We start from the raw sequence: 66830 nt of genomic DNA, 5'->3' as shown, positions 1-66830 counted from the left end.
CGGAATGGTTTACACACACACACACACACACACGGGCGCGCGTTACCGGAGCACCACCCCGCCGCGTGGTCACTGCGGCAGAATCACGCGATGATTGATAACAAAGCGGGAACAACACGGGGGGGGGGGGGCGATCAGGTTCACGCCGTCACGACGAGCACCTCATCAACTTCGCGATTTCTGCCGTTATGAACGAGGGACCAACTTTCAGATCGGATGTGGATCCGCGATGATGCGCTCGGGAAGACCCGTCACGTGAGACGCGCGGACGGTGGCTGAAGAACACGCACGCACGAACGAACGTACGCACGCACGCACGTACGCGCAAACACACACACACACACACACACACACACACACACACACACACACACACACACACACACACACACACACACCCCTCTTCTTATATCATTGCACAGGCTATGTAACATAAGTCTAAATCAAATTTTTCGGACAAGCAGGTCTGTTGTTCCCCGATGACGTCATTAACGGGTAATAACGGGACAGTATGAGGTCACACGCAGTGGTGTAGTGGTCCCTGGAGAAGTGGGTATACTCTAAATTTTTGCCCTTTTTTTAACGCAGCCCAGAAAAACGCCCTGTTTTAGAAAAAGTGACATGTGAGACTACTCTATTTAGTTTACCCAAAAATCCGTCAGTAGACTACTGACGGATTTTTTTGTGACAAAAAAAAAATAATTATGTGACAATGAGCAAATACTACTGACAGTAGTATTTGCTCATTGTCACATAATTTCTGCTGCTTGATCTCAGGGAGGAAGGATTATGAAATTACTAAACCAATACTGGCCCACAGACTAGTGAGAGACAACATTTTTTGCATTTTGAGTGAACTATTCCTTATTCCTGGAATGACACCTATTCTCTCACTTGGCAAGTCAGTGATTCTTTTGTAAACTGTGTCTTTGAACAGCTGATTTGCAACACATAGCGTGGGCCAGAGTGTGCCACTATTATAAAAGTCTTCATCCGAAGTTGTACCGGCATCTTTGGCTGTGGGCGGAGGCAGCATCTCCTTCACTGACAGCATCCTCTCCGACGGGGGTGGGGGGCAGAGCGGGCGTCGACGTTAACTGTACCGGTGTAGCATCGCCAACATTAGCTGAGCTGCTGGCTGATATTGATTCGCGAGGACGTTTGAAATTGTCAAATGAAATTTTTTGTTTGGATAGCTCGCTTCATCTTACCGATTCATTATGAATCCTAAAGGCAAATCATTTAAAGTAAACTTGTAAAAGTAAATTTGTCTTTAGCAATATTTACCTCGGCATGACCCGCCCTTCTCTCCCTCCGATTGGCTCATTCGTCGTCATGCCTACAGTTAACCAATCTAACCAGTAAAGGCAGCGAGTATTAGCCAATAAGAGGCAGCGTGTGTCATGGCTTCACCATCCTAGGGAAAAAGTGGGCAATTTGGCTTGCAGATACTACTGAATGGTGCGCATCTGGGGGGATTTAGAAGTGGGTATACGCAATGCTGACTGAAAAATAAGTGGGTATACGGCGTATACCCGCGTATACCCTGGACTACACCACTGGTCACACGGCAGTAGGCCTCCCCGCGTACGGACGCGCCACAGGTTCAAGTGAAAGAACAGCGCCCTCTTCTGGTCGGTTATAGTTTACTATTGGCTGTAGTTTTACTAACAGTTATAGTTAACTGTCTATCTGTTATAGTTTTACTATCGGTTATAGTTTTACTATCAGTTATAGTTAACTGTCTATCTGTTATAGTTTTACTATCGGTTATAGTTGTAGGCCTACTATCTGTTACAGTTCACCGTCGGTTATAGTTTAACTATCGGTTATAGTTTTGCTATCGGTTATAGTTTACTGTTTTACTATCGGTTAGGCCTACAGTTAACCGTCGGTTATAGTTTTACTATCGGTTATAGCTTTACTATCTGTTACAGTTTACCGTCGGTTATAGTTTTACTATCGGTTATAGCTTTACTATCTGTTACAGTTTACCGTCGGTTATAGTTTAACTATCGGTTATAGTTTTACTATCTGTTACAGTTTACCGTCGGTTATAGTTTAACTATCGGTTATAGTTTTACTATCTGTTACAGTTTACCGTCGGTTATAGTTTCTACAACCACACCTGGGCCCACCCATGAGGCTCTGGATGTGAACATGTCCTCCCTGAACGAAGCTCTCCTATTGGGCGTTGGAGAGTAGGGCCTCTGTAAACCTGCGTTCAGGGCTGCTGCTGGAGAAGCGACGGCATGCTCCCGTTCTATAACCCAGTAGTCTCCACCACATTGCCCATCTCCCATCTTGTTTTAAGAGTTGAAGCGCGATATAGCCTACTTTCCAGGAGACAATGACAATACACTACTGTTGGTCAGTATACGGAAATACCACCAAAGGCAGAGCTAAACGACTCACTAATTTTAAGTACCCCGCACTTCAACTTAACGTCAACTATTGAAGTATACCTTTGAAGTATATCTTTAACATACTTTGAATTGAGTAGAAAAAATATTACGGAAAATAGAAAATAGAATACACATGCTGGTGTTGAGCAGAGTGCCCTTTCACTTTGGTTCTGCAGGGAGGCTACTGGGAACACTGGGAAGGGAAAGTCAGCTGCTGATGTTTTACAGTGGGGTTATTGAGAAAAAACTATTACACAAAACCTACATTTAAGACATGCTGGAAAACATGACTAAATCTGAAAAAAGCGACCCTTTTATTATTTTTTTACTTTAAAATTTATTTGGGATCAAAGCCAAAGCGTTTGTGTTAAGGATTGCAGAAAAGGACCCAGGTGCCGACCGGATATAATTGGAAAAAATGAAAAAATGTATTCCTTTTCTTTAGGATTAAAAAACAAAGGAGAGACTGGTCAAAAGTCAAACTAAGGAGTCAAAAATGTAACGCACAAAAGATCAAGGCAAAAGTTCCAACACAAAAAATCCAAAACAGAAAATAACAAGGCAGAGAATCCAAAGTCCTCTGGCAGAGCAGAAACAGGCAGAGCAAAAACAGGCAGAGCAAAAACAGGCAGAGTATCTCACCAAACTTGTGGTACGATCTGACAAAGAACAACTTGTGGGCTGAACTTAAATAACAGAGGGAAAGCAAATCATTGGCAGGGAGAAAACAAGGGACAGGGAAAACTCAATCAGGATAACGAGCAGCTAATGAGCAGGTGAGGGCGGGGTTCAGGACAAAAACAAAAAGAACATGGCAAATGCAAACAAATTCATTCAAATCCACAGAAGACAAAGCAGGGCGGGAAGAGTCCAACTAACAGTTTGGGTCGAGAGCAGAACTATTCCTTCAGGATCTCTTCTCCTGACTCTGCTGCTCGGACCCACCTAAAGAGAATAGATTAAAGACATATATAATAATATAATCATATAATAATAATAATAATGTTCTTAATAATTCACTGCAGTTATATTAACATAGAGAGGCTGCCACGGAGAAGGTTAATATCCCAGCCATTGTTATCTAAATGAAGGAAAATTCCAACCCCAAACGAAATAAGAGCATGTAACAAAAGTTGTATTTCATAACTGTGCACATGCACAGCAATGGCTATCTTTTGAACGCCCTTTCAGCTCCACAAATTATACATTATATGAAAGCTGAGACTCCACTGATTCCAACAGTCCCAACCATATTACTCTGTGACTGAGGTAAAAACAATCAAGAACAAACTTATTTTTTTATATTTACTTACAACCAAAAATGATGCTGTTATTGAAAGCATGAAACCATGGTAAATGATAATCCAGTGTCGGGGCGCCATTATTCAACTGTACATGGCGTTTAGAAACAAACAATATATAGTAGCTATTAGGGTTTCAGAGGAACTAGGTAAATTGCCTTAATCAGAACACGTGTTCTTTGTCGCCATCTGGGGGCAATATGGTGCAATTGCGATGTTTGATATCATTCGATTATATTTGCCCTGACTAAACCTACCTCTACTACAACCTCTCTATCTTTACTCTACTTCACTTTATTGACATCTAATATTGACACAGGTACTCATCGACGTGGTGCTATGGCCCTATAGTACTATAGGGAGGTGGAAGTCACTCTAAAACATGAAAGGTATTTCAGGAAGAGGCCTTGTGGTGACAAGGTTTAAGAAACCAGTTTACCACTAGAACCAGGTTACAACCAGGTTGCTAGTGTGAATGTAAAAACAGGGATGTATCGGACTCACCTCTTAGGACTTGGGTGCAGCTTTGGGCTTTCGGGCTTTAATCTTGGCTGGAGCTTTGGGCTTTGCTCCTTTACTCTTGGGTGTAGCTTTGGTCTTTGCTCCTTTACTCTTGGCTGCAGTCTTTATTTTCTTGCTCTTGGTTGGAGCTGCAGTGTTTGGTATTTTTCTCTTGGATGTAGCTCTGGTCTGGTTCGATCTCTGGGTGGAGTGTGGACCCTGAGAAAGATAGGAGTTTGCTGAAAAGGTGACAGCTGATGCTTGGTACAGACCTAGTGTGGGTGCTGGTATAGGGTGGTTGCTGGACGCACCGTTGGCGGGCAAGGATGTGGCGCGACAAAGTTTGCCTGACAAAACTGCACAGCGACAGATTATTATTTGTCGTGCGACAAAACTTCGGCGACAGCGTGACCAGGTGAAAAATGTGTCTTTTGGTGTGTGAACGCACAGTTAAAACACTAATGTCCTACCTGATAGGGGACCTCCGGTGAATGAGGAAGCTCTCTATCTCAATGAGTCTCCACCCAGTCAACACTCAACCCGCCAATCAAGCAGCTCAACGAAGTACACCCGTCAGTCAAGAGGTAGGCAGGAAGCCTAGTTGATGAGCCAGGAAATAACTTTTAATCTCCTAAAATGTAGGCTACTTAATCTCGCAGTGATTACATATTATCTCTTATCTTGCAGGTAATGATTCTCCTCCCCTGTGAGTTAGTGACTTTGTCTTAACTCCTCTTCCTCTCTTCTACTCTTAATCTCCCTCCTCTGTCTCTTCCTCTTCCGCGGTCTATCTTCCTCTCTCTTCCTCTCCCTCTCTCTTTAAGTCACCTTGCTACTGAGGTCTGCAGCCCATCGAGGGACGTGTTCATTCTATGCATAGATGTACACGTTACGGAGGTCAACGTGTTTACATTTGTTTCCTCAAATATTATTCCGTTCTTGAGCTTTCATTTAGGTAGCCCATAATTCAAATAATGTGGATTAGAAGTATACTTTATTTTTTTTTCTTCAGATGGCCCAAGATTGATCCATGTCAGTTTAGGAGCGAACGTCAGACTTGCTCTCTCCCCCATTCCACTGTACCGTCGTCTCTCTCTCTCTCTCTCTCTCTCTCTCTCTCTCTCGAACAGCGCGGCTATTCTATATTTGATCTCAAATGTATTCAAACTTGATCACATTAGCTATTTGTTTAACTCTTCACTTTATTTGTCTCCAACCATTTTTTATTTTTTAAATGGTCTGCATGTTTACATTTTTTACTCCATGTAGACTCTGTTCAAATCCCTTCACTTGATTTAAGCCATTTAACATATCTTTACGTCTTAAACTATGTGGTTTTACTAAAACATATTTTCAACCTCACTTTGCACTACAGCACTCACCGCATTTTCTGCAGGAAATGGATTTTCTAGTTTCTATTTGCAATTGCTCCCATGGGGGTCCCAATCGTGTGTGGCTGCTTACTTTTAGCAATCCGCTGAGCCACCCAATAAGAAGCCTTCAGTGCTTTCTCTGAAGGTGTGGCCAGGTTCACCATTTGTGTTTTCTGGCGGGTGTATTCCTCGCTCTTTCGACTGAAAAATGATTTGGTTTTGTCCTTATATCTCGGGTGCATTGTAACAAGATGTGGCTTTAGCTCGGCTGGCTTCATGGCTTCGTTTGCTAGCACCTTGAGACACATCACGCATTCTGGTCTCCCGTCGCCGTTATCAATAAAACCAAACTCTGTATAACTGTCGTCATATTTCCTAAATGTAGCTGATTTAGGCTCAGCATCAGTGGTCCGACTCAAATATTTATCCATGGTTGCAAGCGTGCCCTGACTGAAGAGTGACTTCATGTTTCACAATCATATCAGAGTTTCTATTCGCCCAAAGTTAATGTGGGTGGGAGTAATGGCCACTAGGCTTATTTCTTATTGGCACAAATTATTTATTAAATTGTATCAAACAAATGCCTTACACATGAAAAGACATCAAATACAATTGAGGATAAAACACAATAAGGTCCAGAAAAAAACAAAACTGGCTTACAGAATGCATCAATATGTTCTGCAGAACAGAGACCTAACATTTCAGGCCCGACAGTCCCTCCGTCCGACGGCCTGACGGCCCTCCACGTCAAGTCTGATCTCCACACATGATCACAAATGCATTACAAACATGTGGGCCAATTTAGAGTTTCACCCTCTTTGGCTCAGCCTCCATCTCTTGCCTCATTTCTTCTTGACTCTTTCTACGTTGTAGCCCTCTCTTGGATGGGCGCACACAATTTATTTTATCTACTTCATCCGAGTCCATCAAGTTCCCTTTCAAATTTGGCCTGTTTTTCACCTTCAAAACCTGTCTGTTCTTCCCCTCACTTGAGGAAATAGAATGTTGTGGGTCATTCGCATTCTGATTGCATTCAGTAATTAGATTTGGTTCATTTAAACACTCATTCTTTTCTAATTTCCATTTGTCTAAACGGCCATGATATGAGTTCAATAGCTTGCACATATATTCCAAGAGTGGATTCAATAATTTGATTTGGGATGGAACATGGATCAAATCATAATCTTGATTTGTGATTTTGTCTGGAAAAAGGTTGTTGAGATCTCCCAAAAACTGCTTGATTTGCGATATCACATTTGAACCAGTTTGAGACATAATAACTGGTGTGATTATCAGACTAATCTCTACCAGGTCAAGAATAATTTGAACAAATGGATTGTTCTTCATAGTGTCCAATACATGTGGTAATACTATAAGCAGAATATGTGTTTGCCCAGGAGACGGGTGGAGGTTAATATCCCATGATGACATCGTATCGCTTATCTCTGGGCAGGAGTAAGGGAAATCATGGATACTAGCATTGAATTTGTCAACGTCAATTTGTGCTGACAAAACAAGCTGTTCTAGCGCACACTTGATTACTAACGGGGCAATGAAAGATATCCTGAAGTGATGACCGTTCAAAAGTAAAAGCAGGGGATTCCATTGGTTGGAACTTTATTTTGATTCCATGTCTTTTTTTAAGACTGGATTTGTTTGTCTAATGTATATTTTCCAGAAATATCCCAACTAAAAGACTTAGATTTCATATCTTTATATACAAAAGTCCTTTTGTCAGACACAAATCTCTCCTCTTCAAGTGATTTTTCATATATTGTAAAGCAGTAAAGCTTCTTTGACGGATAGGGACTTGGACAAATTTCAGTACAGAGGATAAGCTCTAGGGTGAAAGATTGTTCCACCCAATTGTTTACAGATATGCAATAAAATACTTCTTCGTTAAGATCTGGCCCATTTGGCATATCTGGCCCCTAGTGAAAAAAAATGATGTCCATAAATTCAAATTGTCTAGTGAAATTCTGAATCCATTGTCACTTTGACACTATTGATTAAAATGTAAATTGAGCAATATAGAGAGCATAAACATTTCTGCTAGACGTGCTGTGCGGAACTGTGCATGCATTTACCTCTGGGGTGGTGAAATCATTCTCCATGACCGAAGAGCCAGGAGCCCCATGGCCTCCAATCCCCGGTCTGACTCTCATCTCCGGTCTGACTCTCAACAAGGTCCAGTCCAGCTCTTCAAGCCTGGGGAAGGTCTCCTTCACCTTTTGGTTTTTCAGCACCTGACAGACAAACTTCTGACATGCTTTCTCTCCTTTGTTGAGCAGCAGCATGAATAGGGCCCTAGTCCAATCAGGAGCCTAAAGCAAATCAATAAAGTAAAAGGCAAATGATCAACATGGGGATCAACAGGGAGAGCTGCAATCACACCATTCATGGGGGCACAGAATGACTTGGGAGTTAGCTAGAGACGGCTGGTCTTTTTAAAATGAATCAGGGCATTAAAGTCTACTAAACCCAAATCAATGTATCTAGCGAGTAGGTGACCGATAGGGCTCCAAGATGTAAGCTGGCTACGTCTAGGGGGAGTAGGGGAAACATAACACAAAAGTATGTTGAACTGAGAGAGAGAGATCTATCCATCCATATATATAGAGAGAGAATAAAAAATAATTGGCCACAACACTGACCCCTGGGGGACACCACAAGCAATGTCCAAACAAGATGACATGTATTCAGCCATCATCACAAACTGATGCCTATTATGTAGATAGCTCCTCAGCCAGTTCAAATCAAGGAAAGCATCAATAAAGTTAGCTTATGTTGTGTGTGCTAGTACTACTAGCACACACAACATAAGCTAATACATACAGAGGGCGGCCCCCGCTTCTAACCTGATGTTATAACATAGGTAAGACCACCTGATGTTAATGTAAACCCAAGGGTATCTTACATATTCACCTAAACCCCTATGGTGCACAAAGGATAACTAGCTACGACAATAAAACAGACAGAAAACAGAGTCGACTTCACAATGGGGAAACAGAGACAGCTCCCAGATTGGACAGAGGGTTGGCTGATGGTGGAGGAAAGGAACAGCCAATGAACTGAACCATCACCCACACAGAGAACAAGAGGGGAGACACAGAGGAAAACACAAGGACAACAACCACACACATAACAGTGACAAAGCATCATCAAATGCTCCAACGGGATCTTGGCCATTAGACCTGTTAACCAGGGGGCTCTGTGGGACCCTTGTGACGTCATTGCTTGACCATAAACAAAAGTATAAAATATCGCAAAGATGTAATTTTACCATTTCAATATATAGATAAACATATTTTAATATCAGTTAATCTATAATATTAACATTTAAATATATTTACATAAGAAAAGTAATCAATTTGCATAATGGATACAACATTCCAGACCTAAATCTTGTGCCAAAATATCAGTCAGTGAGAGGAGAAGAAGTCTTACCAGGCCATTGTACTCGTCCAAAGTTATTATGTTTTTCTCTAAACAGAGGCTCCGAATTAATTCATCTTTGTTGATTATAGAAGTCAATGTCGTCAGATGACTCTGGACAAAATTTAAATGTTTTCCTCGATCCTCCTTTATTTTCGATGTCATCCTTTATGTTAAAGCGACAGCAGGCGTTTCTGAAACACACACACACACACACACACACACACACACACACACACACACACACACAATGATCACATGACGCTGTCCAGTCTAGTATAGCAGAAGACGTCTTTCAGGTGACAATATGCACCCCAGAACTAAACCATCAACGAAACCATTGACTCTGCATCCATATGCAGAGACCTGTTCTAAAGGCGCGTTCATGGTCCTGGTGATAACGAGACGGCTCGCCAGTGATGACGCTCACCCTTGTGCGCTGTGAAAACTCAGACTCAACGAAGTGTTCAAAGCACTTTCCTCCGAGCTTAAGGTCCGAACCTCCCGGAAACTCCGAGCGTTTTGAAGGCGGCATTAGGCTCAGCTCACCAATAAGAGCGGGCTCTTTCGGTTCCCCAAGCGGCTTGTTTATGACTTTGCGCGCATTAATGTTTCTCTACAAAATGCGTTCATATGGGATATCCTAAAAGGCTTAATGTGAACAGCTTAACGAGGCCCTGTCACGGGCGAGCGCGTTCACGTGGATTTGCAGCGCGCCACTTTCGCTGGAGTTGAAATATTTGAATTTTGCCGCGACATTCGCGTGATGACAGCCAATCAGCGTTCAACCGGCCGGGCCAACCGTTACTTGGCCTGCACGCAGTGAACCGCAGCTTGGAGGAGAAAGTGATTGTTGCTGTTTGCGACTCCCGGAGCTTTATATATAATATATAAATATCTATATATTATAATATATAATATCACGGCCAAAAGCTGTGTGCGCCTCCGGATTATATTATTAACCCATAAACGACGGGCATTCCGACGTCTCTCCCTCTTCCACAACAGGTAAAGACACGCAATGACGGCTATCTCGGCCATGGTTGATGAGAACGAATTGGCATGAAGCACCGTTGGCGGGCAAGGATGTGGCGCGACAAAGTTTGCCTGACATAACTGAACAGCGACAGATTATTATTTGTCGCGCGACAAAACTTCGGCGACAGCGCGACCAGGCGAAAAATGTGTCTTTTGGTGTGTGAACGCACAGTTAAAACACTAATGTCCTACCTGATAGGGGACCTCCGGTGAATGAGGAAGCTCTCTATCTCAATGAGTCTCCACCCAGTCAACACTCAACCCGCCAATCAAGCAGCTCAACGAAGTACACCCGTCAGTCAAGAGGTAGGCAGGAAGCCTAGTTGATGAGCCAGGAAATAATTTTTAATCTCCGAAAATGTAGGCTACTTAATCTCGCAGTAATTACATATCTCTTATCTTGCGGGTAATGATTCTCCTCCCCTGTGAGTTAGTGACTTTGTCTTAACTCCTCTTCCTCTCTTCTACTCTTAATCTCCCTCCTCTGTCTCTTCCTCTTCCGCGGTCTATCTTCCTCTCTCTTCCTCTCCCTCTCTCTTTAAGTCACCTTGCTACTGAGGTCTGCAGCCCATCGAGGGACGTGTTCATTCTATGCATAGATGTACACGTTACGGAGGTCAACGTGTTTACATTTGTTTCCTCAAATATTATTCCGTTCTTGAGCTTTCATTTAGGTAGCCCATAATTCAAATAATGTGGATTAGAAGTATACTTTATTTTTTTTTCTTCAGATGGCCCACGTCGTGTAGCGTTATCTTGAGCGTGTGTGAAATTCCCCACACACCCTGGGGGCTCTCTCTCTCTCTCTCTCTCTCTCTCTCTCTCTCTCTCTCTCTCTCTCTCTCTCTCTCTCTCTCTCTCTCTCTCTCTCTCTCTCTCTCTCTCTCTCTCTCTCTCTCTCTCTCTCTCTCTCTCTCTCTCTCTCTCTCTCTCTCTCTCTCTCGCGAACAGCGCGGCTATTCTATATTTGATCTCAAATGTATTCAAACTTGATCACATTAGCTATTTGTTTAACTCTTCACTTTATTTGTCTCCAACCATTTTTTATTTTTTAAATGGTCTGCATGTTTACATTGTTTACTCCATGTAGACTCTGTTCAAATCCCTTCACTTGATTTAAGCCATTTAACATATCTTTACGTCTTAAACGATGTGGTTTTACTAAAACATATTTTCAACCTCACTTTGCACTACAGCACTCACCGCATTTTCTGCAGGAAATGCATTTTCTAGTTTCTATTTGCAATTGCTCCCATGGGGGTCCCAATCGTGTGTGGCTGCTTACTTTTAGCAATCCGCTGAGCCACCCAATAAGAAGCCTTCAGTGCTTTCTCTGAAGGTGTGGCCACGTTCACCATTTGTGTTTTCTGGCGGGTGTATTCCTCGCTCTTTCGACTGAAAAATGATTTGGTTTTGTCCTTATATCTCGGGTGCATTGTAACAAGATGTGGCTTTAGCTCAGCTGGCTTCATGGCTTCGTTTGCTAGCACCTTGAGACACATCACGCATTCTGGTCTCCCGTCGCCGTTATCAATAAAACCAAACTCTGTATAACTGTCGTCATATTTCCTAAATGTAGCTGATTTAGGCTCAGCGTCAGTGGTCCGACTCAAATATTTATCCATGGTTGCAAGCGTGCCCTGACTGAAGTGTGACTTCATGTTTCACAATCATATCAGAGTTTCTATTGGTCCAAAGTTAATGTGGGTGGGAGTAATGGCCACTAGGCTTATCTTATTGGCACAAATTATTTATTCAATTGTATCAAACAAATGCCTTACACATGAAAAGACATCAAATACAATTGAGGATAAAACACAATAAGGTCCAGAAAAAAACAAAACTCCTGGCTTACAGAATGCATCAATATGTTCTGCAGAACAGAGACCTAACATTTCAGGCCCGACAGTCCCTCCGTCCGACGGCCTGACGGCCCTCCACGTCAAGTCTGATCTCCACACATGATCACAAATGCATTACAAACATGTGGGCCTATTTAGAGTTTCACCCTCTTTGGCTCAGCCTCCATCTCTTGCCTCATTTCTTCTTGACTCTTTCTACGTTGTAGCCCTCTCTTGGATGGGCGCACACAATTTATTTTATCTACTTCATCCGAGTCCATCAAGTTCCCTTTCAAATTTGGCCTGTTTTTCACCTTCAAAACCTGTCTGTTCTTCCCCTCACTTGAGGAAATAGAATGTTGTGGGTCATTCGCATTCTGATTGCATTCAGTAATTAGATTTGGTTCATTTAAACACTCATTCTTTTCTAATTTCCATTTTGATGCCCACTTGTCTAAACGGCTATGATATGATTTCAATAGCTTGCACATATATTCCAAGAGTGGATTCAATAATTTGATTTGGGATGGAACATGGATCAAATCATAATCTTGATTTGTGATTTTGTCTGGAAAACGGTTGTTGAGATCTCCCAAAAACTGCTTGATTTGCGATATCACATTTGAACCAGTTTGAGACATAATAACTGGTGTGATTATCAGACTAATCTCTACCAGGTCAAGAATAATTTGAACAAATGGATTGTTCTTCATAGTGTCCAATACATGTGGTAATACTATAAGCAGAATATGTGTTTGCCCAGGAGACGGGTGGAGGTTAATATCCCATGATGACATCGTATCGCTTATCTCTGGGCAGGAGTAAGGGAAATCATGGATACTAGCATTGAATTTGTCAACGTCAATTTGTGCTGACAAAACAAGCTGTTCTAGCGCACACTTGATTACTAACGGGGCAATGCCCTCAAGAAAGATATCCTGAAGTGATGACCGTTCAAAAGTAAAAGCAGGGGATTCCATTGGTTGGAACTTTATTTTGATTCCATGTCTTTTTTTAAGACTGTTTCTGAGAAACTTTGTTTTGGCCTTATCTATTTTATTGAACTTTTGGATTTGTTTGTCTAATGTATATTTTCCACAAATATCCCAACTAAAAGACTTCGATTTCATATCTTTATATACAAAAGTCCTTTTGTCAGACACAAATCTCTCCTCTTCAAGTGATTTTTCATATATTGTAAAGCAGTAAAGCTTCTTTGACGGATAGGGACTTGGACAAATTTCAGTACAGAGGATAAGCTCTAGGGTGAAAGATTGTTCCACCCAATTGTTTACAGATATGCAATAAAATACTTCTTCGTTAAGATCTGGCCCATTTGGCCCATCTGGCCCCTAGTGAAAAAAAATGATGTCCATAAATTCAAATTGTCTAGTGAAATTCTGAATCCATTGTCACTTTGACACTATTGATTAAAATGTAAATTGAGCAATATAGAGAGCATAAACATTTCTGCTAGACGTGCTGTGCGGAACTGTGCATGCATTTACCTCTGGGGTGGTGAAATCATTCTCCATGACCGAAGAGCCAGGAGCCCCATGGCCTCCAATCCCCGGTCTGTCTCTCCTCTCCGGTCTGACTCTCATCTCCGGTCTGACTCTCATCTCCGGTCTGACTCTCATCTCAGGTCTGCATCAAGTGGAGGAGGGTACAAGGTGCTCAGAGTGGGATGGGTTAAATGAGACAGAACATTGAACCCACTAATGCCGCTTTTCCACCGCCAGTACCAACTCGACTCGACTCGCCTCGACTCAACTCGGTTTGGTTGCGTTTCCATCTAAAAAAGTACCTCTTCAATGTGGGCGGGTCGTAGAAAAGAACCTCTCCACCATGGGCGGGTCGTCATTAGGTTTTAATCACGGGAGACGCGATTCCCGGGAAATCTGAATCTGATCAAGACTATTTCCTGATTCCCGGGAAAGGTTATGATGGGAAATAAAATAAAATAAAAAGCGCAATGACTGCGCGTCTATTTTTGTCATACGGTAACGTTGATAGAGGCGAAACTCGAGCCCTAGGAAAGGAACGACACTGAAACGAAACAGCGAAACGCCGGTCCGTGGACTCCAGCCACGCCGGACACACACAACCACGCCCGACACACATAACGACGCGCAGCCTAACTCTAGCCCCGGGAAAGGAGCGACACACACGGCGAAACGCTGATCAGTGTCCCCCTCGGGAGCGGGTTCGTGGACTCCAACCACGCCGGACACAACTTAACTTGAGTGAATATTCCCATTTACAGCCGCTGGCCAATCAGTTACCAGCAGCCTGTTTACGTCACACAAAAGTACCTACTCCGCTGGCATGGAACCTCGACGGAGGTGGTACTAAAAAAAAAGTACCCGGTACTAGGTACCAGGTACTTTTTTTGCCAATGGAAACGCAAATAAGGCGTGGCGAGTCGAGTCGAGTCGAGTCGAGTCGAGTAGGTACTGGCGGTGGAAAAGCGGCATAACACACTGTGAGCGTGTGTGGATACCTTGGGCCCTGGCCTGGCATGGGAGTTCCTTCTGGCTCTGGCTTGGGGTCCAACGAGGTCCAGTCCAGCTCTTCAAGCCTGGGGAAGGTCTCCTCCACCTTTGGGTTTTTCAGCACCTGACAGACAAACTTCTGACATGCTTTCTCTCCTTTGTTGAGCAGCAGCACCAATAGGGCCCTAGTCCAATCAGGAGCCTAAAGCAAATCAATAAAGTAAAAGGCAAATGATCAACATGGGGATCAACAGGGAGAGCTGCAATCACACCATTCATGGGGGCACAGAATGACTTGGGAGTTAGCTAGAGACGTCTGGTCTTTTTAAAATGAATCAGGGCATTAAAGTCTACTAAACCCAAATCAATGTATCTAGCGAGTAGGTGACCGTTAGGGCTCCAAGATGTAAGCTGGCTACGTCTAAGGGGAGTAGGGGAAACATAACACAAAAGTATGTTGAACTGAGAGAGAGAGATCTATCCATCCATCCATCCATATATATATAGAGAGAATACAAATAATTGGCCACAACACTGACCCCTGGGGGACACCACAAGCAATGTCCAAACAAGATGACATGTATTCAGCCATCATCACAAACTGATGCCTATTATGTAGATAGCTCCTCAGCCAGTTCAAATCAAGGAAAGCATCAATAAAGTGACAACTACTAGTGAGCACACACAACATAAGCTAATACATACAGAGGGCGGCCCCCGCTTCTAACCTGATGTTATAACATAGGTAAGACCACCTGATGTTAATGTAAACCCAAGGGTATCTTACATATTCACCTAAACCCCTATGGTGCACAAAGGATAACTAGCTACAACAATAAAACAGACAGAAAACAGAGTTGACTTCACAATGGGGAAACAGAGACAGCTCCCAGATTGGACAGAGGGTTGGCCGATGGTGGAGGAAAGGAACAGCCAATGAACTGAACCATCACCCACACAGAGAACAAGAGGGGAGACACAGAGGAAAACACAAGGACAACAACCACACACATAACAGTGACAAAGCATCATCAAATGCTCCAATGGGATCTTGGCCATTAGACCTGTTAACCAGGGGGCTCTGTGGGACCCTTGTGACGTCATTACTTGACCATAAACAAAAGTATAAAATATCACAAAGATGTAATTTTACCATTTCAATATATAGATAAACATATTTTAATATCAGTTAATCTATAATATTAACATTTAAATATATTTACATAAGAAAAGTAATCAATTTGCATAATGGATACAACATTCCAGACCTAAATCTTGTGCCAAAATATCAGTCAGTGAGAGGAGAAGAAGTCTTACCAGGCCATTGTACTCGTCCAAAGTTATTATGTCTTTCTCTAAACAGAGGCTCCGAATGAATTCATCTTTGTTGATTATAGAAGTCAATGTCGTCAGATGACTCTTGACAAAATTTAAATGTTTTCCTCGATCCTGATGAGCCATCATCCTTTATGTTAAAGCGACAGCAGGCGTTTCTGAAACACACACACACACACACACACACACACACACACACACACACACACACACACACACACACACACACACACACACACACACACACACACACACACACACACACACACACACACACACAATGATCACATGACGCTGTCCAGTCTAGTATAGCAGAAGACGTCTTTCAGGTGACAATATGCACCCCAGAACTAAACCATCAACGAAACCATCGACTCTGCATCCATATGCAGAGACCTGATCTAAAGGCGCGTTCATGGTCCTGGTGATAACGAGACGGCTCGCCAGTGATGACGCTCACGCTTGTGCGCTGCGAAAACTCCGACTCAACGAAGTGTTCAAAGCACTTTCCTCCGAGCTTAAGGTCCGAACCTCCCGGAAACTCCGAGCGTTTTGAAGGCGGCATTAGGCTCAGCTCACCAATAAGAGCGGGCTCTTTCGGTTCCCCAAGCGGCTAGTTTATGACTTTGCGCGCATTAATGTTTCTCTACAAAATGCGTTCATATGGGATATCCTAAAAGGCTTAATGTGAACAGCTTAACTGTGTGTTCACACCGCACTTCGCCCCGCGACACATTTCAATGTTAAGTGAACGTAGAGACGCGTATAGGGCGAAACTTTTTGTCGCCGGGACCCGCGACAAGATTTGATTGACGGGGCGACAGTTTTCCCCAAGACGGGCGGGCGCGTTCACGTGGATTTTGTCACGCGAATGAGCGACAGATTTCGCAGAAGTTGAAATATTTCAACTTTTTTGCGGCATTCGCGTTGAAACAGCCAATCAGCGTTCACTGCCTATGGGTAACGTGGGTGAAGTAACGTAAAACAGCCAATCAGCGTTCACTCCCTGGGTGACGTCAAGTAACAGCCAATCAGTTCACTCCCTGGGTGAAGTAACGTAAAACAGCCAATCACCGTTCAACCGTTCAGTGAACCGCAGCTTGGAGGAGAAAGTGATTGTTGCCGTTTGTGACTCCCGGAGCTCTATATCTATATATAATATATAAATATCTATATAATATAATATATACGATATATATAATATCATGGCACAAAGCGGTGTGCGCCTCCGGATTATATTATTAACCCATAAACTACGGGCATTCCGACGTCTCTCCCTCTTCCACAACAGGTACAGACACACATCTCGGCCATGGTTGATGAGAATGAATTGGCATGAATGACCGTTGGCAGGCAAAACGCTCCGCGACAAAATTCGCCCCGCGACACGTTAAGTGCACACAAATAAGCACACATTAAGCACAGCGACAGATTTCGCTGAGTCGCGCTACAACATTCGCTGAGTCGCGCGAATCGGCGAAATTTGTGTCTTTTGGTGTGAACGCACAGTTACGAGGCCCTGTCACGGGCGAGCGCGTTCACGTGGATTTGCAGCGCGACACTTTCGCTGGAGTTGAAATATTTGAATTTTGCCGCGACATTCGCGTGATGACAGCCAATCAGCGTTCAACCGGCCGGGCCAACCGTTACTTGGCCTGCACGCAGTGAACCGCAGCTTGGAGGAGAAAGTGATTGTTGCTGTTTGCGACTCCCGGAGCTTTATATACGGCATTTCAGAATGTTAGTAAACAATAGCCGTAACGACACGTCCGGGTGGCAGAATGCGAGCGGCTACCACTGACCTGAAGCCATCCAGCCGGCTGTAAACACAAATAATAATAAATAATAATAAATAAATAACAATAAAGACTATGTCACACAGTCAACAAAACATTGTTGTTGATCTGAAGTTGAAACGATGACAAAAACTATATTAATATAATATATTATATATATATATATATATATAAATGAGACGTCCCGTAGCACCCCGCAAGAAGAAAATCATTAATTCAAGCCATTTACTCTGTTTTCTCGATCGTGGAAGGGTTTGTTTACTAGTGGTGCCAACGGAGAACGCATCGGCTTTTGCCACCCGGAAGACCATAGTGTGACGTCATGGTGAATTGCCGTATATAATATAAAAATATCTATATATTATAATATATAATATCACGGCCAAAAGCTGTGTGCGCCTCCGGATTATATTATTAACCCATAAACGACGGGCATTCCGACGTCTCTCCCTCTTCCACAACAGGTAAAGACACGCAATGACGGCTATCTCGGCCATGGTTGATGAGAACGAATTGGCATGAAGCACCGTTGGCGGGCAAGGATGTGGCGCGACAAAGTTTGCCTGACATAACTGAACAGCGACAGATTATTATTTGTCGCGCGACAAAACTTCGGCGACAGCGCGACCAGGCGAAAAATGTGTCTTTTGGTGTGTGAACGCACAGTTAAAACACTAATGTCCTACCTGATAGGGGACCTCCGGTGAATGAGGAAGCTCTCTATCTCAATGAGTCTCCACCCAGTCAACACTCAACCCGCCAATCAAGCAGCTCAACGAAGTACACCCGTCAGTCAAGAGGTAGGCAGGAAGCCTAGTTGATGAGCCAGGAAATAACTTTTAATCTCCTAAAATGTAGGCTACTTAATCTCGCAGTGATTACATATTATCTCTTATCTTGCGGGTAATGATTCTCCTCCCCTGTGAGTTAGTGACTTTGTCTTAACTCCTCTTCCTCTCTTCTACTCTTAATCTCCCTCCTCTGTCTCTTCCTCTTCCGCGGTCTATCTTCCTCTCTCTTCCTCTTCCTCTCTCTTTAAGTCACCTTGCTACTGAGGTCTGCAGCCCATCGAGGGACGTGTTCATTCTATGCATAGATGTACACGTTACGGAGGTCAACGTGTTTACATTTGTTTCCTCAAATATTATTCCGTTCTTGAGCTTTCATTTAGGTAGCCCATAATTCAAATAATGTGGATTAGAAGTATACTTTATTTTTTTTTCTTCAGATGGCCCAAGATTGATCCATGTCAGTTTAGGAGCGAACGTCAGACTTGCTCTCTCCCCCATTCCACTGTACCGTCGTCTCTCTCTCTCTCTCTCTCTCTCTCTCTCTCTCTCTCTCCCTCTCTCTCCCCAATTCCACTGTACCGTCGTTGTGTAGCGTTATCGTGAGCGTGTGTGAAATTCCTCTCTCTCTCTCTCTCTCTCTCTCTCTCTCTCTCTCTCTCTCTCTCTCTCTCTCTGGAAATTGCAGCGCGAACAGCGCGGCTATTCTATATTTGATCTCAAATGTATTCAAACTTGATCACATTAGCTATTTGTATTTTTTATTTTTTAAATGGTGTGCATGTTTACATTTTTTACTCCATGTAGACTCTGTTCAAATCCCTTCACTTGATTTAAGCCATTTAACATATCTTTACGTCTTAAACTATGTGGTTTTACTAAAACATATTTTCAACCTCACTTTGCACTACAGCACTCACCGCATTTTGGGCAGGAAATGCATTTTCTAGTTTCTATTTGCAATTGCTCCCATGGGGGTCCCAATCGTGTGTGGCTGCTTACTTTTAGCAATCCGCTGAGCCACCAAATAAGAAGCCTTCAGTGCTTTCTCTGAAGGTGTGGCCAGGTTGTTTTCTGGCGGGTGTATTCCTCGCTCTTTCGACTGAAAAATGATTTGGTTTTGTCCTTATATCTCGGGTGCATTGTAACAAGATGTGGCTTTAGCTCGGCTGGCTTCATAGCTTCGTTTGCTAGCACCTTGAGACACATCACGCCCCCCCCCCCCCCCCCCAAGACTGGCCGGAAAACCATGAGGAGAATCCAGGCATCCAGTCGCAGTCACCGCAACATGCTAGAAAAGAGAGAATAGTGAATTAGAAGGGGAAAAGTACACGGTGGAAATGTATACTGCTACTCATTTAGTAACTGCATTTGCAGGAGCATGAACAAGCACACAGCAGTCTTCACATCGGTAGACCCGAGAATGGGATGGGGATGGAGGGAATGATGTTTGATTTTTTGGATTAATCACCTGCAGCTAAGCTTGGATGTACATTTACATTCAAATAAAGGGTATTGAAAACATGCCTCTGAAGTTTGACTTTTTGCACTATTACAATACTTATATATAACTAGTCATCATATCTTCCACTCCATGAAACACATGTTAATGCTCAGCACACATATATGGTTCTTTAATGTATTTGCATTATATTAAAACGCATTCATTTTCATTGGGCATGTATGAGGCTGAAACAGGTAGCCTAGTGCATCCCAAATGTTTCAACATTAACATTTTAATATAATAAGGCCTTTAGAAAGATGATGTCTGACAAAATTCCTTTTGTCAGACATAAATCTCTTCAAGTGATTTTTTCATATATAGTAAAGCAGTAAAGCTTCGTTGACGGATAGGGTCTGACTCACCTCTCCGGTGAGTCTCTCCTCTCCGGTGAGTCTCTCCTCTCCGGTCTGTCTCTCCTCTCCGGTGAGTCTCTCCTCTCCGGTGAGTCTCTCCTCTCCGGTCTGTCTCTCCTCTCCGGTCTGTCTCTCCTCTCCGGTGAGTCTCTCCTCTCCGGTCTGTCTCTCCTCTCCGGTGAGTCTCTCCTCTCCGGTGAGTCTCTCCTCTCCGGTCTGTCTCTCCTCTCCGGTCTGTCTCTCCTCTCCGGTCTGTCTCTCCTCTCCGGTGAGTCTCTCCTCTCCGGTCTGTCTCTCCTCTCTGGTGAGTCTCTCCTCTCCGGTGAGTCTCTCCTCTCCGGTGAGTCTCTCCTCTCCGGTCTGTCTCTCCTCTCCGGTCTGTCTCTCCTCTCCGGTCTGTCTCTCCTCTCCGGTGAGTCTCTCCTCTCCGGTCTGTCTCTCCTCTCCGGTCTGTCTCTCCTCTCCGGTGTGACTCTCCTCTCCGGTGAGTCTCTCCTCTCCGGTCTGTCTCTCCTCTCTGGTGAGTCTCTCCTCTCCGGTCTGACTCTCCTCTCCATTGAGTCTCTCCTCTCCGGTCTGTCTCTCCTCTCCGGTGAGTCTCTCCTCTCCGGTGTGACTCTCCTCTCCGGTGTGACTCTCCTCTCCGGTGTGACTCTCCTCTCCATTGAGTCTCTCTTCTCCGGTCTGCATCAAGTGGAGGGTACAAGGTGCTTAGAGTGGGATGGGTTAAATGGAACAGAACATTGAACCCACTAACACAACTGTGAGCGTGTGTACGTGCGTGGATAACTTGGGCCTTACCTTGAGTCCAACGAGGCCCAGTCCAGCTCTTTGAGCTTGGGGAAGGTTTCCTGAACCTCTGGGTTTTTCAGCACCAGGGAGATAAACTGCTGACAGGAATCCTCTCCTTTGTTCAGCAGCAGATCCAATATGGCCACCATATTGATGACCGTCCCATCACCTTTCTAACACACACACACACACACACACACACACACACACACACACACACACACACACACACACACACACACACACACACACACACACAAACCCTTAAATGACCAGCCTGGTACAAAGTGTATCAATATATATAAACTCATAGCACACATATCCACACTGAGGGAGGAAGCGAGAGACGGACAGACAGAAAACATGAGGGAGAGAAGGGGGGAGGGGGAGACAGAGTGAGGGGAGGGAGGAATTAAGAGTAGTACCAGATTGTTGTATTCTCTCCGGGTTATGAGGTCGTTCTTGTGACAGTGAGTCAAAACATATGCTGCATCATACAGAATTTCAGGCAAATCCACCTGATATCTTTTGATAAATTCATAATGGACATTTTGCGTATTCATCTTCTTCTTAGGAAACAGCAGGCGTTTCTGGAAGATGAGAAGCAGCACACACACACACACACACACACACACACACACACACACACACACACACACACACACACACACACACACACGCACACACACACACACACACACACACACACACACACACACACACACACACACACACACACAGAGTAGTGATCACATGACGCTGTCCAGTATAGCAGAAGACTTCTTTCAGGTGACAATACGACCGTTCAGATAATAACACTAAATGTACTCAATAATAAAACACAACCTGTACTCAGGGCCGGATTATCCATAAGGGCACTTGGGGCCGTGCCCAGGGGCCCCAACCATTGACAACCAGTGGGGGGGGGGGGGGCACCACATGAAACAAGCTTTAAAGAATAAAATAATCAGACTTTTTTATATTATTCACTTTATATTATTCACTTCACACATTAAGCCTAAAATGCTTAATGTGAACAGCTTAACGAGGCAAAGAAATATTTAAATTTGACAAAAAAAAATTAAGGAATTCCCACATCTACGGCCCCGTAGGACTTATGGTGCGTTCATGTCGTTGGAAATTATGGGGAAAACATTTTCACGACGTCGAAGAGTTCTCCTGAACGACACCTAATGACGCTCGGATGATGCGCGGAACACAAATCCCATTAGTGGTGGATTTCATGATTTGTTTGTTTGAATCAGTTTGCGTTGGTCAGTTCGCCAAGAAGAATCGTTCAAATCGTTTGTTTGTTCGTTCGTTCAGTCGCGTTTCCAGTAGCGGTGAATCACGGTTCTCAGCTGAGTCGGTCAGACTCGGCTCCTCCCTCGTTCTCATTCTCAAACGAATCACGATCGTGCAATGGTGCAGCGCTTCATGTTCGGAATCGGGATGTTGTTGCAGCGACTCAGCGACTAGTGGGTGGAGCTGGGAGTCGAGTCTCAGAGAACAAACGAGACGAACGAGACAAACTGAAACGGGGAATCAGGTCGGTTTGTTCTTGTTAAAGAGTCGTTTGTTCGAACTGATTCGTTCGCGAATGTTATGTTCTTTTAATCCAGAAAAGGCGGCCGAAACAAGATCGCTTTTAACTAATTTTATTTGGTAAGGTTTAGGTCTATTGTCTATGAAACAAAAGGAGAGGAATTGTATATAACACGCGCAGAGTGTCTCCATTCTGAATATCTAACACGATACGCTGCCCACGAGATTCTTCTGTGGAGATTCTCCTGTCTCAAAACTAAGATGGCGCTTAAATAGACAAATCAAACCTGCCCACTTCATCTATGTGTGATCCGTTGCTGCCCTCTTGTGACTATGTACAAGTGTTGTAGCTTTATTACATGTGCTCAGTCTGCTACCTGTGGCTATGTGAGGATATTACGGCTGAAATGTGTCACACGAACGACCCATCACTAAGCCTTCGAAGGCGAAGGATGGATGGAAAGATAGGATTCTCTCTCTCTCTCTCTCTCTCTCTCTCTCTCTCTCTCTCTCTCTCTCTCTCTCTCTCTCTCTCTCTCTCTCTCTCTCTCTCACACACACATCTCAAAAGGCAATGTTCCGTTCAAGACTATATAGGTGTGTCTAACCCTTTCTCCCCTCTTTTGTTTTCTCTCAATTTCCTGGAACCATCTGAAGTCTCTCAATCAGGTGACGATCAAGCATTTGAAAGTGACATCATTCTCTCTGAATGGCTCTGGTTCAGTGGGCAGTGTTGGGCAGTGCCCCAATGCTAATCAAATTAACACGTAGTGCCTCGAGTTCAATTTAATTTCCTGATTTGAAGCACCTCCATCGACAATGTTGTATACTCTCCCCGTGCCTAGACAGGCCGGGCTTTCCCTAACGATCTAATCGCCGAAGGGCTAGCCCGCCCCTTACATAACATGCACTTGCTGGCAGTAACAACAAACAAAGAAAACCTTGTGATCTGCCTTCTATGAGCACACTGAGAATTTAATTTTAAAAAAATATGTCCATTGGACAATAGACACCGTCTCTGGTTGGGCAGGGCCTTCACTAGCCTAGCTACATACCTCAGTAGCATAGCTACACGACTCAGTAGCTTGTTGATAGCATTGTGAATTAACCTGGGTGTTGCCCTTCAATGTAGAATAACCGGTAGCAAAGCTCAATATTAACATTAATGTAGATTAACAGGCGATACCAAAGGGTTTTAAGGCCTACCTGAAAGGAAAGAGCCTATTTTCCTGCTGATTTGAGACCTCTGGTGAACCCAGACGCACACGACAACACGGAAGTCCAAGTCAAGATGAAGTCAGTGGACCTGTACCTTTTCATTAGTCCGCCCATTCGACACTCATCCAATGACGAGTTGCCTCGTGCGTGTTCAGGCAGGGCCATCACTAAAGGCGTGTTCATGGTCCTGGTGATAGCGAGACGGCTCGCCAGTGATGACGGTAACGTGCGTTCCCGACAGCGATCGTTCATGTGCGCTGCGTTGGCAATCTAAAAGTTCTTCACAGCAGGGTTTTATTATCTGATAAAAAACAGTCAGAACTAAACAGAACTTAGTAGGATCAGTTTCAAGTTCGCATTCCTTTATTTCCTTGTAGCCTATCACCTACTATCGTTTTGCTTTTATTTATGAGAACCACATTGTATTGCCACTCATGGAAGGCTGCACATGCCCTTATGTAACGGATGCCAACTAGCCTGGGCTAGCTGGCGTTAGTATGTTTGTAAATCCTCACACCCCTAGCATTAAGAACGCTTCTAGCCACTGAGTTAGAAGCCTGAGCTTTTAGCTCAGTGGTTAGAGCGTTCGGCTCCCATGCCGGTAGTGTCGTAGTTCGAGAGGTGGCAGGTTCGAGACCCGAGAGCGGTCGAACTGCTCTCTGCTACACTTATTTACGGTGCGTTCTATTTGTCTCGCAGCTCGGGTGTGACGTCATATCCGTCTCGGAAAACGAGTGACCCCGGGTTTTTGCATTCTATTTGGCACACAACAAGACGAGTCTTTCTGCTCAAGAATCTGCATTGTTGTCATAGCAACGTGGAGCGTCTCTAGCCAATTTCAGCTGCACAAGCTACAAAATAGGCAGTATTTAACACATAATAAGACTGCCTATAGGTTAAGGTGACCAGATTTCTGAGACAAAATCCGGGGACATTTTGGGTTCTGCGGTCTAAAAACCTCCAAACATGTAGTGTTTTTGTCATAGAAAACTAAAACGGGGACACTGCCCTTACTCTGGCAGACAGGACTGTTGACGGGGGGTGACACGGGTTTGCGGTCGGACGGGATTGTTGACGGAGGGGGGGGGGGGGGTCGGACGGAATTGTTGACCGGGTTGGGGGGGGGGGGGGGGGGGGGTCGGACGGAATTATTGACGGGGGGGGGGGGCGAAATTGTTGATGGGGGGGTGGTCGGACGGAATTGTTAACGGGGGGGGCGGTACGGGTTTGCGGACGAACAGGATTGTTGACGGGGGGGGGGGGGGGATTAGGATCTTTCAGTCACAGTCAAATCCGGGGACATTTCCAGGGACAGCAGTAGCCGGGGACAGGTCACTGAAAACTGGGACATCTGGTCACCCTACTATAGGTAACAGTATACAGTGCTATGTGTACGACTTCTTCATTTGGTTATAACAAAAACACAAGTGCTTAAAATAGTAGAAAACAACAATGTTTACTTACGTGTGATGCTCGGAGTAGCCATCTTTGATACTGAACTTTGTTTTGTTAAAGTGGCTAAGATTTTCATGGAAGGAGGGGGGACGTCACACACACTAAAAGTGTCACTTCCTCAGAGAAACCCTGATTTCCCTTTATGACATGCTTAGTTTTTTACAGATGAGATCACGAGTATCCAAAGATGTAAAAATCACTAAATGCCATAGCTGCTTCTCTGCTTTTACATCGGGAGGTCACATCGCAATGACCCCCTTCACTTTGGAAGCATAGGAGCATAGGGATGTAAATAGTATTAAAGGACTTTTGTATAGCCCAGTTATCGGTATATGTAGGACTTTACATTACCACAACTCACTCGGATCAAAACACAAAATCGTCAAATTTAGACAAGCATTTATTTGAAAATATCAATAAAAACATTATTTGTTTGAATAGTAAGCTTCTTGCCAAAACGAAAAAATAACTTCACACTGTGTATCTTTTTTACAATTCATTTGTTACCAGCATTCGTAGTGTTGATCAGCACAGAAATAGTCCACCAAAGACGTTGACGTCGCTTAGCAACTGAGTAAGCTGGGGTTGATAAGTTACCGGACTACTTGCGGAGTGATACGAAAGACGTGAATCGATTCAGAGGCAACAAATCCACTTTCCTTGACTTTACATCGAAAAATAATTGACCGCCGGAAGTCGGAAAGGCCCATGCAAGTGAACGGAGCATTGCACCGCATTGAGAAGAGCCGTAAATATAATAAATATAATATATTTATAAGATATTCTACTTTTAAAATATTATTTTTTACAATGGAAGTCAATGGGAGGATGGCGGCGCCGTCCGCCCATTCTCTGACACTACTTCAGACTTTGTAAATTGGTACATTTTTAAACAACGTCAATATTTAACCCAGAAACACCATGGGCCTCTACGAATAGTCTTTTTTTGCATAGGAAATTTCCTTTCCGAAGGAGATGACCGGGAAGTACTTGGAGGAAAGGTGGTTCGAATTCTGAAAATGCTTAGGAAAGGAGCCTCGATGCATCCTTTAAGCCTCCTTTAGCATAGGTTACTCCTGACCAACCAACGAAAGGAAAAGAGATATTGGTATCACATAATCCTTTACGGCGGCAATATTTAAATAAACAGGCCACCGACGAAGTTTACCGACTCTACGCGAAGACGCATGAGAGACGCGGTAAAGCAGAAGAAGAGAAGAGAAGAAAATACAACTTATAATAATGGATACCAAATCCAGAAACATATTTATTTGAATCGAAATGAATTCATTTATTGCTGGTTAGTAAGCACATAATATACACCATAAGAAAAGAAAATGCCAACTTCTTAGAAGCTAAATACTAAAAACAATGCTTGCCTGTCCAATAGTAATTAGGGGCGAGGGAGGGCCATCAGACCTGTCACTCAAACCTCCGCGGCAGTTGTAAGGACTTGACTCGGCGTTGACTTTTTCTACGTTCTTTAAGTTTTTGTAAGATTATTTCAAGTTGAAGTTCTGCATAAACGTAAGATCATTTTATGCATGACTATTTTGAGGGTTGCTTGTTTTATTTTAGCGCAGCTCAGCTATTCTATATTTGATCTCAAATGTATTCAAACTTGATCACATTAGCTATTTGTTTAACTCTTCACTTTATTTGTCTCCAACCATTTTTATTTTTTTAATGGTGTGCATGTTTACATTGTTTACTCCATGTAGACTCTGTTCAAATCCCTTCACTTGATTTAAGCCATTTAACATATCTTTACGTCTTAAACGATGTGGTTTCACTAAAACATATTTTCAACCTCACTTTGCACTACAGCACTCACCGCATTTTGGGCAGGAAATGTATTTTCTAGTTTCTATTTCCAATTGCTCCCATGGGGGTCCCAATCGTGTGTGGCTGCTTACTTTTAGCAATCCGCTGAGCCACCATGTTGAACTGCGCGGTGTTTCTTGCGCTGAATCCGGAGAAGGAGACGACGGAGGAAAAACTTTCATTAGCTCATCTGAGCATATTTATTTGTCTCTCACAATTGCAGGTGCAGCATAACCCATTACTGACCACATGGCTGAACATGGCTGACTCTCTTCTCGCACAGGGAGAAGGGTGTGGCTTAACACAACATGTGACAACCTGACATTTGACTTCTGGCTTATCTGACTGCGACACATAGTGGCAGAAATAATGAACTGCATTTCAACAAGAGATAACAAACAGAACTTAATTTCTTCAATCTGTTATTGTAAAGCTGAGTACATAAAACTAAAGTGTGTCACTCAACACACCAAATAAGTAGCAAGGCTTCTTACTGTATTAGTAAGAAGCCTTGCTTCTTATTGCTTTCTCTGAAGGTGTGTATTCCTCGTTCTTTCCACTAAAAAATGATTTGGTTTTGTCCTTATATCTCGGGTGCATTGTAACAAGATGTGGCTTTAGCTCGGCTGGCTTCATGGCTTTGTTTGCTAGCACCTTGAGACACATCACGCATTCTGGTCTCCCGTCGATAATAATTTATCAAATTGTATCAAACAAATTAAATTAAATTAAATTAAATTTGTATAGCCCTTAATCACCATCACAGTCTCAAAGGGCTTAACAGGCCAAGTATTTGTGACCCCCCCGACCCAAGCCCCCACACGGGCAAGAAAAAACTCCCTTAAGCAAGGAAGAAATCTTGAGAAGAAACGCAGAGTGGGGGATCCCTTCTTCCAGGGACGGTCAGGAGTGCAGTGGGGGACACAATTGACATACATTAATACAGGCAAGACATTAAAGTTGATGATGGGGTGCTGGCCGGAAAACCATGAGGAGAATCCAGGCATCCAGTCGCAGTCACCGCAACATGCTAGAACAGAGAGAATAGTGAATTAGAAGGGAAAAAGTACATAGTGGAAATGTACACTGCTACTCATTTAGTAACTGCATTTGCAGGAGCATGAACAAGCACGCAGCGGTCTTCACATCGGTAGACCCAAGTTGACACTGAGTTACAATAATCCAATCTTGATGATATAAATGCGTGAATCACTCAGTACGTTTACATGCACATCTTAATTCGATTAAAGCCATAGCTCGACTATGCTCCTCAATTGGACAACTGCAATTGTCCGCGTATACATGGTGGTGAGTAAATCGATTCATTGGCCGAAGCGTGTCATACCCTGGTACGATAGGTGGCACTGTGCCCATTTCAACTAGTGGTAATAGAGCCACCGGTTGACCTCTTTACGTCACCAGCAACAACAAACTCGGCATTTGAGAAAGATGTTTTCAGTAGACAGCTCACTTCGGGTCCATATAATTTCCACGACGCTCCATTGTTCCGACCTCTCGGTCGTATGCCGACTCCTCCGGCTGCTCTGCCGGCGGAGGAGTCTGTGGAGGCGGAGGAAAAAAAATTACTTTCCCTGTTTTCTATCTGTGTAATAGCCCACTTGTGGTATGTAGAGAAGTAAAGTATCTTGGTCACATAATCTCAGATGATCTTAGTGATGATAAAGATATATATCATCAACGCTGCAAATTATATGCCCAGGCTAACATGTTACTTTGCAAGTTCAGTATGTGCTCTTTTAATGTGAAATGCTCTTTGTTTAAAGCCTTTTGTACACCTATGTATACTGCTTATTTATGGTGTAGATATAAGAAAAGCAGCTTACAGTTGCCTATAATGACACTGAGATTGCTGATGCAGCTACCTAAATGGTTTAGTGCCAGCTACTTGTTTGTCTTCTCCAGTGTGCCAACTTGTGAGGCAGTCCTTAGAAATATAATGTACAAATTCATGTGCCGCCTGGATCTCTCACAAAATAGTATAATTGAAGCTCTAGTGAACCCAGTTAAGAGCTCCTTGAGGTACTCCTCTAAGCATAGGAGGCATTGGAGAGAGTGCTTATATGTTTGATGGTTTGTTTGGCCTTGTAGTCTTGATGGGTTGTTTTGTCTTGTTTTCTTGTTTTTTGTCTTGTTTTTAAATCTATTTATTCTGTCTTTTATACTCTGCTATGGACCTTGTACTAGTGTCTGTGATAAATAAAGAATTGAATTTATTCAATTCATTACTTCAAATTCACAGTGCAGACTGAAGTGTAAAAACAACAGGTTATTGCTCCAACGTCCCTGAGCTATTAAAAGTAATATTAAATGATAACTTTTATAAAGTGCACAAAATGTGGTTTTCAGTTGTTTAAAAGTGTAAAGTAAATAAAGTAACACACACACACACACACACACACACACACACACACACACACACACACACAAAATTAACCAGCTAACGCTTACGTTAGTTTAATAAAATTTTCATGCTTGTAAAGCTGGATAACGAATAAATTAAAACACCAAACGAGAAACAGGAGATACTAGGTAGATTTACATTATACTATCCGTCGACGCAACGGCAAGGGCTGTGATTGGTCCTCAAAATCACTTCCGGAATCACATTTCCCGGTTTGACTTTGCACCTTATTTACTTTGTACATTGTTTACTTTCCACATTAAGGACTAATAAAACACCAAATAAGATTTGCTTTGAAAGCTTTGGAAGTTTATTTAACACTATTTACATGGTTAGTAGTCAGCCTATAAGATTGATCGGGTGGCGAATTGCATTGCGTATCCGACATCACGACGGAGAACTGCAAATGCTCGAGGGGTCTCCGTCAGGGACGGCGCTACACCGGGGAATTCGTGAAAATCAATTATTTTCTTAGCACCCCCACCTATCGGTCACGCTCCCCATTAGCACCGGGAGAGAAAACATCCTGGCACCGTGCCTGGTCTCCGTAGTTACGGAGTTAGATTACGGATTACGGATACGGAGTAGTAAACTTTGGGCTTGATATTGCACGTCCTTACTTGAAAACAGAATAAATGTGAGATCTTGTATTGAGTTAACCCTGCTGTCGAGCCCCCTTCTCGTCACGGATGACATCACCGTGGTGCTTCCGTGCCACGCCATTTCGCTTTTGCAAAGATTGCAACTAACACACTTTTTAGCTTATGTATTGTAAATTGCTCCCACACTTTGGAAAATTTCTGTTGAACCGTTTTCTCTGCCTCCGCCGTGTTTCATGTCCGTGAACGGCGAGCGCGTTCACGTGGATTCGCGCCGCGACAAATTCGCTGAAGTTGAAATATTTCAACTTCTTCGCAGCATTCGCGTTGAAACAGCCAATCAGCGTTCACTCCCTGTGGGTAACGTGGGTGAAGTAACGTAAAACAGCCAATCAGCGTTCACTCCCTGGGTGACGTCATGTAATGCTAATCAGTTCACTCCCTGGGTGAAGTAACGTAAAACAGCCAATCACCGTTCAACCGTTCAGTGAACCGCAGCTTGGAAGAGAAAGTGATTGTTGCCGTTTGCGACTCCCGCTCTATATCTACATATAATATATAAATATCTATATCATATTATATATACGATATATATAATATGACGGCACAAAGCGGTGTGCGCCTCCGGATTATATTATTAACGCATAAACAACGGGCTCTCCCTCTTCCACAACAGGTACAGACACACATCTCGGCCATGGTTGATGAGAATGAATTGGCATGAATGACCGTTGGCAGGCAAAAAAAAATTTGCCCCGCGAATGCACAGAAAAATGCACAGCGACAGATTATGATTTGTCGCGCGGCAACATTCGCCTGTTCGTGCGAACAGGCGAAATGGGACAAAGTGCGGTGTGAACACACAGTTAGAGCTCCAAGATGTAAGTTGGATATGTCTAGGGGGAGTAGGGGAAAATAATAACAAAAGTATGTTGAACTGACTAAGTTCGCCACAAACAGCGAAATAGAGATGTATAGTAACGAAGTAGAACTACTTCACTGCTGTACTTAAGTACTAAAATGCTGTATTTGTTTTTATCATTTTTTTCTCCTACTTCCACTTACTACTTACATTTTTCATGTGCTGAATCGTTACTCGTTACAATTATAAAAATGTTATCCCATTGATTTCTGTTGGAAGACTCATTGCTCGTTGGCCGGAAACGGAAAGGGGGGCTGTTTACGTTTGGTTGTAGTCTTTTCTTTCGGTAGGGCACAGCCCCCCTTTCCATTTCCGGCCAACGAGCAATGAGTCTTCCAACAGAAATCAATGGGATTTACAAAATGCGATAAAATAGCAATCAAACACAACAGAAACTGTATTTCGCTACAATACTTGATTTGGAACATCAACAAACACCACTAACCACTCGGTGAGTTGCACATTTCGGAAAACAAACGTTTAGGGTTGTTTTAAGGACACGTCGCCAGCCATTCTGAAGCAGGCAGGGGCGATTCTAATTGAGCCAAATACCCGAGACAGGACCAATAGTCAAAATGTCGCTGTCAACCACTGTATTTCAACCTAGACAATCCGGAAAGGGGGCTCAATGTTCAAAATACCGGAATTGTCCTTTAACTTACCCATGTTTGTCACTTAGCTGCTTGCTTGGAATACCCCTCTGGCCTTGACAGCTTTAAGACAGCTCTGTATGTATTCCTGTCCTTGTACTGCTGCTACAGCCAGAGGAATTGTGTGTCCTTAAATATTTGAGATAATATAAACAATATGATATTCAATCTTTTGACTGCTTTCTTTAATATAAACATAACACAATACTTTTACTTTCAGTACTTGAGTGGTACATTTTAAAATAAACTACTTGCAATACTTAAGTACAAAACATTTTGAATACTTTAGTACTTCCACTTAAGTGGGGTGTTTAAAGAACACTTCTACATCCACTGAAGTCACTTTTTTGATACAGTACTTGTACTTTTACTTAAGTCTGGGTCTCTAGTACTTTATACATCTGTTTATATATATCTATATAGATATAGATATAGATATCTCTGCTAGACGTGCTGTGCAGAATTGTGCATGCATTTACCTCTGGGTGGTGGTGGTATCATACTCGATGGCCGAAGGGCCAGGAGCCCCATGGCCTGCAATCCCTGGTCTGTCTCTCCTCTCCGGTCTGTCTCTCCTCTCCGGTCTGCCTCTCCTCTCCGGTCTGCCTTTCTCCCGCCGGAGCAGCCCCTCCGCCGCCCGTCCGTATATGGCATTCCCGGCCGCGGTGCAATGAATGAATAAGGATCGGAAACATGCCGGGAGAAAAAAACATTGATTTTGACATATGTGCCCCAAGTTACTACTTTATGGTCTAGAGGGGGTCATCCCTATGTTCCCCGGGTCCTATGTTCCCATGTTTAGGGTTAGGAGTCAGCGTGTGAGTTTGCCTGACAGGCTGCCTGTCCAATCCTAGCGCTTGAGGCTGAAACTTTTCCAGATTTTGCCTACGAAAAACAGTCGCGACAGGGGAACATAGGTACGTTCCCGTTTAGAGATTTTTTTTTTTTGCCCGCCACCCCCTCTTCGGAGGACTTTATTAACTAACTTTATTTTTAATGAAGCAATATATTTTTCCAATGCAATACAATATGCTACATATTACATTACGTTAATTTACTTTTCTTTTTTTTAACGGAAAGGGGGGCTGTTTACGTTTGGTTGTAGTCTTTTCTTTCGGTAGGGCACAGCCCCCCTTTCCATTTCCGGCCAACGAGCAATGAGTCTTCCAACAGAAATCAATGGGATTTACAAAATGCGATAAAATAGCAATCAAACACAACAGAAACTGTATTTCGCTACAATACTTGATTTGGAACATCAACAAACACCACTAACCACTCGGTGAGTTGCACATTTCGGAAAACAAATGTTTAGGGTTGTTTTAAGGACACGTCGCCAGCCATTCTGAAGCAGGCAGGGGCGATTCTAATTGAGCCAAATACCCGAGACAGGACCAATAGTCAAAATGTCGCTGTCAACCACTGTATTTCAACCTAGACAATCCGGAAAGGGGGCTCAATGTTCAAAATACCGGAATTGTCCTTTAACTTACCCATGTTTGTCACTTAGCTGCTTGCTTGGAATACCCCTCTGGCCTTGACAGCTTTAAGACAGCTCTGTATGTATTCCTGTCCTTGTACTGCTGCTACAGCCAGAGGAATTGTGTGTCCTTAAATATTTGAGATAATATAAACAATATGATATTCAAACTTTTGACTGCTTTCTTTAATATAAACATAACACAATACTTGGTGGTACATTTTAAAATAAACTACTTGCAATACTTAAGTACAAAACATTTTGAATACTTTAGTACTTCCACTTAAGTGGGGTGTTTAAAGAACACTTCTACATCCACTGAAGTCACTTTTTTGATACAGTACTTGTACTTTTACTTAAGTCTGGGTCTCTAGTACTTTATACATCTGTTTATATATATCTATATAGATATAGATATATATCTCTGCTAGACGTGCTGTGCAGAACTGTGCATGCATTTACCTCTGGGTGGTGGTGGTATCATACTCGATGGCCGAAGGGCCAGGAGCCCCATGGCCTGCAATCCCTGGTCTGTCTCTCCTCTCCGGTCTGTCTCTCCTCTCCGGTCTGCCTCTCCTCTCCGGTCTGTCTCTCCTCTCCGGTCTGCCTCTCCTCTCTGGTCTGCCTTTCTCCCGCCGGAGCAGCCCCTCCGCCGCCCGTCCGTATATGGCATTCCCGGCCGCGGTGCAATGAATGAATAAGGATCGGAAACATGCCGGGAGAAAAAAAACTGTTTAAGTTAAGTCCTCTTCGGAGGACTTAACTAACTTTATTTTTAATGAAGCAATATAATTTTACAATGCAATTCCATACAACCATACAAGAACAAACTAAAATACAGCTTCCTGGATGAATGTTATCACCCAATTGGGTGACTGTTTCACCCGATTGGGTGATTGTTACACCCAATTGTTCTTCTTTGTAAAGATCTGGTCTGGCTCTCCTCTCTGGTGTGACTCTCATCTCAGGTCTGTCTCTCCTCTCTGGTGTGACTCTCATCTCAGGTCTGTCTCTCCTCTCTGGTGTGACTCTCATCTCAGGTCTGTCTCTCCTCTCTGGTGTGACTCTCCTCTCCGGTGAGTCTCTGCAATGAATGAATAAGGATCGGAAACATGCCGGGAGAAAAAAAACTTTTTTTTTTTTTTTTTTTTTTTTTTTTTTAAGTTTATTTGAAAACAGGGACAGTGCACATTAATAACATTACTGTAAATGCGCCAGAATTAGCCAAGAGGCTATTTTTCATCTGTAGTCCCCAGACGGATGTTAAAAAGTCACCCTAAGTTAAGTCCTCTTCGGAGGACTTAACTAACTTTATTTTTAATGAAGCAATATAATTTTACAATGCAATTCCATACAACCATACAAGAACAAACTAAAATACAGCTTCCTGGATGAATGTTATCACCCAATTGGGTGACTGTTTCACCCGATTGGGTGATTGTTACACCCAATTGTTCTTCTTTGTAAAGATCTGGTCTGGCTCTCCTCTCTGGTGTGACTCTCATCTCAGGTCTGTCTCTCCTCTCTGGTGAGTCTCTCCTCTCCGGTGAGTCTCTCCTCTCCGGTGTGACTCTCCTCTCCGGTGAGTCTCTCCTCTCCGGTGTGACTCTCCTCTCCGGTCTGCATCAAGTGGAGGGTCCAAGGTGCTCAGAGTGGGATGGGTTAAATGAGACAGAACATTGAACCCATTAACACACTGTGAGCGTGTGTGCGTGTGTGGATACCTTGGGCCCTGGCCTGGCATGGGGGTTCCTTCTGGCTCTGGCTTGGGGTCCAACGAGGCCCAGTCCAGGTCTCTGAGCCGGGGGAAGGTTTTCTGAACAGCTGTGTTTTTCAGCACCAGGAAGATAAACTGCTGACAGGAATCCTCTCCTTTGTTCAGCAGCAGATCCAATATGGCCACCATATTGATGACCGTCCCATCACCTTTCTAACACACACACACACACACACACACACACACACACACACACACACACACACACACACACACACACACACACACACACACACACACACACACACACACACACTTATATGACCAGCCTGGTACAAAGTGTATCAATATATAATAAACTCAGGAATCAAGCGACGGACAGACAGAAAACATGAAGGAGAGAAGGGGGGAGGGGGAGAGAGAGGGAGACAGAGTGAGGGGAGGGAGGAATTAAGAGTAGTACCAGTTTGTTGTATTCTCTCAGGGGTATGAGGTCGTTCTTGTGACAGTGAGTCAAAACATATTCCGCATCATACAGAATTTCAGGCAAATCCACCAGATATCTTTTGATAAATTCATAATGGACATTTTGCGTATTCATCTTCTTCTTAGGAGACAGCAGGCGTTTCTGGAAGATGAGAAGCAGCACACACACACACACACACACACAGAGTAGTGATCACATGACGCTGTCCAGTATAGCAGAAGACTTCTTTCAGGTGACAATACGACCGTTCAGATAATAACACTAAATGTACTCAATAATAAAACACAACCTGTACTCAGGGCCGGATTATCCATAAGGGCACTTGGGCCCGTGCCCAGGGGCCCCAACCATTGACAACCAGTGGGGGGCACCACATGAAACAAGCTTTAAAAAATAAAATAATCAGAATGTTTTATATTATTCACTTGAAAATGTTGAAAGACCATACATTACTCGTTTATGAATATTAAATTCACAAAAATAATGAATAATGTCATGTAATAATAATAACAACTAACACGGCTCTTCTCATTGGGCTCAGCTTACTAATACGAGCGGCCTCTTTCGGTTCAGAGCGGCTTGTTTATGACTTTGCGCATTAATGTTTCTCTACAAAATGCGTTCATATGGGATATCCTAAAAGGCTTAATGTGAACAGCTTAACGAGGCAAAGAAATATTTAAATTTGACTAAAAATGTAAGGAATTCCCACATCTACATCTACGGCCCCGTAGGACTTATGGCGCATTCATGTCGTTGGGAATTATGGGGAAAACATTTTCACGACGTCGAAGAGTTCTCCTGAACGACACCTAATGACGCTGGGATGATGCACGGAACACAAATCCCATTAGTGGTGGATTTCATGATTTGTTTGTTTGAATCAGTTTGCATTGGTCAGTTCGCCTTTTCCAGTAGCGGTGAATCACGGTTCTCAGCTGAGTCGGTCAGACTCGGCTCCTCCCTCGTTCTCATTCTCAAACTAATCACGGTCGTGCAATGGTGCAAACGGTCATCAATCAACACAACATTAACTAAGTTCCTTTCAGCTGAGGAGCGCTTCATGTTCGGAATCGGGATGTTGTTGCAGCGACTCGCGACTCAGCGACTAGTGGGTGGAGCTGGGAGTCGAGTCTTGGAGAACAAATGAGACAAACGAGGGCGAACTGAAACGGGGAATCAGGTCGGTTCGTTCTTGTTAAAGAGTCGTTCGTTCGAACTGATTCATTCGTTCGAACTGATTCGTTCGCGAACAACCCATCACTAAATCCCATACATGTGAGCATTATGAATGTTCAAATCCTGTGTGTTTATTTGTGCATAATGAAGTTGGAGCTGAGGCTGTTTAAGAACAGTAACTGAGTGCTCAGTTGTATCGATAAGGTGACTTTCATATAGGTCAGATACAGATGTTTATTATAGTCTATTGACGCTTACTTTATTGTTAATATACATTTCTTTAGTCGTGGTAGCATTAATATTATTTGTATTCGGATGCATATGTAACCAAGGTGAAATAACATGTTTTAATTTTATTTTTTTCCTTCTTATTATCATTATTTTATTTTAATTGTATTGAAACTTCACCAAATGCTGATTCATGTGTTGTAAGTTATGTTCAAGGTACATTTTCTAACCTGTTAAAGGTGTTTATCATACCTGTACTGTCGCTTTAAGAAAAGTCTGCCTAGTGACGTCAATGCAGCGCGCAGCTCAGTCTGCGCTATCCTAATTGAGTGGAGGTACTGTAACATATTTCAGCCATAATATTCTCTTGTGATACATTTTAGCTGTAATACTCTCACATAGCCACATAAAGCAGCACCGAGCATAGTTGAGAGGTAATTTCCCCTCACAATCACCAGAGGGCAACACTGAGCACATTTGACAAATTAGGCGGTAATACTCTCACACAACCTCAGAGGGCAGTACTGAGCACATTTAACACATTTCACGACCCAACGTATCCCAACATTCATTGCGCGTTGGATATTTTTTCAGAAATGGCGCAGAAAGAGCGGAGGCAGCAGCTGCAGCGAATACATATTTAATGACAAAATATGTAAAAAACATTTTTTTAATATAAAAGTAAGGTTGGGACCATTTTAAATATGTAACTTTATTGTCAAAGTTCAATGACATTAACGCTAGACATATAACGTTAAACTAATTAACGTTAAGCCAACGTCCTCTCTTCCTCTTCACCCGCCGGCTCCGGCGGTGAATCTTCTCCCACTCCTCCAATAAAAGATAAAACATAAGAAATAAAATGATAATTTCTGGCTCCATATTTCTCCTCCGCTGTCCGGTTTGAACCGCAGCTGTCAGGGTTGCTAGGAGACAGGAGCGGCGCGTGGTCACGCAAGGTAAAGGACGTTAACGGCTGGTTACGCAATCCGGAAATGCTCCGTAGGCTAGACCGTCCCATTCCACAATGCTCGTTCGGCCTTCGATGCAGCACCGAGCATAGTTGCATCCTTTGAAGGACGCGTCCTTCGAGGGATGCAACCCCTGAATGGCCGTGTCCCAATTCAGGGGTTGCATCCTAACGTAACCAGCCGTTAACGTCCTTTACCTTGCGTGACCACGCGCCGCTCCTGTCTCCGAGCAACCCTGACAGCTGCGGTTCAAACCGGACAGCGGAGGAGAAATATGGAGCCAGAAATTATCATTTTATTCCTTATGTTTTATCTTTTATTGGAGGAGTGGGAGAAGATTCACCACCGGAGCCGGCGGGTGAAGAGGAAGAGAGGACGTTGGCTTAACGTTAATTAGTTTAACGTTATATGTCTAACATATTTTGTCATTAAATATGTATTCGCTGCAGCTGCTGCTTCCGCTCTTTCTGCGCCATTTCTGAAAAAATATCCAACGCGCAATGAATGTTGGGATACGTTGGGTCGTGAAGGATGCATCCGATGCGTCCTTCAAATCCCGGAAACGAAGGCTGCATATCTCGGCCGCATTCGAAGGACCCTTCGAAATGGGACAGCACTTGACGCGCCGCTGTGACGTATGCGGTCTTCAAATGCGTCCTTCGAAGGATGCAACCCCTGAATTGGGACACGGCCATAGAAGCCGTTTCTCAATTCGCGTTCTCGTGTACTTGCGTTCTCGATAAACGTCATCAGTGGTAGCCCAAGCACTGTTCCAATTCCAAGTACGCGAGTACGCGAGTACTGTCGTAAAACCCGGAAGTGTTCTCGATGCGTTCTCGATGAGGCCGTTCCACCGAGGATGCGTCGGAGGTGACTCGTGTGGACTTGGGACCGTTAAATATCCCAGAATGCATCATCGAGTCCGCTGCTGTTCCAATTGCAGGTGCGTACTCGCGTTCTCGGAAGTCTGTACTTGAAAGTCCAGACTTGCCAAGTACGTACTTCCAAGTCCGCGAGTACGTAGTCCGCGTACTTGGTATTGAACAGCTGAACGGAAGGAGGGCAGAATCTCTTGGGTGGCGTATCCTAGATATAAAGCTTAGAGATGCTCCGCGCGTGTTATATACCATTCCTCTCCTTTTGTTTCATAGACGATAGACAATAGACCAAAACCTTTACCAAATAAAGTGAGTTAAAAGCGATCCTGTCTCGGCGGCCTTTCCTGGATTAAAAATATCATAACAGTACGTTGTTGTATTTGTCGTCATGTTGGAGCATGAAAGTTGTTTTGTGGACAATGAAAATGTAAAATGTGCAACTTAATGTGTTGGAGTCAGGGCTGTGAACATGTTATAGCGTTGTTAGTTCAACCCACACTTTGTAGGGGCACTTTTCCAGTTTTATTGTATACACGTGCGTCCGAGTGCTACAGGGTTTCCCCGTGTGTTTGTTTGTCAGGAGGGGAATGCGGACCCGTCTACAATGTGCTCAGAGAGTTTATTTTGACTTGTGCAGGTATGAATGTTTTATCTGTTTTATTTATTGTATTATTTTAGTACGTTGTAATGAATACAGTCAGTCTGCGCTATCCTAATTGAGTGGAGGAGGGGAATGCGGACCCGTCTACAATGTGCTCAGAGAGTTTCTTTTGACTTGTGCAGATCGCAATAAATGTCAACAGCCAGCCTCCGTTGTGGTCCAGGAGGTTTTACGTGAGCTACTTCCAACCCCTCGAGATGAATAGAGAAGCCTTCGAAGGTGAAGGATGGACGGATAGATAGGATTCTCTCTCTCTCTCTAACGTCACTTGGGGAACAAAGAACAGAAGAAACACATCGCCAAAGGCAATTTTCCATCCAAGACTATATAGGTGTGAAAGGTTCTCCCCTCTTTTGTTCACTCTCAACTTCCTGGAACCATCTGAAGTCTCTCAATCAGGTGATGATCAAGCATTTGAAAGTGACATAATTCTCTCTGAATGGCTCTGGTTCAGTGGGCAGTGTTGGGCAGTGCCCCAATGCTAATCTAATTAACACGTAGTGCCTCGAGTTCAATTTAATTTCCTGATTTGAAGCACCTCCATCGACAATGTTGTATACCCTCCCCGTGCCTAGACAGGCCGGGCTTTCCCTAACGATCTAATCGCCGAAGGGCTAGCCCGCCCCCTACATAACATTAGTTTGCTGTTTTTTGCACTTGCTGGCAGTAACAAACAAAGAAAACCTTGTGATCTGCCTTCTATGAGCACACTGAGAATTTAATTTAAGAAAAAATATGTCCATTGGACAATAGACACCATCTCTGGTTGGGCAGGGCCTTCACTAGCCTAGCTACATGACTCAGTATAGCCTAGGGTGACCAGACGTCCCCGGTTTCCGGGGACAGTCCCCGTTTTCAGTGACCTGTCCCTGGCTACTGCTGTACCTGGAAATGTCCCCGGTTTTCACTGTGACCGAAAGATCTGAAACCCCCCTCCCCCGTCAACAATCCCATCCGCCAGGGGAAGGGCAGTGTCCCCGTTTTAGTTTTCTATGACAAAAACACTACATGTTTAGAGGTTTTAACACAGCTGAACCCAAAATGTCCCCGGATTTTATCTCAGAAATCTGGTCACCTTAGTATAGCCTAGCTACACGACTCAGAAGCTTGTTGATAGCATTGTCTTTAAAGTAGAGTATCCGGTATCAACATTAATGTCGATTAACCGGTTGCTCAGCTCACTACACTCGCTAGCTTGGTCATTTTATTATTAGATGAACGCAAGCGATAACAAAGGGTTTGAGACTGCTGTTACGCCTAGATTCCACCGGGGACGTAAGCGCCGCGGAACGGCTGCGCCGCGGTCACCGCTGCTGATCGCTGCCGCTCTAATCAATGAATCCATCCCCACCGGGCGCGCCCCGGAGCGTCTCAGCAGCGTCCCAGGAGCGGCGCACTGCGCCGCAGCGCTATCTTTGAGCAGCACTTCTATTTTGACGCGAGCCACTGCTGAACCGCGTCAATTTCCACAGAACAGATCGAGCCGAGTGAAATAATAAAAGCCATAGAGCATCCGGTCAATTTTCAAAATAAAACACAATACTCCGGTCATGCAGCCTATACAACTTCACATCAACATTATGTCATGACCGGTGGCACCAGGTCAGCAGTCAATCAATCAAAGGGTCTCAGAGGGTCGGCAACATGGACGACGAGAGACTTATTATCGAAGTGGAGCAACATAAAATAATTTACGATCAATCATCCTTTTTATAAAGACAATGTGAGAAAGGATTTCCTTTATCCACACAGTTAAAACGTTCAGGATTATCGCGTGATCTCGTGATCTCGCGTGAATACAGCTGGCTTGCAAGGCAGTGCGCGCTGCCGTTACGCGCCCGGTGGGGATTGATATGGCAAGCCGAGTGTGCCACAATTCTATGGCAAGCCGAGTGTGCCACAATTTGACTTCAATGAAACGCGTGCTGAAACGCCAGCACGCGTGCCAGAACGCGTTCCGGTTTTCCAGAACGCGTTCCGGCGTTTCAGCACGCGTGCCCAGAACGCGTTCCAGTGTTTCAGAACGCGTTCTGGGCACGCGTTCTGTTAATATGTTAATGAGCTCCTCCCCTCAATTTTCTCAGCCAATAGAGTTGAACCGTTTTCACCCAATCATATGCTAGGGCAAACACACAGACAACATCGGTCGAGTCCAGAGATCGCAAATCTTTCCTGTTGCAACGTTTGCTCAAACTTGTGTTAGTTTAGCGTGTCTACCTAACATCATATCTAACATTTGCGGACATTGTGTTATTTTAATAGTTATTTCACAGATATTTTTTGCGCATCTTGTCATCTTGAACGAGAGAGAGCGAGAGGCTTCAGAAGGGGTGTGCGCAGCTCTAGTTATGCATCGTGCTCATGCTCGTGCACGATTGTCCGACTTATTTTGTGCTACACAGAACCAAATACAAACCAAATCATTTCAATTGGGAGACTTTCTTTGACTTCATAATGGAAGTGCGCGGATAGTAGGCTACAGTACACGTTATGTGTCAAAACCAGAAATGCAATAGGGGGTTAAATGCTTTATATTATGGATACTCTGATTTTTGCAGCAGACAGTAATAATAATAATAATTATAGCTGCTGCGCAGCAATGGGTCGGGTCCGGGCTAATTTTGGCAAATTCTGAGCAACAAACAGGAGAATAGGAAGACAGGACAGTTGACCTTATAATGTTCAATTTGCACCAGTTGAGGATTGAACCCACAACCTCTGGAACCAAAGACCATTGTCTATCGCACTGAGCTAATTGGCAAGTGGCATTTCAACAGTGGCTTCACAAATTGAGTGACAGCTGTTGTAAAGGCAAATTTAAAAAATGGTCAAAATTTCAGAAATTCAGTCATCTAAACAAAAATCTGATAATACATAAATTGCATCTTGACAGCATGGAAATGTTGGTGATTTGTTTTTAATGATAAGTGTTTTGCTTCATAAGAGAAAATATGATGTTTAAAAATTCCACTCTCACATTGGCTGCAGTTGTTCCCATGAGAGCAGAATTCAAAATGTTCTCAAAAATTCAGTTTTTGAGATAAAATTCTGATATTTGCCAAACTTCATCAACCATGACTCCAGAATATTCTCAATTTTTTTCAGGAAGATTGAAAATGTATTTATCAAGAATTTGATGGTATACGTTTACAGTACTGTTTACAGTCATACGTTTTCATGCACTGTAGGATCAATTTTTGCTTAATCAAAAATCAGAGAAACAAGTTTTGTTGAGGACGGTCTGGAGATGCTCTGTCACCAAGTTTGGTGACAATTGAGCAAAAATTGTGGGAGGAGATACATTTTAAAAGTTTTACAGTTATTGAAAAAAACAGAGTGATGGACTTCATAATTTGTAATGAGTTTAAGTGGACAAAAGTAGTTCAGCAGTATTGAGGCTACATTGTGGTGAAGTTTCAACACTGTAGCATCTACCGTTGGTTTGGCAGGAATTTTTTAAGTTTTTAAATTTAAACGCTTATTGTGCCCCCCCTAGGAGGGGGGGGCACATGTCCTTGGAGTTGAGTGAATCTGGCATGGGACTGGACCTTTGTGCAAAGTTTGGTGAGTTTTCACCCATGGGAAGTATGACTTCCTTGGAAGAAGAAGAAGAAGAAGAAGAAGAAAGAATTCCTAGGAATACAATAGGTTCCCGGCAGCTTAGCTGCCCGGACCCTAATAATAATAATAATAAATAAATCTAATGAAACTTGCATGCCGTTTAAATCATGGCTATAAAACAATTGTCTTTGCTTGTTATGTTATTTTATGTAACCGTGTAGGCCTAATGATGTTCTCTTATTTAACAACTTTAAAAAAAATGTTAATACGTTTTTCGAGCAGCTATGGCGTCTTCTTTCTTGGGATTTAATAGAGCGTGTTAATATACAATTTTCGTTGCTTCGAGCAGGTCTGGTGGTCTCCGTATATAATAAATAAATAAATAAATACATATATAAATATGTATGTCAATGGTCAGATACAGATCTTGTTATAACGATAAACTACATAGGGGCCTACGGTCTACTTATAATATTATGACTAAATAATTGTATATATATATATATATATATACAATTATTTAGTCATAATATTATAAGTATATATAAGTATATATATATATATATATATATATACAATTATTTAGTCATAATATTATAAGTAGACCGTAGGCCCCTATGTAGTTTATCGTTATAACAAGATCTGTATCTGACCATTGACATACATATTTATATATGTATTTATTTATTTATTATATACGGAGACCACCAGACCTGCTCGAAGCAACGAAAATTGTATATTAACACGCTCTATTAAATCCCAAGAAAGAAGACGCCATAGCTGCTCGAAAAACGTATTAACATTTTTTTTAAAGTTGTTAAATAAGAGAACATCATTAGGCCTACACGGTTACATAAAATAACATAACAAGCAAAGACAATTGTTTTATAGCCACGTCATTAGATTTATTTATTTTTTATTATTATTATTATTATTATTATTTATTATGAGCACGATACATAACTACTGTCTGCTGCAAAAATCAGAGTATCCATAATATAAAGCATTTAACCCCCTATTGCATTTCTGGTTTTGACACATAACGTGTACTGTAGCCTATCCGCGCACTTCCATTATGAAGTCAAAGAAAGTCTCCCAATTGAAATGATTTGGTTTGTATTTGGTTCTGTGTAGCACAAAATAAGTCGGACAATCGTGCACGAGCATGAGCACGATGCATAACTAGAGCTGCGCACACCCCTTCTGAAGCCTCTCGCTCTCTCTCGTTCAAGATGACAAGATGCGCAAAAAATATCTGTCAAATAACTATTAAAATAACACAATGTCCGCAAATGTTAGATATGATGTTAGGTAGACACGCTAAACTAACACAAGTTTGAGCAAACGTTGCAACAGGAAAGATTTGCGATCTCTGGACTCGACCGATGTTGTCTGTGTGTTTGCCCTAGCATATGATTGGGTGAAAACGGTTCAACTCTATTGGCTGAGAAAATTGAGGGGAGGAGCTCATTAACATATTAACAGAACGCGTGCCCAGAACGCGTTCTGAAACACTGGAACGCGTTCTGGGCACGCGTGCTGAAACGCCGGAACGCGTTCTGGGCACGCGTGCTGAAATGCCGGAACGCGTTCTGGAAAACCGGAACGCGTTCTGGCACGCGTGCTGGCGTTTCAGCACGCGTTTCATTGAAGTCGAATTGTGGCACACTCGGCTTGCCATATGACACAGGGCACAGGACGCAGCCGTTCCGCGCCGCTTACGTCCCCGGTGGAATCTAGGTGTTAGACCTACATGGGAGAACATGGGAGTTAAGCTGGAGTCTGCGCACCTGTACCTTTATAACGTAGGGCCGATTAGTCCCGCCCAGCGTAGCACACGTACTCCCCTACGTTGCGGCAGCATCGACGTAGGGGAGTACGTGCTTACACTTACAGTTTAGTACACTTACATTGAACTTAAATAGATCTCAAGAAAAAATAAAATATTCCTAACATGAAGTATATTTCTGAAAAATGGACTTGGAATGAATTATGTACTTCGGAAATATATTTTTAAGACACTTCAGTGCACTTCATTTTCAGCAGGGTATTATTGGGATATTATTTGAGGTTAATATCCCATGATGACAACGTATCACGTAACATCTCTGGGCAGGAGTCAGGGAAATGGATAGTAGCTTTGGATTTGTCAATGTCAATTTGTGCTGACAAAACAAGCTGTTCTAGCACACACTTGATTACTAACGGGGCAATGCCCTCAAGAAAGATATCCTGATGTGATGGCCATTTGAGAGTAAAAGACTTATGCCTCCTACCTTCAGATTTATATACATAATTCCTATTGCCAGACACAATTTTTTTTCACTTATGCGCAAATGTTTTTCAGTACAGAGGATAAGCTCTAGGTTGAAAGATTGTTGTCTTATGTTGTCTTTTTTCTCTAAAGGTATGCAATACAATACTTCTTTGGAAAGATCTGGCCTATTTCCTCTATTCACCAAATATAGAGGTCCCCCTCCTTCAACCTCCACTGATTTCCCCATTCCAAACGGTTATTTTTTGAGCCTGTCCTGCTTAAAATTCCCCAAAAAGTCTATATTAGAACGCTTTTGAGCCAGTCGGTTGGAGCCACTTAATTGCTTCCGTACAGTTCTGTTCTGCTGCTGCTCAGTCCCAATAGACCCAAATGACATGCTCTAAAAGAACAAGAAGGGAGAACAGTACAAATCAGGCATCTAGTGATAACTTGAAGACAAATTCAAATTGATAAATTCAAATTGTCGAGTGAAATTCTGAATCCATTGTCACTTTGACACTATTGATTAAAATGTAAATTGAGCAATATAGAGAGCATAAACATTTCTGCTAGACGTGCTGTGCGGAACTGTGCATGCATTTACCTCTGGGGTGGTGAAATCATTCTCCATGACCGAAGAGCCAGGAGCCCCATGGCCTCCAATCCCCGGTCTGTCTCTCCTCTCCAGTCTGTCTCTCCTCTCCGGTCTGTCTCTCCTCTCCAGTCTGACTCTCATCTCAGGTCTGCATCAAGTGGAGGAGGGTACAAGGTGCTCAGAGTGGGATGGGTTAAATGAGACAGAACATTGAACCCACTAACACACTGTGCGCGTGTGTGGATACCTTGGGCCCTGGCCTGGCATGGGGGTTCCTTCTGGCTCTGGCTTGGGGTCCAACGAGGTCCAGTCCAGCTCTTCAAGCCTGGGGAAGGTCTTCTCCGCCTTTGGGTTTTTCAGAACCTGACAGACAAACTTCTGACATGCTTTCTCCCCTTTGTTGAGCAGCAGCATCAATAGGGCCCTAGTCCAATCAGGAGGCTAAAGCAAATCAATAAAGTAAAAGGCAAATGATCAACATGGGGGTCGTAGACCTACAGGGAGAGCTGCAATCACACCATTCATGGGGGCACAGAATGACTTGGGAGTTAGCTAGAGACGTCTGGTCCTTTTTAAATGAATCAGGGCATTAAAGTCTACTACTCAAATCAATGTATCTAGCGAGTAGGTGACCGTTAGGGCTCCAAGATGTAAGCTGGCTACATCTAGGGGGAGTAGGGAAAACATAACACAAAAGTATGTTGAACTGAGAGAGAGATCCATCCATCCATCCATCCATATATATATAGAGAGAATAAAAATAATTGGCTGACCCCTGGGGGACACCACAAGCAATGTCCAAACAAGATGACATGTATTCAGCCATCATCACAAACTGATGCCTATTATGTAGATAGCTCCTCATTCCAGACCTAAATCTTGTGCCAAAATGTCAGTCAGAGAAGAAGTCTTACCACCAGGCCATTGTACTCGTCCAAAGTTATTATCTCTTTCTCAAAACAGAGGGTCAGAAATAATTTATTGTTCATGATTATAGATATCAATGTCGTCAGATGACTCTGGACAAAATTTTTTCCTTGATCCTGAGAACCCATCATCGACAGCAGGCGTTTCTGAAACACACACACACACACACATTAGCCAGTAGCTATGCAGTTAGCCATGGTGCTGGCTAATGACACAACTAATTGAGTTCCATAACTTCACTTGGGGAACAAAGAATAGGAGAAACATCGCCAAAGGAAATGTTCCGTTCAAGACTATATAGGTGTGTCTAACCCTTTCTCCCCTCTTTTGTTTTCTCTCAATTTCCTGGAACCATCTGAAGTCTCTCAATCAGGTGACGATCAAGCATTTGAAAGTGACATAATTCTCTCTGAATGGCTCTGGTTCAGTGGGCAGTGTTGGGCAGTGCCCCAATGCTAATCTAATGAACACGTAGTGCAGCATCGACATTCAGTGCGTAATGGCGGACCATACGGCCTTGAGTTAGAATGAATTTCCTGGTTTTAAGTACCTCCCTGTGCCTAGACAGGCCGGGCTTTCCCTAACGATCTAATCGCCGAAGGGCTAGCCCGCCCCATACATAACATTAGTTTGCTGTTTTTTGCACTTGCTGGCAGTAACAAACAAAGAAAACCTTGTGATCTGCCTTCTATGAGCGCACTGAGATTATTATTATTTTTTTTTTTATGTCCATTGGACAATCAACACCGTCTCTGGTTGAGCGGGGCCTTCACTAGCCTAGCTACATACCTCAGTAGCCTAGCTACATGACTCAGCATAGCCTAGCTACACGGCTCAGTAGCTTGTTGATAGCTATTGATATATTGTGAATTAACCTGGGTGTTGCCCTTCGATGTAGAGTAACCGGTAGCAAAGCTCACTAAACTTTACTTGCTGGCAGTAACAAACAAAGAAAACCTTGTGATCTGCCTTCTATGAGCACACTGAGAATGGCCGCACATGCTGCCACACGCGGCACTTCACTAGCCTAGCTGCACATGGCTCCACGACTCAGTCGTGGAGCTCAAATTAACACGTAGTGCCTCGGCGCACCCGTAACTTTTCAACGTAGGGCCGATTAGTCCCGAACAGGCTACACAACTCAGAAGCTTGTTGATAGCATTGTGAATTAACCTGGGTGTTGGCCTTCGATGTAGAGTAACCAGTAGCAAAGCTCACTAAACTTTAATGTCGATTAACCGGTTGCTCAGCTCACTACACTCTAATGTAGAGTAACCGGTAGCTTGGTCATTTTATCATTAGATGAAAGAAAGCAATAACAAAAGGTTTGACACTTGTTAAGCCTACCTGAGGATGATTTGAGACCGCTGAAGAACCCAGACGCACACGACAATGTGGAAGTCTAAGTCAAGATGGCGACTGCGCCAATGTAGCACCGATTAGTCCTGCCCAGCGTAGCAAACATGTTCCACTACGTCACACGCAGCATCGACGTGTCTACACTACAGGAAGAAGCCGCCTACTATTTTCATTCATGTTTGAAAATGTGACCCTTGTGTTGAGGATAAGACAACCTCCACATTCAGATCGTATAGTTAAATCCAGTCTATGGTTAAATTATTTAACATAATGTATAACTGTTTGAGAAACATGGAAATATTGCCGCTTGCTGGTATCAAGGTATCCTGGGTAATTCTTGATACTCCCTTAGCTGCAAGGGAAGTACCGAGCCGGCTTGCTCTCAAGGGATGATTTTAAGGGAAAAAAGGCACTACCTCTTGCTCCCTAAGTATTGGAACACACCTACCCCACATCGCAATGACCCCCTTCACTTTGGAAGCGTAGGAGCATAGGGATGTAAATAGTATTAAAGGACTTTTGTATAGCCCAGTTATCGGTATATGTAGGACTTTACATTACCACAACTCGCTCGGATCAAAACTCGTAAAAAATATCAAAAATCGTAAAATTTAGACAAGCATTTATTTGAAAATATCAATAAAAACATTATTTGTTTGAATAGTAAAAACTATTCGCCAACTAATGTTGGCGAATAGTAAAAACGCCAACATTAGTTGGCGCTAATGTGCCAACTCCCCCCACAGTGATCTGATAGATGTTAGAAAACCGCTTCGCGGCACAGATGATTTTGTTTTTTCTCATGTGCTTGTGCCTCATGTGACCCCCATGTGTCATGAAATAATGCCGCCCCGGGTGGCTGCCCACTTTGCCCGTGCCTAAAACCGCCAGTGTGTGTGTGTGTGAGTGTGTGTACCTGGCAGGGTGGGGTCGTAGGGTCTCACCAGGGTGGGTTGTGCTCTGGGAGCCTCCAGAGGCCTGGAGGACTGAGAACACACAGCGGTTAGACATGACATAATATAAGTAAGGGATAATGTACAGAACGCTGGTCATTATCGGGAACATAAGCCCAGACAGAAGGAGCTTATTTTTGATAATGACCGGCGTTCTGTACATTATCCCGCTTATTACACGGCTTCTTGCCAAAACGAAAAAATAACTTCTCACGGTGTGTCTTTTTACAATTCATTTGTTACCAGCATTCGTAGTGTCGATCAGCAGAGAACTAGTCCGCCAAAGATGTTGATGTCGGTTAGCAAACGAATCTGCTGGGGTTGATAAGTTACCGGATGCGACGGTTTTTCGTAGGCGGAATCCGGACGAAGTCCCGCCTCAAGAGCTAGGATTGGACAGGCAGCCTGTCACGCAAACTCGCACGCTGACTCCTAACCCTAACCCTAACCCTAACCCTATCAGAGAAATGCGTTTGACTAACGTTAGTTTAATATACATTACAATTTAAGCTACCTACCCTGCAGTCACGTCACGGATTTTAGCCTTTTTGGTTTGGATCAGGGATTTAAACCAACATGATTGGATAATCTATATCCCCTCATTAATATTCATGATTCTTCCGGATTCCGCCTGCAAAAAACACATTCGCTTACCGGACTACTTGCGGAGTGATACGAAAGATGTGAATCGATTCAGAGGCAAAAAATCCACTTTCCTTGACTTCACATCGAAAAATAATTGACCGCCGGAAGTCGGAAAGGCCCATGCAAGTGAACGGAGCATTGCACCGCATTGAGAAGAGCCGTGTACTAAATATAATAAATATAATATAATTATAAGATATTCTACTTTTAAAATATTATTTTTTACAATGGAAGTCAATGGGAGGATGGCGGCGCCGTCCGCCCATTCTCTGACACTACTTCAGACTTTGTAAATTGGTACATTTTTAAACAACGTCAATATTTAACCCAGAAACACCATCCCAGAAACAGCCTCTACGAATAGTCTTTTTTGCATAGGAAATTTCCTTTCCGAAGGAGATCACATCATTGTATTCTGCAGTTTCTGCAGTTTCTAACCATATTCTGCAGTTTCTAACCATATAGATTTGCATAGCTGTTTCGATTAGCGATAGTTGTAACACATTGGGTTGGAGAGTTCGAAGTTTAAAATATCTTACCAGGTAGAGAACAAGCGAAAACATATCATTGTGGGCTAAATTGGCAATGGCTGGGGCAGAATGGTTCTCTGCTTACTAAGAGCAACCAACCTGTCCATCAGGATTCCTGAAGTAATACCTTTGGCTAATTAAATCATTGGTGGAATGTAAAGGTACTTCTTTGGAAGCTACCATTAACTGTCCCTTGGAACCATTTCCTTGCCACACCTTAACATAACTGACAGTTATGGAATAACCTCAGCTTAGATCTGGTGATAGGCTTTCATGACTGTAAGTCAAATGGCTGAGGAGTTATGAGTCTTTAAAGTTTTCAATTAATTGCTGCAGCACCCCCTATGGTCCTATATGGATGAACCATATGGATTTAGCCAGGTTAACCTTGACCTATGCTTCTTTAAGTACACCAAGTTTGTGTGATGATTGACTCAAGTTAACCCCGCCTTTAGTCACCTAACATTGAGAGTAGGATTTTCAGTTAATTGTTATAGCGCTCCCTATAGCCCGATATAGATACAATGATGATGATGATTGCTTTAAGTTAACCTTGCTTTTTGGCATCAAGTTAATTTTGGTTTCAGCGCCACCTTTAGGCCGATTTAGATACAATTTGGACAGTTTCATCTTGACCCATGTGGCTTGGACTATTCCAAGTTTGATGATGATTGGGTTAAGTTAACCCTGTTAAGTTAAGTTAAATTTGGACGATTTTTAGCCTCTGGCGGCCATGTTGTTTTGTCAATCAACTTCATTTCACTTGAGCAGTTGAAACTTTGGTCCCCAACAACCACTAAGTCGGTCCCGCTCAAATCAAACATTGCATCTATGAACTGTGGCGATTTTAGTGACAGGCCACGCCCATTTAGATGCCACGTCCTATTTGAAAATATGTTGACTTTGTCTTGTTCAGAATTTGATTCTGAACAACTTTTGTATTGGAGTCAAGATCATAGGAGTCCAATTTGATGTTGATATGAGCATTTAAGTCTTTTCACGGTTTAAGCCACACCCCTTTTAGAAGTCAATGGCTCATGGGTGCTTTAAAATTTATTGTACAGAATAATCTTTATGTCAAATTAGCGTAATAACTATTAAGTTAGGTGGTTGTACACAAGGCACTTCGCTATATCTCACTAACACTTTTTTTCAAAACCGACCATAATGTATGTACCCGCCCAATGCTAACTGTTCCAGCCTAAAGTGATGAAAAGTAGCCCAATTGGGAGGGGAACAGCCCAATCTTGCAACACTGGTTAGTGTTTTTGGGGAAAACTGATCCAAAATTTGATCAGGATGATCAGCGTATCCTGGAGTTTCTAACCGTATAGATTTGCATAGCTGTTTCGATTAGCGATAGTTGTAACACATTGGGTTGGAGAGTTCGAAGTTTAAAATATCTTACCAGGTAGAGAACAAGCGAAAACATATCATTGTGGGCTAAATTGGCAATGGCTGGGGCAGAATGTTTCTCTGCTTACTAAGAGCAACCAACCTGTCCATCAGGATTCCTGAAGTAATACCTTTGGCTAATTAAATCATTGGTGGAATGTAAAGGTACTTCTTTGGAAGCTACCATCAACTGTCCCTTGGAACCATTTCCTTGCCACACCTTAAAAACAACATAACTGACAGTTATGGAATAGCCTCATCTTAGATCTGGTGATAGGCTTTCATGACTGTAAGTCAAATGGCTGAGGAGTTATGAGTCTTTAAAGTTTTCAATTAATTGCTGCAGCACCCCCTATGGTCCTATATGGATGAACCATATGGATTTAGCCAGGTTAACCTTGACCTATGCTTCTTTAAGTACACCAAGTTTGTGTGATGATTGACTCAAGTTAACCCCGCCTTTAGTCACCTAACATTGAGAGTAGGATTTTCAGTTAATTGTTATAGCGCTCCCTATAGCCCGATATAGATACAATGATGATGATGATTGCCTTAAGTTAACCTTGCTTTTTGGCATCAAGTTAATTTTGGTTTCAGCGCCACCTTTAGGCCGATTTAGATACAATTTGGACAGTTTCATCTTGACCCATGTGGCTTGGACTATCCCAAGTTTGATGATGATTGGGTTAAGTTAACCCTGTTAAGTTAAGTTAAATTTGGACGATTTTTAGCCTCTGGCGGCCATGTTGTTTTGTCAATCAACTTCATTTCACTTGAGCAATTGAAACTTTGGTCCCCAACAACCACTAAGTCGGTCCCGCTCAAATCAAACATTGCATCTATGAACTGTGGCGATTTTAGTGACAGGCTATGCCCATTTAGATGCCACGTCCTATTTGAAAATATGTTGACTTTGTCTTGTTCAGAATTTGATTCTGAACAACTTTTGTATTGGAGTCAAGATCATAGGAGTCCAATTTGATGTTGATATGAGCATTTAAGTCTTTTCACGGTTTAAGCCACACCCCTTTTAGAAGTCAATGGCTCATGGGTGCTTTAAAATGTATTGTACAGACTAATCTTCATGTCAGATTGAAGACATTGGTCCATAGATTATATGGGCTGAAGGATTTTTGTCAAAGTCAAAAAACCTGGGATCCTTAGGCAATTTAATGTTTTTAACAAAATTCAAGATGCCCGCAAATCTGGTCGCCGGAAGTCATAGGTTATTGAGGCATATTTGTTCACCATGAGGATATGCATGTGTGAACAAAGGTTCATGACTGTAAGACAAAGCGGTTACGAGATATGCTTGTTCAAAGTTTGCATTTTTGGACTGTTGCTATAGCGCCACCTTTGGGCCAATCAGTGTAATATTTGCTGTCTGTTAATCTTGAGTCAGCCTCTACAGCTGTAGTAATGGTGCGTTCCAGGCAACACGTAACTCGTGATTTCACGACTTCATACTCACGACTCACGACTTGTTAGCGTTCCAGGCAAGTCACGACTAACAAACAAACAAACAAACCTGCGGCTCTGTTTTGATGGTGTCTGCGCCAGCAAGCCAGATCTGCTCGCACAGGTGCAATGACTTTTATGGAAACCTCACTTCACTTACATGAGCAGAGCTTGGATTGCTGGTGCAAAGACGTTCTGCATGCGAAGATAACAAAAAATAAGCCGTTAAACTTAACTGACAAATCGACATGGCCATTGTTGTTTATGTTCGTGACGTCAAAAAACGAACTGGGAGTACGATCGATCAGACACAAGTTCACGGGTTGTGAGTTACGAGTTTGACTGCCGTTCCAGAGCATTTTCACAGGTAGAAGGTCGTGAAATCACGAGTTACGGGTTGCCTAAGTTTCATAAAGAGCGTGCGAGCGGTTTAGGCTGTGTAAGTCCAAAGTGGCGGAATAATAATAATAACAAAACTAACAATTACAATAGGTTGCCTTCGCACTTTGTGCACAGGCTATGTAACATGATAAGTCTAAATCAAATGTTTCGGACAAGCAGGTCTGTTGTTCCCCAATGACGTCACTAATATCGGGACAGTATGAGGTCACACGGCAGTAGGCCTCCACGCGTACGGACGCGCTACAGGTTCAAGTGAAAGAACAGCGCCCTCTTCTGGTCGGTTATAGTTTACTATTGGCTGTAGTTTTACTATCAGTTATAATTAACTATCTATCTGTCATAGTTTTACTATCGGTTTTAGTTTACTGTTTTACTATCGGTTACAGTTAACCGTCGGTTATAGTTTACTATTGGCTGTAGTTTTACTATCAGTTATAGTTAACTGTCTATCTGTTATAGTTTTACTATCTGTTATAGTTTACTGTTTTACTGTTGTAACATATTTCAGCCATAATATTCTCCCATAGCCACAGTATCGAGTACATAAAACTAATAAGCTGTAACACTTGCGCATAGATGAAGGGGGCGGGCTTTTAAAGCCACAGAACACGTCCACCTCTACCTGCCTATTTAACTCGGGACTCCGCCATCTTAGAATCAGAATCTCTTGGCCGGTGTATCGATTAGATGTAAAGCTTAGAGACGCTCCACGCGTGTTATATACGATCCCTCTCCTTTTGTTTCATAGACGATAGACAATAGACCAACCACCTTAACCCAATAAAGTGAGTTAAAAGCGATCCTGTCTCGGCGGCCTTTCCTGGACTAATATATCATAACACTGTCGGTTATAGTCAGTGATGGGCAAATTACTTTGAAAAAGTAACTAATTACAATTACAAATTACTTCTTAAAAAAGTAATTGAGTTAGTAACTCAATTACTCTATTATAAAAGTAACTAATTACTAGGAAAAGTAATTTTTGCGTTACTAAAACAAAGTAATATGTCAAAGAATTCGGCTTTTTAGAAGCATGTTTCACACGCCAGTTTCATAGAGTAGAACAGCATAGAGAGATAATTAACCTTAAACAAATATCCTTTGCCATGGGGGGGGGGATATGAACTTCAATAATTCAATTTATTGCTCATCAACATAATATTTATTGAAACTGACACATCACTTGTGGTCAGATGCTTCATTAGATTTGAGTTGCTCGCGGCCGATGTGGACAAACGCTTTCCTCCCGAGCATAACGTGCACTTCAAATACAAGTTCTTCCCCTTTCTCTCAACGATGGTGAAGTAGTGTTTATATTTCCACTTGCTAAACGCCGACTTTCCCACTTTATCCTCCTCTGATGTCACGCAGCTATACATCGTCAAGTCAGTTACTTCCTTGTTCCATATCCGCAAAACATGACCTGTCTTATCCTTGGTATTTATCGAAACCGTGTTGTACTAGTGTGCTCTCTACTCTGCAGCCCGCTTATGAAGTGAGGAGGAGGAAAGGAAGAAAAGAAAAAACAATAGCCTAGAACTCATGCTGGCTGCAGGCTTTTTTTTTTTTTTTCCATGATCGCGCTGGGCCCCCGATTTTAGTAACGGACTAACGGCAACACAAGTCATGTTAGTAACGGAAACGGCGTTAGTAACGCTGGATAAAGTAATTAATTAGATTACAAATTACAGAGGAATGTAACGGCGTTACGTAATCGCGTTTATTCTAACGGCGTTAGTCTCAACACTGGTTATAGTTAACCGTCGGTTACAGTTTACCGTCGGTTATAGTTTTACTATCGTTTATAGCTTTACTATCTGTTAGTTTACCGTCGGTTATAGTTTTACTATCTGTTAGTTTACCGTCGGTTATAGTTTAACTATCGGTTATAGCTTTACTATCTGTTACAGTTTACCGTCGGTTATAGTTTAACTATCGGTTATAGTTTTACTATCTGTTACAGTTTACCGTCGGTTATAGTTTAACTATCGGTTATAGTTTTACTATCTGTTACAGTTTACCGTCGGTTATAGTTTAACTATCGGTTATAGTTTCTACAACCACACCTGGGCCCACCCATGAGGCTCTGGATGTGAACATGTCCTCCCTGAACGAAGCTCTCCTATTGGGCGTTGGACAGTAGGGCCTCTGTTAACCTGCGTTCAGGGCTGCTGCTGGAGAAGCGACGGCATGCTCCCGTTCTATAACCCAGTAGTCTCCACCACATTGCCCATCTCCCATCTTGTTTTAAGAGTTGAAGCGCGATATAGCCTACTTTCCAGGAGACAATGACAATACACTACTGTTGGTCAGTATACGGAAATACCACCAAAGGCAGAGCTAAACGACTCACTCATTTTAAGTACACCGCACTTCAACTTAACGTCAACTATTGAAGTATACATTTGAAGTATATCTTTAACATACTTTGAATTGAGTAGAAAAAATATTACGGAAAATAGAAAATAGAATACACATGCTGGTGTTGAGCAGAGTGCCCTTTAGACACTTTGGTTCTGCAGGGAGGCCACTGGGAACACTGGGAAGGGAAAGTCAGCTGCTGATGTTTTACAGTGGGGTTATTGAGAAAAAAACTATTACACAAAACCTACATTTAAGACATGATGGAAAACATGACGAAATCTGAAAAAAGCGACCCTTTTATTATTTTAACATTTATTTGGGATCAAAGCCAAAGCGTTTGTGTTAAGGATTGCAGAAAAGGACGTGCAGACCGGATATCATTGGAAAAAATGAAAAAATGTATTCCTTTTCTTTAGGATTAAAAAACAAAGGAGAGACTGGTCAAAAGTCAAACTAAGGAGTCAAAAATGTAACGCACAAAAGTTCCAACACAAAAAATCCAAAACAGAAAATAACAAGGCAGAGAATCCAAAGTCCTCTGGCAGAGCAGAAACAGGCAGAGCAAAAACAGGCAGAGCAAAAACAGGCAGAGTATCTCACCAAACTTGTGGTACGATCTGACAAAGAACAACTTGTGGGCTGAACTTAAATAACAGAGGGAAAGCAAATCATTGGCAGGGAGAAAACAAGGGACAGGGAAAACTCAATCAGGATAACGAGCAGCTAATGAGCAGGTGAGGGCGGGGTTCAGGACAAAAACAAAAAGAACATGGCAAATGCAAACAAATTCATTCAAATCCACAGAAGACCAGCAGGGCGGGAAGAGTCCAACTAACAGTTTGGGTCGAGAGCAGAACTATTCCTTCAGGATCTCTTCTCCTGACTCTGCTGCTCGGACCCACCTAAAGAGAATAGATTAAAGACATATATAATAATATAATCATATAATAATAATAATAATGTTCTTAATAATTCACTGCAGTTATATTAACATAGAGAGGCTGCCACGGAGAAGGTTAATATCCCAGCCATTGTTATCTAAATGAAGGAAAATTCCAACCCCAAACGAAATAAGAGCATGTAACAAAAGTTGTATTTCATAACTGTGCACATGCACAGCAATGGCTATCTTTTGAACGCCCTTTCAGCTCCACAAATTATACATTATATGAAAGCTGAGACTCCACTGATTCCAACAGTCCCAACCATATTACTCTGTGACTGAGGTAAAAACAATCAAGAACAAACTTATTTTTTTATATTTACTTACAACCAAAAATTATGCTGTTATTGAAAGCATGAAAATGGTAAATGATAATCCAGTGTCGGGGCGCCATTATTCAACTGTACATGGCGTTTAGAAACAAACAATATATAGTAGCTATTAGGGTTTCAGAGGAACTAGGTAAATTGCCTTAATCAGAACACGTGTTCTTTGTCGCCATCTGGGGGCAATATGGTGCAATTGCGATGTTTGGCTTGATATCATTCGATTATATTTGCCCTGACTAAACCTACCTCTACTACAACCTCTCTATCTTTACTCTACTTCACTTTATTGACATCTAATATTGACACAGGTACTCATCGACGTGGTGCTATGGCCCTATAGTACTATAGGGAGGTGGAAGTCACTCTAAAACATGAAAGGTATTTCAGGAAGAGGCCTTGTGGTGACAAGGTTTAAGAAACCAGTTTACCACTAGAACCAGGTTAAAACCAGGTTGCTAGTGTGAATGTAAAAACAGGGATGTATCGGACTCACCTCTTAGGACTTGGGTGCAGCTTTGGGCTTTGGGGCTTTAATCTTGGCTGGAGCTTTGGGCTTTGCTCCTTTACTCTTGGGTGTAGCTTTGGTCTTTGCTCCTTTACTCTTGGGTGTAGCTTTGGTCTTTGCTCCTTTACTCTTGCGTGGAGCTGCAGTCTTTATTTTCTTGCTCTTGGTTGGAGCTGCAGTGTTTGGTATTTTTCTCTTGGATGGAGCTCTGGTCTGGTTCGATCTAGTGTGGACCCTGAGATAGATAGGAGTTTGCTGAAAAGGTGACAGCTGATGCTTGGTACAGACCTAGAGGGGGGGGTGTGGGTGCTGGTATAGGGTGGTTGCTGGACGCACCGTTGGCGGGCAAGGATGTGGCGCGACAAAGTTTGCCTGACATAACTGCACAGCGACAGATTATTATTTGTCGCGCGACAAAACTTCGGCGACAGCGCGACCAGGCGAAAAATGTGTCTTTTGGTGTGTGAACGCACAGTTAAAACACTAATGTCCTACCTGATAGGGGACCTCCGGTGAATGAGGAAGCTCTCTATCTCAATGAGTCTCCACCCAGTCAACACTCAACCCGCCAATCAAGCAGCTCAACGAAGTACACCCGTCAGTCAAGAGGTAGGCAGGAAGCCTAGTTGATGAGCCAGGAAATAACTTTTAATCTCCGAAAATGTAGGCTACTTAATCTCGCAGTGATTACATATTATCTCTTATCTTGCAGGTAATGATTCTCCTCCCCTGTGAGTTAGTGACTTTGTCTTAACTCCTCTTCCTCTCTTCCTCTCCTTCTACTCTTAATCTCCCTCCTCTGTCTCTTCCTCTTCCGCGGTCTATCTTCCTCTCTCTTCCTCTTCCTCTCTCTTTAAGTCACCTTGCTACTGAGGTCTGCAGCCCATCGAGGGACGTGTTCATTCTATGCATAGATGTACACGTTACGGAGGTCAACGTGTTTACATTTGTTTCCTCAAATATTATTCCGTTCTTGAGCTTTCATTTAGGTAGCCCATAATTCAAATAATGTGGATTAGAAGTATACTTTATTTTTTTTTCTTCAGATGGCCCAAGATTGATCCATGTCAGTTTAGGAGCGAACGTCAGACTTGCTCTCTCCCCCATTCCACTGTACCGTCGTCTCTCTCTCTCTCTCTCTCTCTCTCTCTCTCTCTCTCTCTCTCTCTCTCTCTCTCTCTCTCTCTCTCTCTCTCTCTCTCTCTCTCTCTCTCTCTCTCTCTCTCTCTCTCTCTCTCTCTCTCTCTCTCTCTCTCGAACAGCGCGGCTATTCTATATTTGATCTCAAATGTATTCAAACTTGATCACATTAGCTATTTGTTTAACTCTTCACTTTATTTGTCTCCAACCATTTTTTATTTTTTAAATGGTCTGCATGTTTACATTGTTTACTCCATGTAGACTCTGTTCAAATCCCTTCACTTGATTTAAGCCATTTAACATATCTTTACGTCTTAAACTATGTGGTTTTACTAAAACATATTTTCAACCTCACTTTGCACTACAGCACTCACCGCATTTTCTGCAGGAAATGCATTTTCTAGTTTCTATTTGCAATTGCTCCCATGGGGGTCCCAATCGTGTGTGGCTGCTTACTTTTAGCAATCCGCTGAGCCACCCAATAAGAAGCCTTCAGTGCTTTCTCTGAAGGTGTGGCCAGGTTCACCATTTGTGTTTTCTGGCCGGTGTATTCCTCGCTCTTTCGACTGAAAAATGATTTGGTTTTGTCCTTATATCTCGGGTGCATTGTAACAAGATGTGGCTTTAGCTCGGCTGGCTTCATGGCTTCGTTTGCTAGCACCTTGAGACACATCACGCATTCTGGTCTCCCGTCGCCGTTATCAATAAAACCAAACTCTGTATAACTGTCGTCATATTTCCTAAATGTAGCTGATTTAGGCTCAGCGTCAGTGGTCCGACTCAAATATTTATCCATGGTTGCAAGCGTGCCCTGACTGAAGAGTGACTTCATGTTTCACAATCATATCAGAGTTTCTATTGGCCCAAAGTTAATGTGGGTGGGAGTAATGGCCACTAGGCTTATCTTATTGGCACAAATTATTTATTCAATTGTATCAAACAAATGCCTTACACATGAAAAGACATCAAATACAATTGAGGATAAAACACAATAAGGTCCAGAAAAAAACAAAACTCCTGGCTTACAGAATGCATCAATATGTTCTGCAGAACAGAGACCTAACATTTCAGGCCCGACAGTCCCTCCGTCCGACGGCCTGACGGCCCTCCACGTCAAGTCTGATCTCCACACATGATCACAAATGCATTACAAACATGTGGGCCTATTTAGAGTTTCACCCTCTTTGGCTCAGCCTCCATCTCTTGCCTCATTTCTTCTTGACTCTTTCTACGTTGTAGCCCTCTCTTGGATGGGCGCACACAATTTATTTTATCTACTTCATCCGAGTCCATTAAGTTCATTTCAAATTTCAAATTTGCCCTGTTTTTCACCTTCAAAACCTGTCTGTTCTTCCCCTCACTTGAGGAAATAGAATGTTGTGGGTCATTCGCATTCTGATTGCATTCAGTAATTAGATTTGGTTCATTTAAACACTCATTCTTTTCTAATTTCCATTTTGATGCCCATTTGTCTAAACGGCCATGATATGATTTCAATATCTCGCACATATATTCCAACAGTGGATTCAATAATTTGATTTGGGATGCAACATGGATCAAATCATAATCTTGTTTTGTGATTTTGTCTGGAAAAAGGTTGTTGAGATCTTCCAAAAACTGCTTGATTTGTGATATCACATTTGAACCAGTTTGAGACATAATAACTGGTGTGATTATCAGACTAATCTCTACCAGGTCAAGAATAATTTGAACAAATGGATTGTTCTTCATAGTGTCCAATACATGTGGTAATACTGTAAGCAGAATATGTGTTTGCCCAGGAGACGGGTGGAGGTTAATATCCCATGATGACGTCGTATCGCTTATCTCTGGGCAGGAGTAAGGGAAATCATGGATAGTAGCTTTGAATTTGTCAACGTCAATTTGTGCTGACAAAACAAGCTGTTCTAGCGCACACTTGATTACTAACGGGGCAATGCCCTCAAGAAAGATATCCTGAAGTGATGACCGTTCAAAAGTAAAAGCAGGGGATTCCATTGGTTGGAACTATAAGAAACTTCGTTTTGGCCTCATCTATTTTATTGAACTTTTGGATTTGTTTGTCTAATGTATATTCTCCAGAAATATCCCAACTAAAAGACTTAGATTTCATAACTTTATATACAAAATTCCTTTTGTCAGACATAAATCTCTCCCCTTCAAGTGATTTTTTCATATATAGTAAAGCAGTAAAGCTTCTTTGATGGATAGGGTCTGACTTGCCTCTCCGGTGAGTCTCTCCTCTCTGGTCTGACTCTCATCTCAGGTGTGCATCAAGTGGAGAAGGGTACAAGGTGCTCAGAGTGGGATGGGTTAAATGAGACAGAACATTGAACCCATTAACACACTGAGCATGTGAGCCTGTGCGGATACCTTGGGCCCTGGCCTGGCATGGAGGTTCCTTCTGGCTCTGGCTTGGGGTCCAACGAGGCCCAGTCCAGGTCTGGGTCTTTGAGCATGGGTAAGGTTTCCTGAACAGCTGGGTTTTTCAGCACCAGGGAGATAAACTTCTGACAGGAAGCCTCTCCTTTTTTCAGCAGCAGACGCAATATGGCCACCGTCTCATCTGGCTAACACACACACACACACACACACACACACACACACACACACACACACACACACACACACACACACACACACACACACACACACACACACACACACAAACACACACACACACACACACACAAACCCTTAAATGACCAGCCTGGTACAAAGTGTATCAATATATATAAACTCATAGCACACATATCCACACTGAGGGAGGAAGCGAGAGACGGACAGACAGAAAACATGAAGGAGAGAAGAGGGGAGGGGGAAAGAGAGGGAGACAGAGTGAGGAGAGGGAGGAATTAAGAGTAGTACCTTTTTGTTGTATTCTGGCATGGTTATGAGGTCGTTCTGGAAACAGTGATCCCAAACATAGTTTGCATCATGCAGAATTTCAGACAACCTCATTAGATATTTTTTGATAAAATCATAATGGACATTTTGCGTATTCATCTTCTTCTTAGGAGACAGCAGGCGTTTCTGGAAGATGAGAAGCAGCACACACACACACACACACACACACACACACACACACACACACACACACACACACACACACACACAGAGTACTGATCACATGACGCTGTCCAGTATAGCAGAAGACTTCTTTCAGGTGACAATACGACCGTTCAGATAATAACACTAAATGTACTCAATAATAAAACACAACCTGTACTCAGGGCCGGATTATCCATAAGGGCACTTGGGGCCGTGCCCAGGGGCCCCAACCATTGACAACCAGTGGGGGGCACCACATGAAACAAGCTTTAAAGAATAAAATAATCAGAATTTTTTATATTATTCACTTGAAAATGTTGAAAGACCATACATTACTCGTTTATGAATATTCATTTCACAAAAATAATAAATAATATATAATCTAATAATAATAACTCCGCCTGCCCCCCCCCCCCCCCCCTGTAAAATGGGTCTGTAATCAAATCTATTTATTAAGCACATTTCGACTTCATGCCTGTCTACGCTTCAAACTCGTGCATGTTGCAGAAAATGCGTTTCCGGTAGCGGTGAATCACGGTTCTCAGCTGAGTCGGTCAGACTCAGCTCCTCCCTCGTTCTCGTTCTCAAACGAATCACGATTGTGCAATGGTGCAAACGGTCATCAATCAACACAACATTAACTAAGTTCCTTTCAGCTGAGGAGCGCTTCATGTTCGGAATCGGGATGTTGTTGCAGCGACTCAGCGACTAGTGGGTGGAGCTGGGAGTCGAGTCTTGGAGAACGAATGATACGAACGAGGGCGAACTGAAACGGGGAATCAGGTCGGTTCGTTCTTGTTAAAGAGTCGTTCGTTCGAACTGATTTGTTCGTGAACGACCCATCACTAAATCCCATACATGTGAGCATTATGAATGTTCAAATCCCGTGTGTTTATTTGTGCATAATGAAGTTGGAGCTGAGGCTGTTTAAGAACAGTAACTGAGCGCTCAGTTGCATCGATAAGAGGTGACTTTCATATAGGTCAGATACAGGTGTTTATTATAGTCTATTGACGCTTACTTTATTGTTATTATACATTTCTTTAGTTGTAGTAGCATTAATATTATTTGTATTCGGATGCATACTATTTTTTTTCTTTTACGTGAGCTGCTTCCATCCCCTCAAGATGAATAGAGAAGCCTTCGAAGGCAAAGGATGGACGGAAAGATAGGTCTCTCTCTCTCTCTCTCTCTCTCTCTCTCTCTCGGGGAACAAAGAACAGAAGAAACACATCGCCAAAGGCAATTTTCCATCCAAGACTATATAGGTGTGTCTAACCCTTTCTCCCCTCTTTTGTTCACTCTCAATTTTCTGGAACCATCTGAAGTCTCTCAATCAGCTGACGATCAGCACCAAGCATTTGAAAGTGACATAATTCTCTCTGAATGGCTCTGGTTCAGTGGGCAGTGTTGGGCAGTGCCCCAATGCTAATCAAATTAACACGTAGTGCCTCTAGTTCAATTTAATTTCCTGATTTGAAGCACCTCCATCGACAATGTTGTATACTCTCCCCGTGCCTAGACAGGCCGGGCTTTCCCTAACGATCTAATCGCCGAAGGGCTAGCCCGCCCCTTACATAACATGCACTTGCTGGCAGTAACAACAAACAAAGAAAACCTTGTGATCTGCCTTCTATGAGCACACTTCTATGAGCACACACAATCTAATAAAAAAAAAATATGTCCATTGGACAATAGACACCGTCTCTGGTTGGGCGGTTCACTAGCCTAGCAACACGACTCCGTAGCCTGGCTACACGACTCTGTAGCTTGTTGGTAGCATTGTGAATTAACCTGGGTGTTGCCCTTCAATGTAGAATAACCGGTAGCAAAGCTCAATATTAACATTAATGTCGATTAACAGGCGATACCAAAGGGTTTTAAGGCCTACCTGAAAGGAAAGAGCCTATTTTCCTGCTGATTTGAGACCTCTCGTGAACCCAGACGCACACGACAACACGGAAGTCCAAGTCAAGATGAAGTCAGTGCACCTGTACCTTTTCACAGTATTAGTCCCGCCCATTCGACACTCATCCAATGACGAGTTGCCTCGTGCGTGTTCAGGCAGGGCCATCACTAAAGGCGTGTTCATGGTCCTGGTGATAGCGAGACGGCTCGCCAGTGATGACGGTAACGCACGTTCCCGACAGCGATCGTTCATGTGCGCTGCGTTGGCAATCTAAAAGTTCTTCACAGCAGGGTTTTATTATCTGATAAAAAACTGTCAGAACTAAACAGAACTTAGTAGGATCAGTTTCAAGTTCGCATTCCTTTATTTCCTTGTAGCCTATCACCTACTATCGTTTTGCTTTTATTTATGAGAACCACATTGTATTGCCACTCATGGAAGGCTGCACATGCCCTTATGTAACGGATGCCAACTAGTCTGGGCTAGCTGGCGTTAGTATGTTTGTAAATCCTCACACCCCTAGCCTTAAGAACGCTTCTAGCCACTGAGTTAGAAGCCTGAGCTTTTAGCTCAGTGGTTAGAGCGTTCCACTCCCATGCCGGTAGTGTCGTAGTTCGAGAGGTGGCAGGTTCGAGACCCGAGAGCGGTCGAACTGCTCTCTGCTACACTTATTTACGGTGCGTTCTATTTGTCTCGCAGCTCGGGTGTGACGTCATATCCGTCTCGGAAAACGAGTGACCCCGGGTTTTTGCATTCTATTTGGCACACAACAAGACGAGTCTTTCTGCTCAAGAATCTGCATTGTTGTCATAGCAACGTGGAGCGTCTCTAGCCAATTTCAGCTGCACAAGCTACAAAATAGGCAGTATTTAACACATAATAAGACTGCCTATAGGTTAAGTTGACCAGATTTCTGAGACAAAATCCGGGGACATTTTGGGTTCTGCGGTCTAAAAACCTCCAAACATGTAGTGTTTTTGTCATAGAAAACTAAAACGGGGACACTGCCCTTACTCTGGCAGACAGGACTGTTGACGGGGGGTGACACGGGTTTGCGGTCGGACGGGATTGTTGACGGGGGGGGGGGGGGGGGGGGGCGAAATTGTTGATGGGGGGGTGGTCGGACGGAATTGTTAACGGGGGGGGCGGTACGGGTTTGCGGGCGAACGGGATTGTTGACGGGGGTGGGGGGGTCGGACGGAATTGTTGACGGGGGGGGGGGATTAGGATCTTTCAGTCACAGTCAAATCCGGGGACATTTCCAGGGACAGCAGTAGCCGGGGACAGGTCACTGAAAACGGGGACATCTGGTCACCCTACTATAGGTAACAGTATACAGTGCTATGTGTACGACTTCTTCATTTGGTTATAACAAAAACACAAGTGCTTAAAATAGTAGAAAACAACAATGTTTACTTACGTGTGATGCTCGGAGTAGCCATCTTTGATACTGAACTTTGTTTTGTTAAAGTGGCTAAGATTTTCATGGAAGGAGGGGGGACGTCACACACACTAAAAGTGTCACTTCCTCAGAGAAACCCTGATTTCCCTTTATGACATGCTTAGTTTTTTACAGATGAGATCACGAGTATCCAAAGATGTAAAAATCACTAAATGCCATAGCTGCTTCTCTGCTTTTACATCGGGAGGTCACATCGCAATGACCCCCTTCACTTTGGAAGCATAGGAGCATAGGGATGTAAATAGTATTAAAGGACTTTTGTATAGCCCAGTTATCGGTATATGTAGGACTTTACATTACCACAACTCACTCGGATCAAAACACAAAATCGTCAAATTTAGACAAGCATTTATTTGAAAATATCAATAAAAACATTATTTGTTTGAATAGTAAGCTTCTTGCCAAAACGAAAAAATAACTTCACACTGTGTATCTTTTTTACAATTCATTTGTTACCAGCATTCGTAGCGTTGATCAGCACAGAAATAGTCCACCAAAGACGTTGACGTCGCTTAGCAACTGAGTAAGCTGGGGTTGATAAGTTACCGGACTACTTGCGGAGAGATACGAAAGACGTGAATCGATTCAGAGGCAACAAATCCACTTTCCTTGACTTTACATCGAAAAATAATTGACCGCCGGAAGTCGGAAAGGCCCATGCAAGTGAACGGAGCATTGCAACGCATTGAGAAGAGCCGTGTACTAAATATAATAAATATAATATATTTATAACATATTCTACTTTTAAAATATTATTTTTTACAATGGAAGTCAATGGGAGGATGGCGGCGCCGTCCGCCCATTCTCTGACACTACTTCAGACTTTGTAAATTTGTACATTTTTAAACAACGTCAATATTTAACCCAGAAACACCATGGGCCTCTACGAATAGTCTTTTTTTGCGTAGGAAATTTCCTTTCCGAAGGAGATGACCGGGAAGTACTTGGAGGAAAGGTGGTTCGAATTCTGAAAATGCTTAGGAAAGGAGCCTCGATGCATCCTTTAAGACTCCTTTAGCATAGGTTACTCCTGACCAACCTTTACGAAAGGAAAATAGATATTGGTATCCCATAATCCTTTACGGCGGCAATATTTAAATAAACAGGCCACCGACGAAGTTTACAGACTCTACACGAAGACGCATGAGAGACGCGGTAAAGCAGAAGAAGAGAAGAGAAGAAAATACAATTTATAATTAAAGCTGCAAGCAGCATTTTACGGTGCCAAGCATAAGCCGACCAATAAACCATTAAGACCCTGACAGGCCATTAAAACCCTGACGCAGACCATGAAGACCCTGACAGACCTGACAGACTAACCCTAACCCTAACCTAACCATAACCATTAAGACCGTGACGCAGACCATAAAGACCCTGACAGACCTGACAGACTAACCCTAACCCTAACCTAACCATAACCCTAACCATTAAGACCGTGACGCAGACCATAAAGAGTTGACAATTAAGACTGACGCAGACCATAAAGAGTTGACAACGCTGGAATAGCCTCAGCTTGGATCTGGTGATGGGCGAACAAACTTTCATGACCGTACGTCAAAAAACCTAGGATCCTTAGGGAATTGGGTGTTTTTAACAACGCAAATCTATCCATATAAACTCATAGTTTCTTGAGGCATATTTGTTCATAGTTTCATGACTGTAAGTCAAAGCTGTTACGAGATATGCTTGTTCAAAATTTGCATTTTTGGACTGTTGCTATAGCGCCACCTTTGGGCCAATCAGTGTAATATTTGCTGTCTGTTAATCTTGAGTCAACCTGTACAGCTGTAGTAAGTTTCATAAAAAGCGTGCGAGCGGTTTAGGCTGTGTAAGTCAAGGTGGAATGTACAGG

General features: G+C 43.0%; 1 protein-coding gene and 1 pseudogene across 2 annotated transcripts; both read right to left on the bottom strand.

The window, feature by feature from the left end:
* Nucleotides 1-6120: 6120 nt before the first annotated feature.
* Nucleotides 6121-10501, bottom strand: LOC311362002 (annotated as a pseudogene). The gene is made up of 4 exons (XR_014684207.1): nucleotides 10246-10501; nucleotides 9028-9209; nucleotides 7668-7904; nucleotides 6121-7511 (listed from the first exon to the last, which is right to left on the bottom strand). The product of XR_014684207.1 is annotated as an uncharacterized misc_RNA (transcript).
* Nucleotides 10502-11967: 1466 nt separating this feature from the next.
* On the bottom strand, nucleotides 11968-21106 carry LOC311362351 (uncharacterized protein; the record flags this gene model as incomplete). Its single annotated transcript, XM_084482169.1, has 6 exons — nucleotides 11968-13246; nucleotides 13403-13541; nucleotides 14398-14591; nucleotides 15707-15838; nucleotides 20783-20849; nucleotides 20967-21106. The coding sequence occupies 6 exons, from the start codon at nucleotides 21104-21106 to the stop codon at nucleotides 12050-12052; spliced, it is 1869 nt and encodes a 622-aa protein (XP_084338295.1). The 3' UTR covers nucleotides 11968-12049.
* Between the last annotated feature and the right edge of the window lie 45724 nt (nucleotides 21107-66830).

The sequence above is a fragment of the Micromesistius poutassou genome, assembly GCF_964030765.1.
Source record: "Micromesistius poutassou genome assembly, chromosome: 17".
Lineage (NCBI taxonomy): Eukaryota > Metazoa > Chordata > Actinopteri > Gadiformes > Gadidae > Micromesistius > Micromesistius poutassou.
The sequence above is the reverse complement of the archived record's forward strand: the minus strand, read 5'-3'. Positions and strand labels throughout refer to the sequence as shown.